This window comes from Micrasema longulum, unplaced genomic scaffold (assembly GCF_059751315.1).
Source record: "Micrasema longulum isolate JH-2025_06_02 unplaced genomic scaffold, ASM5975131v1 h1tg000622l, whole genome shotgun sequence".
Classification (NCBI taxonomy): Eukaryota; Metazoa; Arthropoda; class Insecta; order Trichoptera; family Brachycentridae; genus Micrasema; species Micrasema longulum.
The window spans coordinates 65144-137232 of NW_028277818.1; the positions used below are offsets into that span (position 1 = coordinate 65144).

General features: G+C 30.9%; 1 long non-coding RNA gene across 1 annotated transcript; it reads right to left on the reverse strand.

Annotated features, from left to right (window-relative positions):
- Positions 1 to 10068: 10068 nt before the first annotated feature.
- Positions 10069 to 12711, reverse strand: LOC148280060 (uncharacterized). Its single transcript, XR_015822712.1, has 3 exons — positions 12639 to 12711; positions 10734 to 10925; positions 10069 to 10303 (listed from the first exon to the last, which is right to left on the reverse strand). It is a non-coding gene; the product is annotated as an uncharacterized LOC148280060 (long non-coding RNA).
- Positions 12712 to 72089: the final 59378 nt, after the last annotated feature.

A 72089-nucleotide genomic window follows, 5' to 3' on the forward strand; every position in this document is an offset into this window, starting at 1 on the left:
TATTTATTTATGCAAATACATATACTCAAATATTACTAAAAAAAAACGTATCCCTAAATCTATGAGGCCATGTGTCTTGTGTTGAGTTGAGATACAATATAATGGAAAGCGGCAGCATGTACTTTATTAAATAATAACAAAAATTAAAAATAAAAATTATTACATAAGCATACTCGTATATTTCAATAAAAAAATCTGGACAACACGCTTAATAGTATATAAATCTATGCAATATCTCGCATCAGTCTCTTGCAATAGTCTCTTCCCTTAGACAAAATCCGAACTTGTACACTTTTAAAAATGGCCTTCGTTTTAGAGAGCTTATATGTTCATGCAAGACATTTAACACTTCGGGTCGCATAAAAAAAATCTCTGAGCAACAGTTATACGTGTTTTTGGAATTAAATAATTCATTTTACAGGAGAATCTCGAAGGAGCATTCTGCTGGGATCTTCTCTTGTAACCGCATGACCAGAAATGTGTGTCTCATGTCCAGTACCTCCATAAATTGAAACAATGCCTTAGATGGGAAAGTGAGGGGACTTTGAAGCATCACTCTAAGTATTGTTTTTTGTACGTTTATTTTGAGGCTCATGGTAGACGCCGTGCAACCTCCCCAGCCCACTATACTACATGTTGCCGCTGACTGGAAAAGAGCAGAATACACAGTTCTGAGAGTTTCTGGAAACCAGCGGTGGGACCTAAACCTCCCATCGTAGATTTCTGTGAATTCCTAGATATTTAATGTAATCAACTAATTTTAAAATCTGGCACGAACAATCATATTTTATTTCCTTTATTTATATTTATGATTTTAGTTTTAATAATACACTATCTTTAAATTTATTTAACTGTATATAGGTGCAATTAATTTATACATTTAGTTTAAATTACGATCATTAACTAGAAATTAAAATAGACATAATTAGAGGCAACGCATTTAAAAGTATTACTCGGCACGGGAATTTTTAGTGCACTATATTTTTATAAATGAAGTACTTAATAAATAATTAATAAATACATTTCATAACGTAAATTATTTCATGGTTATTGAATGAGATACATGAAATTGGCTTACTATTGTTCGATAGTCAATTAATTTTTTTTTTTTTATAAAACTACTGAATTTCCTTATTTACATAAACGGCACGTATAAGACAAAAATATTATTTATTTTATTTAAACTTTCGTTAAATTATATGTACTTGCCTACCATTAAAGAAATGGACGGTGCAACTACGAAACCTGCATTGATTGAAACAAATTTAAGCAACAGTATTTTTTTTTTTTTTAAATCACGCAGTTACTTACACACAGATTTTTAAAATCATCCAAACAATTAAAAAAACAAACCATTACTCGATATCTCTGTGAGTGTAGGCATAAAAGACAAAACGCCACATCACTCTGTATTTGCAAAGCCAACTCACTTTCTCTACATTTATACATCTTCTCGTGCATGCACAGAAATTATTCCGACTTTTGACATATTCCTCTTCAAGTGTTAAATATTAACATTGCATTTTTTCAACAGTATGTTTAAACTCCATGCGACTTTTTAATGTATTCTATTTTATGAAGATTTTTCTGTTTTCATGGTACTTAATTCTTCTTAATAATTTGTATAGTATACTTAAAGATGATTGAGTACTTTCGTTATTTATAAGAACAATAAAATTACATCGTTAAGCTGATAAAATGCTTTTCCAGTAGACACAATTTTAAAGGAATTTTTAATGAATTTTTGTGAAGATTTTCTAAATAAATTATAGAATACTTGAGTGCGTTATGGGGGTTGTGTGCTCTGGGCTAAATTCTTAGTATTAAAAGGGCTGGATCATATTTATTTATTCCATCGATTCAATTATTAAACAAAATTTTGTTAACAAATATCTCAACAAAGACAAATGAATGATTTATGAAGGGAATAAGATAGTCCAGTTACATACGGTAGAATATTAACTTTTTTGCCAATGTATGAACATTTATACTAATTATATTAAACATTTAAGTTTGTAAGTGAAAATTCTTGATGGAAATTCATTGTAATTTACAATATAAATAAAAAATGAGTGATACTTTAATCCACAAATTTGGAAAATCCAGTGACCGGTTTCATCGCTTTCACGACATCTTCGAGACAGGTATCTTTATTAAGGAGTTCAATATTATTATACAAAACAGAAGTAATGATAGATAATTCAAAATTGTATGAAAGTAAATTAAATAATTTTATTTTTATCTTACGGATAATTATCAAAATATTTTCGGGTTAACTATAGTAGGGCCAATTTAATAGGTCACATTTGAGGCTAATATAAGGCATGTTTTACTTATTGCAAAATGTTTCCCTCGGCAAGGGACACCCCAGCGAGGAATATTATTCTGTATAAAATAAAGAATACAAACATTGGAAAAGTAAAAAAAAAAAAAAATAATAATAATGATAATTAAATGTGAAAAATGAATGTATCAATATAAAAACGCATTTTGTATAATCTACTTAAACCTAAATAATCCAGTATCAAAAATGTCAATCTCTACGTTTTCAAAAGTGTTGTATAATCTACATATTCTTGATATTGGATTAAAGAAGGACACATTATTCTTAAACGAATCTATGTATAATGTTTTTGGGTTCCTTGTTGCGAGAAAGAAAAAAAATGCGAAGGGAATATATAGGTCTAGGTATTTACAGGGCTTATGACATGTCATTCACCATTCTGTCTTTGTTTAAACATTCACATTTCTTAAACTCTTCCATCTGTTGACTTTTGACCTTGAGGGACAACTGGAGGCATTATGATGCTCCAGAAAGTAGATACTAACGTTTCCTATCACTGTCGAATTAAGGGGTTTGAATTGGGTGATGGATTTATTTATATATATTTTTTACACTCGCCCCTGCCTCTTCCATAAAGACGATGAAGGGGTTTAGAGCGACAGCAAAAGGTGCATTGAATGTTCTAAATGTAAATATTTGTTCGCATATTTTCTTACTGAATTTGGTTGGTAGAGGAAGAAATACATTCAATTCGTAATTAAAAAAAATTCTTGCTTGTATGAGAGTATTTGAAGAAAGACTATTAGTCTGTAAACGGATTCGGTTATGTTGTGGGTACTTTGAATGTTGACTTTTGTGAAGTAAAAGAGATGAAACCTTTAATGATGTGAAGTCTAACTAAATCATTCCCTAGGAAGGAAATCCAGCCTGTTTACAAACATTTGGACTCACTCAAAACATTGTTGATTAAACTAACTGGTTTAATTTAATTTACTAGATCAGGTAACACAGGAAACTGAGTCATTTTCGAAATTCAAATCTAGTTTGAGTAATTGGTTTGCTCGAACGGGAATGAATTTTTGCGATCAAATGTGGACTAACTGGTAAATGGTTAATATGTATTTATAAATGTAAAATGTAATAATGTATAAAGTATCAATGATGTGTATAAACTTAATATATATGTATATATGTGTGTGAATGTATGGTTATGAATGCATTACAAGTGCCCCGACTCAACACGGATTTTCTAGCGAGTCGGAGCAAGTTCACAGTCATGGGTCGTTCCTGATTGTGTCGCTATAAACTGTGTCTCTTTCCTTAAAAAATGTATGTATAATGTAATTAATAAATAAATAAAAAAATAAGTAGAAATATAAAAGTTAGAATTTTTTTAGGCGTTTTCGAAAAGGTGAATTGGTTCAGCTGGATGAATTTCATCCACATGATGAAGGTTACAGCTCTTTTACTTCACAAAAGTCAACAGATGGAAGAGTCGAGGAAATGTGAATATTTAAACATAAACCAGCTAATGACAGGTCATAAGCCCTGTAAATGGCTAGACTTTTATATTCCCTTCTCAAAAAAGTTTTTGCTCTAGGTGGCAATAAGTTTATATCTTAATATCTCCCTGGGAGTGAAATCCTGCCTTTTCTATAAACATTTGGACATGTTCAAAATATTGTAAAACAAATAATGTTCCAAGCCGGCTCTGTACCCAGGACAAAAAAGTTACAAGTATATTAAGCGTTTTATTCTGTGACATATTTCCCAAATATTTCAATTTACGAGCCAATCTTGCGCCGTAATCGGAGCCATCTGGCCTCGGGCGCCATCTATATTGCATATCATAATCTAATGGTACTTCGTCCCATACTCCGCCATCTTGGAACGGGATTTGCAAAATATATAACTGGAGAAAAATAAAGGAAAAAAATATCCCGGAAACATATTGCTGTTTTTATTTATTTGAAATTTCAATGCACTTTGGTGGGCTTATTGTAAAAGCGATATCTTTCAGCCAACCAAAAAAAAAACCGACTGATCAAACGAAATGGTCAAAATGGAATAATTATGTATTATTAAATTAAAGCTGTTTTTTAGCGGGCGGATAAAGCTGGCACACATATTCTTATTAACAAAAAATACTTATGTAATACACATTATCTACACGATAAGGAAAGTGGGATAAGGGTCCCGATTATAATGGAAGGTTAACATTTATCTTTAATTTCATCTACAAAGTAAAAATTAAGTTTTCTGCATGAAAAGCAGAATTCGCATTAGATTTTTTCTTCCATACATGTTCAATTATAGGTTACCGACGAAGATACTTTAAATGTGCATGCAAATATACTCATTTTCGTACACAAATATCGGTTTTTATTTATAGACAGTCGAAGATAACGTTAATTCCCCATTGTAATCGGGGCCCAGGTATTGAGTTTGGAAGGAGACAAGAAGAGAATCAGGAAAAAATCAATAGTAAAAAATTAACGAAGGGAGGTTAGGGTTCTAAGGATAAATAATATTTTTTCAGGCGTTTCTTAAATGTGGCCAAAGAGGGTGCATTTTTTAAATGAAGAGGTGGCTCATTCCAATGCCTGATTTAGAAAGGTATTATAGTTTTATAGGCATTGTAGAAAGTATGTAAAATGATTGTGACATATTTTACAAAAATTTAATGGCTATGTACCATACTAGAAAATAAGAAGATTAAAATATAAAAATGAACCGGAAAAAATACTTAAAATATATTAATTGATATCATCTCTATATTTACTGCCCTTTTCTTACTTACCATCAACTGTCTCCGGGTTCGTATCATAATAGTAAGATAATAGAGTTATCATCGATTTTTTATAAATTGTTATAGAATTTTCTGTATGAAAAATTGAATATTCATATAAATTGATTTTTAAAATATGTTTGATTACATATCACCGACGGATAAACTTTAAAATTTTCATGTAAATAAAAACATATTTAGACGAAAAGTTCGATTTTACTTTGTAGATAATTGAAGATAAGTCTCACAAATTCCCCTTGTAATCGAGGTCCTCGGTTTTTGTGACTTATCACACTTTCATTGAATTAACTCGAAAAACGATAAAATCCATTTTCTGCACATCGTGTATAGAGTTTCGCTTATCAAAAGTTCTTGGAGAATGGAGACGTTTGAGCGTCTTGCAGTCCACGGAATGTATGATACCCGTCTTAAATGACATTTTTTAAAATTATTGTATTGACTTAGTTTTTTGTAACCGTGAGCTTTCATGGCTCCCATCATATACAAGTGTTAAGTCTGTAATCTGTTATGTGTCTTTTAGGGCATACGGTTTGTCCAGAAGAATCCATTATGTGTCCAGCACCGACCATTATGTGTCCATCACACTTCCGTTTCGACAGCTCGGGTTTTCCATTTTCTACATTAAACTCGGCTTCCTGCCTGCCTGTCAAAATAACTTTTGCCAAAAGAAGATATCGTGTAAATAATATAGACGTGATATTATGCACCGCCAGGAATGAAACTCTTGGATAGTTGGAAGTTGGAATATAGGCTGGAACAAAGAGCGAGGTAAAAGAAGGGTTGATTTGGACGCTTTCGGAGTTTTACGTGTGTACGTATTTTTTTTTATTGATACATACAATTATAAGATACAAATTAAAAATACGTGGAACACTTCCAATTTGACTAATTAGTGCTTTTATCCTTTAATGAGCATCTTCAGACTGGTAAATATCATACAGTGTGTACATTAAAATAAAAAGTCGAAAGAGTTATAATAATATGTAAATGCAAAAAAGGAACAAAAAGGCATACGAAACATGTGTCGGCGGTGTACAGTAAGAGCGGATTTCATTTCAATTGATATCTATTAAAATTATGATGATATATATTTTTTATTCCATTTATTTCTAAAATTTCAAATCAATCCTATTTTGGACCTTTGTGTTCTATATGTAAAACTTTTATGTATAAATCGATTGATCAAAATTATGTTCTGATTAATTTATTGGGTGTTAACTTAAGTTGCTTCCGTTTTTTTCAAATGAGGTGAACAAGAGAACGCAACACAAAAATACATCAAATATGTCAATAATGTATTCTTTTCAACTATTTTACAACACACTAGTCAATAATTCATAGCATCTTCACAGTACACGGCGATTTTATTTTTTAAAACTCCCGATTTGAAAAAAAAAGTTTTTTTTTAATCACGAATTGTTTCTGTTTTACAATGAAGCATATTGTGATAGTTATTTTTAGTAAGTATACTTTTTTTAACGGTTTTTTTACAAGGTACTGTGTGGAACGTATCCCCCGAGGAAAAAGATGTTTCGGGTTTTAGTCCATATGTCGCCGCCAAATAGTTAAATCAGACACTCAATTGGGCAGCTAGGCAGTTCATTAACCGCCGACATTCAATTGAACGGCTTGCCCGTACGTTGAATGAATTCAGATATCTCAAGGTTAGACATGTTGGGTGGTTAAAAGCTAGTCCCTTGGAAACGGCCGAATCAAATGCCGCCGGGTGAGGTTAGGATAGGTTGAGTTTAATAACAAAATAAATACAAATAAAACAAAAAGTTAAATAACAAAATAAATTAAAACAGTACAACAATTATTATTTGTGTATTAAAATTAAAGAGGCTATGCGACGTTCAGCCCTTTCGTTAAACCCTACTTTCAACATTTTGGCTAGTGGTCCGTTAGTAATTCGATTTGATACCAGCATTTAATGAACAGCCTAGCCCAATCAAGTGGCTGATTTAACTAAATAGTTAGGCGGCGAAATATGTGCAAGTTTTTGTTCAAAACGTGAATACACATAAAGTTAAATTATATTAGTAAATAAATGTAGTTTTATAATTTGTCATTTCATTCATAGAGTCTTTATTCAATAAAATAAACACATTATTGCAATATTAATACATTATAAAGAAAACAAAGTATTGAAATATATTTTGTAACGTTAAAGTATTCAATAATAGCTTGTCATCGGGTGCTCAGACAAGTTTTAATTAATAATCAAATAAAAGAGTACAAACATAATACTGTATACATATAAAATAATGAACGTTTATTATTTAGTTTTTGATGCTTTGAAAAATATTATTAAGAAGAAAAAAAACTCAACAAAACCAGGTAAAAATGGTTTAAAGAAATATTTTTATGAAAAGTAATAAAATAGAGTAAAATAATACAATTCAAATTAAAAAATAGCCATTTACTTGGATATACTTTAATATTGGAAAAAAATATAAACACATATATAAATAGTGTGTGCTCATAAATGTAATCAAAACAACATAAAAAATAAAACGAAGTAAATCAGAAATTTCAATTCATATCTACGGAAAAAAAGTACTTATTAAAATTATAATCTAAAAATTGTAAATAAAATAATAAAGAAATAAATGAAAAGGTAAAAAAGAAAAAAAGAATAACAAAAATGTATTCGATGAGAGATAAAAATTATGTACATTGAATTTCTGCATATACATAAACAATAAGTATATTAAACTAAAAATTATGTTCAAAACTCGTTTATTTATCGTTGCTGCTCCAAATTTAATTTATTTTGTCCCCATTTAGATATTTTTAATACAACATTTTGTGACTTCAAAAAAAAACTTTTTGAAACACTGTAAAATAAAACATTTGTCAGTGTGTAATAAGTTTATGTTCCATTAATTATGTTTATTTTATTATAATTTCAAAATTTTGAATTGGCCAACTAAATTATGAAAATCCCTCTCCTCCACTCCTCTACTCTATTTCCTCATCACTTAACCTTCTCAAGAGCTCTTTTTTTTTCTTCTTATTTCCTATATAATATATTATTTTTCTCTTTACTGTGTAACATGTTGTCTCATTATATTTGTGAAAAACTTTAACTGGATGTAAGTACTATTTTTTATATTTTGTATTCTTATATAACAACTTTTGTTTTTCCTTAACCTTTAACATACTACGTGAAAAAACTTCTACAAGTTCCTGTGTGGTAACCTGAGGTTACCTATACTAAATTCGTTTTTTCTAGCCTTTAAAGTAAAATAATTGTGAAATAACCTGCACATACTCTTAGATTATAACCTTAATCATTATAATTATTCATTTTGTATTGGAAAACACCTAAAATAAAGCATTAAAATGCTAATTATAACGCAATCGTCATAAAACAATATTTCATGTGACAATTCGCACAGAGAGATATCTGCGAACTGCGTATCGTAATGACCATTTCTTATCTCTCGGACTCTCCGCGGAGTTGGGATAATAACAGCTTGAACACTATACAGCCGTTAAAAAATGAAGTTCAATTTATTATTTTACAAACGATCAAAAGTTTAATGACATCATCTTATTTAATAAATAAATATAAAAAATAAAAAAAACATGTACAATTTTGTAGATCCACATAACACTACACACTATTCACATACTACAAAGTATGTTTGAACACAAGTAGAAACTTTCTAGAAGCTGGCTACCTACATAACAGCGCATTCCTTTACTACGCATTCAAGTTCCCAAGTAATAAAAAACACACTTTTTCCATTTTATGGTGAATCCTCGTATGTTTATGAAGCTCTCCTGGGGAACCTTACCCAATACGGAAACATGTCACACCATACTTTGAGAACAATTTCTCAGTAACCATTGAGCCACCATGTTGGAATTGTGGAGGTAATTTCTTACTCAGAGACGCATCGGAACATAAATTTCATTAAATAATTGAATTATAATAATAAAAATACTTTATAGTTTTATTCCACTTTTATTTATTAATTTTTTTACTAGTGACCGGGTTTCGTCGTGACCGACATCGTCAGACTGGTTAAATAATTGAGATATTTCGTTTAATCAGTGGCTATTAAACACAATAATACGTCAATATTTTGAGTTTGTCCAAATTTTTGTAGACAAGGACTGTATTCAACTCCCTGGGGAGTTGTTTATATTAACACATTACAACACAGATGAAGAACATTTTAATTGGAAATAATTCAATTAGACGAATCTCACCGGCATAAATAAAGGTTTCAGCTATTTAACTTCACAAACATCAACAGATGAAAGAATTGAAGGAATATAGATGTTCAAGTATGGGCAGAATGGTGAATGTTTCACAGTATGTAAAGTGGCCACTTAAACCAGCCATTGACTGGTCATAAGCCCTGTAGATGTCTGGACTTCAATGTTACCTTCCCTCAAATGTTCTTCATCTCTGTTGTAATATGTTATTACAATAATATGTATTACATACACATATTTACGTTTTTTTTATTTTGATTTACTAACAGTTATTATTGTGAACACAGTGCTAAGTTGGTTTAAAATACAAAAAATGTTACAAAAATCAAAAACCTAACACACGATTTTTCGACAAAAATAGGGTATTTTTACAAGTCGTATATAACGTTTAAAATATAATATATATTTAGAGCAGATTTTTACGATTCTATTGACATAAATAATTATGTATTCGAAACCAGTCTTCTTTTATAATTTTCGGGTTTAAAAAAGAGCACATGCAAAACGGGTCGCAGTTGGCGTCACGTCATTTTGACGTCGCACGTCATGCTCGTCGACTGCGCTTCTAATAAACATAACGTACAAGTTAGGCGTGGAAACGTCATACGTGCTGTTTGTGCCATAGGCCGCAAAACGTCTCGTTTTCGGTAGATTAAAAAAATGCATATTTTAAATCTTCGTAGAAAATTTACCCGACGAAAATATAGCACAAAAAAAATATTACCGAAACCATCGTAATTTTTTGCAGAGAAAATAGCATAAAAACAAAATAAAACAAAAATTAAATTTTAGTTTATTACATAATTATTTCTTTAATTCTTATTTAGAAGCAATTTTAATATTTCTTTTAAGGATTCCATTTTAACTACGTTATATTCTCTGAGTTCAGGCGAATGAAGAAAAAGTTTCCGTGCGTGAAATAGAACCAGTACCCTGAACGAGTGCTTTCGACTCGACGGCTGCTCTCAGATGAAAATCTGGAATAAGGAAATCGAGCGAGTGAAGATAAGTCCACCTCGTTATGTAGTGGTTGGCGCGTTCGCCCATCATGTTTGCGGCACAATGTTCGATTCCTGGGAAGGTCGGCAAGAAATATTATTTGGAAAGGTGGTTTCTACACAGCAATATTTCAAGTTTCTGGACTGGAAACAGAAGCGTAAGGCTGATCACAATAACTTTAACGTAACATATCATCAAAATACGCTGCAGTGTCATGTGCACCATCAAGTTTACTAGGAGTATGATGAATTGGCAGAAGATACTTTATTATATATGTATTTTTTAAATTTAAATATTTCAATTGAATCAATATAAAATTTTCAGCAAATACGTTTTTTTTTTAAAGAATAGTGTTTATTCTCATACCAATAAAATATTTTACTTTTTAAAAATTGTTTTAATACCTACCCTTCTTATTTCGATTAATGATAGAGTAACTTCCTAACATCTAGAAAGGTTTCTATTGTGTCCAACGTTAACCCCAAATCAGGGGATAATAACTTTAATATCCCTCGAGTAATAAATTGGATACTCTATCGCCCAACAATCGATTAGCGCACTTTAAATGTGGAGCAAAAAATATGTCCCTTTACAGGTGATCTGTTATAAAAACAAACGACAGGGTGGTAAAAATTTCATTTAAAAAAAGATATTGGTTTGCTTAATTAGAGATTTAATGACAATTCCGAAATGAATATAGAATTATAAGATAATTTCAATAATCGTCTTTGTTATTTAAACTCACAATATTTTAAATTAAAGCATATAAAAAAATTGCATATTGACTTTTAAAATATTTTTACCGTTGTTGATTTCATTTTAAAAAAAATTTGGAATGTGTAGACAATATTTTAAATACGTCCAAATGTTTGTAGAATTCTATTTAAATTTAATCTTTTTAGGATTTTATCTTAAATGGAAAATGTTGTCAATAATACTTGGTTATAATTGAAAAAAAAATACTTACATTTTATTTTCAAGCGTTTATTAGTAGTAGTCGATGCGGAAAAGTCATTTGTTGGTTTCAAAGTCATGTTTTTTAAATGATTTTTTGTGTTTCTGATCCTATATTTGTGGTGATATACTCATGTGTTTGTGTCAACTAATTGCTTGTCCCATTTCAACACAGAACTTTTAGTCCCATGGAGTTGGGATTCGTATCTCAACAAATGTTAAAATGAATATATTGTAAATAAATTAAAAATTATTATTTTTTAAATATATACAATGAGAAAAAAAATTGTGCGTTCTTTTAGGGCGAATTTTAAAAAAAACATGTACCTTTTATGAAATTTATTAATGAAAAAATAAAAAATGTTTACAAACAACATTCACTTTTATGGATTTATTTCGCTTTTTATCAGATTCGTTTTTTTAAATTTTTTAAAAATTTGAATTTTGTCGTTTTTTTTACAATAAACATAATAATAAAACAGAATATTAAAAAAAAAGCACAATTACATATCAATGAAATACATTTGAAAATAACATGTACCTTTGTAAAAAAAAAAAAATATGTTTACAAACAACATTCGCTTTTATAGATCCTAATCAGATTCATTTTTTAAATTTTTTTATAATTTAAATTTTGTTGTTTTTTTTACAATAAACATAAAACAGAGTATTAAAGTAATTATTTACATATCAATGAAATACATATTAATAGAAAAATAGTAAACAAAAATCCCACAAAGGCATGGCCTGTTCGTGGGTATACAAGAAAATGTTAATGAATTTTTGCTCCTATAGTAAATAATGGACAGTTATAATATGTTTGTATAACATAAGAAAGAAAAAATAAAATATTCTGTAAAAGATAATATGGTATTTTTTTTATAGTATATAAAAAAGGAAAAAAAATATTTAAAAAAAACATAAAAATATTTCTTATTATTAAATGGCAACAAAATAAATCATAGAAAAAAAGAGTTCATATCTTGAGTTTAAATCCAGGATAGTGCATGTTTTTTAAAAGAAGGAACATTTTGAAAGATTGGAATCAATGAAATATTATCAGTAAAAAAAAATTTTTGGGCCTATAAAATATGCATGTCTCTGTGCGAGCCTCGTTTTACAATGTGGTATTTCTAACACACGATTCCTTCTTTGACTTGATTCTTTGACATAGAAATTGAAATTTTGGTTCTTTAATATATATATTTTAAACATTGAAAACAATATATTTGTCTTAGATCTAAAAGTTTAGCTTCTTGGAACAATTGGAAAGAGGGAAAAGTGCGATTTATGTGAAGCATTATTTTTAATATAAATTTTTGAACAGTTTCTAATGGTTTATATGATTTCTTTACTAACTTTCCTTCCCATTTATTTCTTTTTATTGGATTTTGGATATGCTAAAAAAATATTAACTGACATTTAACACATTTTTGAAAATCGCATTCATGAATTAAGTGCACCCGTGTTGGTGAGAAGAGCCGAGTTTGAAATTTGTAAAAAGAATTCGTTATTTGAAAATAAATTATTTTATGTTTTGGAATTCAACCATAAACAATTAATTAGATACCTACTTAACTTCAATATTTGATTATTAATAATTTTTAGTTTTGAAAAGTTTTTTTAAGCTAATAGCAGGCAAACCAACGTTCGGGCAGGACAACGCCCGTCCGTTAGCATTGTATAAAATGAGTAAGCCGTGATATGCATAGTTTATTAATAAACCAATGAATTAAAAACGCAGTAAACCCATACAGGTATATTTTATGCGATTTTTCGTTCATTTTAGCTCTAAATACATATTTTTTCATTCAAACAAATGTGTTTAAATTTCAGAAGAAATGTTTTTTTATCACGTTTTAATAAATACTTAAAAAGCAAAACGCTTTCTTTACACTAATAAAAACTCATATAGGTATTCCAAAGCAATATAAGTTTCGAGTTTGATTTAAAAATAAACCAAACTTTTACAATCTCCCTGTTTTTATTCTAACCGCAATCATTTTCCCGTGGATAAAAAAAATCGATCCCTTTCATTTTTTGCGCGTTTCAACGCCTATTCTCCTTACAAGGGCACTATTCAACTATTGGCTAGTCCTTGAGCCTGATGACCGGGTAGGCGAACAAAGGTGGCTTATGTCCTAAGCCGGCCCTTCACGCGGGGTATTAGGGCATAATCGATGAGTATTGATAGGGCTATTTCATTATTGAATCGTTTTTCAAGGGGCTTCGAACGATCAATCGCTTTGTAGCATGAATGTTCGAGTACTGAATTTTGCCAGATTATCCTCATGCAAAGAATTTGATTCTAGGATTTTAAGTGGTGCCCACTGAGGAGTATTAAAAGAACGAATCTCACTGTCCAGCTTTAAAGTCGACGTCGTATTTATCATTCTAGCAAAACAATTTACTATGGCGCATCTAGCGAGATGTTAGATGAATTGTCATCGACCACTCTCCGCAACTGTCAAATATGAGCCGACAAATGACAGCCAGACAACATCGCCCTGGAACATAAAACGTACCCTGTAGTTACGAGTACTAACAATATTTGAAGTTTGTCCAATTTGTTATAGAAAAAGACCGAAGTTCACTCTCTAGGGAGATATTGAGATTAACATAGTAATACAAAGGAGATAAAAAACATTTTAGAAAACCTAATACGGAAGACTAGTCTTTTAGAGATCTTATGATCTGTTTTTGTGATCTGTCTTTCCATACTTTTTCCATATCTAGTTCTGCCGTCCTTACGAAGAATGCAGCATGTAGCAATTTTGACATTTTGTTAAATACAGATTCGGAATCACGAATAAAGATTTTAGTATTAATCACGTATCAATATTCCTTCAAGAACCGTGAAATCTAGAAAGCAAAACTGCGGTAAATAGAATTTTAGTTTATAATGAGGAAGTTCAGTATCTTTTTTTAATTTCTTTATTTAATAATAGACTATTAAACTAAGCCAAAAAATATTATTTTTATATATCGTATTATCAGCGGTATGATTTTTTTAAGTTTTGTATTTCTGAAATAGCTCCGCGTGTGACGTCAGAGGTTGTTTTCTGTTAGTTCTTTCGATCGTTTTGTTTACGGTAAGCCAACCAGAAATCCTTTACAGCTCTCATATTATTGGTTGATTTATTTGAATCAGTGACGTTGATAAAAGTAGTGTGTTTTTAGAGAAATATTTATTATTATTTTTTTCGTACATTTCCAAGAAACTTTGCAGTACAATTTAATGCTTTGATTTTTACCGCGCGCAAGAAAACATTTTTGTATCCAATTTCCCGTAGGGCTGAAATTCCTCATTATCTTTAAGGTAGTTTTATTTATGTTTAATTTATCTTTAAAATTTAAATATTAATTTGAATCTGAAAAGTAAATTAATCCATCAGATTTTTCTTTTCTTTTGATTTATGACATATTATGATGATATGCATTTTATTGAAACTAAGACAAAAGCAACATTATTTTCTTTAAGCGTCAACTGAGATACTGCACTTTTCATACAAAGGCGGAGTTGTTTAGACAAATATTATTGATTAAACCAACTGCTCTAAGAAGTATAGAAATTAAAAAATAATTAGACGTCGACTAGTTGGTGAAATAATTCAATCAAATGAATCTCACTGGGAACAAAAAAGTTATTTTACTTCTCAAAAATCTACAGAAGTATTCGAAAAACATAGATAGAATGGTGTAAGTGTGTAAAGTGGCCACTTAAGCCAGGTGTAATATGTTATATATCAGGTATGTGCCTAGAATTCCGCATGCTTAAATGTTCTCCATCTCTGTTGTAATGTGTTACTTTTAATTTTGATTTTTAATTTTGTCTTTTAGTTTTACCTTTGAATTTGAACTTTGAATTTGAATTTGAACTTTTAAATTTAATTTGAACTTTTAATTTTAATTTTTTAATTTTAACTTTTAATTTCAACTCTTAATTTTTACTTATTCATATGCACATCTACTACCTGCATAAAATTCATTTTTGTTGGTTGTGAATTTTTATTAAGAAATATAAATGTTCATAGAAGCAGAGAGAGAGGGAAGGAAAGTATAGTTGGAGCTATGCAATGTCTTCTCCCTTTTATGTACCTTTTATTTAATATTTATATTTAAGTATATTTATAAATATTTAGAATTTAATTCCATTTTCCCTCTCCTTCTGCATTAGTAATAAAATCTGTAATTGGTCTTACTTTTTTTAATTGTTCTTTTGTACCTTATATTTATATAAATACTGTATGATTTCCTCAATAAATGAATTCTTTTTGATGAGAATACTAAATGTATTAATTATTTTATATGCAATTGGCTTTGAAATAAATTATTTCCATTAATTTCCATTATTCACGCTCGTTTAAATGTCGTTTCATTTAACAAAAGTGTTTTTTAATACGTAAAATGAAATGCAATTTATACATTGCTTCAGGCTTTCGTTGGGATAAATTGCAAAAAGCTCTCACCTAATGCACGTTTGATGCGCAAAATTTAATTATATATAATTAAATAAACGCTAGTAATTATAATTTATTCATATAGAGAGGTAGTATCCGCATTTTAGAAATAATTTCCTATGTAATAAACGTAAAGGAGTGCTGATGCTTATTTACTTTTGCAATAACGGTGTTGTATATTATGTATATTTTATAATATAACACTTTAACTGTAAATATTCAACTTTATTTTATTGTATTATTCAACTATAAGTCTGTCGGCCTCGTGGTTTAATGGTCAGAGCGTTTGCCTACCACGCAAGAGTTCTCGGGTTCGATGCTCGGCATAGTTGATATGAAATATTTATTAAAAAGGGTGTTTTCACACTAGAATATTTTATAGTCTCTGGACTGGTACCTGAAGCGTAAGACAGATCATCTTACCTTCATGTAATAAAAATGATCAAGGTAGTTTTCTATTGGTGTACCAATGCAGTGCCCTATGCATCATTAGGTGCGAAAAGGGAATGATGATATAAATATTTACGAATAAAACAATATACAAAAAAAAATTCCCACTTTATTTTATTTTGGTAAAAAAGAAATATTTGCGTTCTTTTGATTTACCAAAATTTTTTGATTTCAGGGCTTTTTAAAATAAGTTGTAAATATCTCAATTTGTTGCAACAGAGAAGGAAAACATTTTTGATTCGGGAATATGGATGTCTAGGCATTTACAGGTACACGAAGAAAAATAATCATATCACGTTATTTTCTTAACCAATCTGCCCCGTTTTTTGTATGCATCTAGCCAAATATATATTCTTTACAAAACAATATAAGTTTTATTTTTTTATTTACTATGACGTTTGTGTTTTAAAACGATTGTTTTCTCAATTGTTTGGTAATTTAAAAAAAACTAACAACTTTTATTTTTTATTTTGTATGTTTTGGCCATTTTTTTTGTAATATATGCCTTTTGAACTCGGTACCTTTATTTTAAACCCCCTAAGCTCCAATGTCATTTTTGAAGTACATGTTTTTTTGTAAACTATGAAAGCTTAAAAAAAAATTTGTGAAAACATTTGAAAAAATAATTGAATTTATAAATGCAAAAAAAAAAAAAAACAATTTTACTCTGGTACTGAGGGGTTAAGAATTCAAAAATCAAGTAGTAGTAACTATGCAAAAATCAAACGACACACATAACCGCAAGAGTAACAGTACAACACATATTATCAAAAATGTAATCACAAGATCGTCGACACAAAGACAAACTTACACCACTTTCTGTCAAAAGGATTTTGAATATTGTTCTTATTCTTCTATAGCCTTATTCTCTCCACTGCTGGATAAAGGCCTCTTCCAAACGTCTCCATTCCTTCCTATCACTCGCTTTCATCATCCACGTTTTACCGGCAATAGAAGCAATGTCATCGACCTATTTTTTCTGTGGCCTTCCAACACTTCTTTTGTTTGCCCATGGTCTCCACATTATTATTCTGGGTCGCCAAGTGTCCTGCCCACTGCTATTTCAATTTCGCTGCACGATCCATGATATCCATGACTCCGGTTCCGCGCCGTATTTCTTCATTTCTTACTCTGTCTCTTAGACATACACCGAGCATCTGTCTTTCCATGGATCGTTGTGTGCATTTTAATTTTTGGCTACTTTTTTGTGTTACAGACATGGTTTCTAGTCCGCATATCGTCACCGGCAATATGAACGATTCATATACTGGTATTTTTAAGCATAAAGGTACTACTTTATTTTCAAAAATATATTTCTGTTTGCCGAAAGTAGCTTAACATAGTAAACAAAAAATCCCACAAAGGCATGGCCTGATCGTGGGTATACAAGAAAATGTCAATGAATTTTTGCTCCTACAATAAATAATGGACAGTTATAATATTTTTGTGTAGCACAAGAAAGAAAATAGCCTTATTCTTCTTGGTAACTCCGCTATCTAGTTATCTTTACCAAGTTTGCCTTTGTGTCCTAGATATATGTATTCATCAACCACTTCGATTTTATTATTGTTTATGAAAATGTCTCGTCCTGTTGAATATTATGCAATTAAAATCTAGAATCTACTTCCACTGTCCATTTAAACAATAAGTAACGAGAAAATGTTTAAAAAGCCTTTAAAAAAATTAATAGTGGCGGTAGATACAAGTCAAATCGAATGTGTCATTCGGCCAAAGCAATTTTAGAAAATATCGTCCATACTACGAATACTTAAGTAAATGTACAATTCATTTTTGTTTAGTAAATTTAAATTAAAAAAATAAAGTAGAGTTAAATTTAATATGTGTATAAATAGTGTTACGGTTTTAATGTTAAAAGCACTAACTTTACGGAACATTATTAATCAGTTGATTAAAATAAAATTACTTTGTCTTGTATACACCACCAGTTTGCAATTAACCCTGAAGAAGGCAATGTCTTGCCGAAATAAATTAAAAAAATAAACTAGTGCATAAAAGATAGTAAAGTCATTTTATTTTCATCTATTGATATGCATAATATCTTTAACTGTTTTAATCAGAATTTGTGCGACTTTATCGACTTAATGTTGTGTCTTTGGAACGAGGTGCCCCAGAAAGAACAAATTAAAAAATGTATATTTGATAGTGTATCTAAGACTTAAAATTAATAAGAAATAAATAATTTGTAATCATAGTAACAAGCATAAAAGATCGCTTAAGAAACTAGTCCAAACAAGAATTAATACAAAAGATCATTGAATTCAGCACGTAGGGAATAAAAGCATTATGAATTCATCTTTTATAATCGTGACATAAATTATATACAAAATGCAATGAAGTGCAGTTTTTATTATTTGAATTGAGGCGTGATTAATGACAAGTAATTTCTCAGGTGTGCGATTTTTTTACACGTGGCTGTAAATCATGGGCAGGTCTACCCTTTTTATTCTTTTGTGTTTATTGACTAAGGATAAAAACGTTTTTAATGTTTTGTGTTGCTGTTGAATGGCATTTAAGTGTTTTTTGCTAATATATAATAGGTTGTCGGCCTCGAGGTGTAATGGTCAGCACGTTTGCCTACCAAGCAAGAGGTCTCGGGTTCGATTCTCGACATGGTTGATACGAAGTATTTATTTTTAGACACAATCTACATCCACCTCATACTTGTACTACAAAATTTGGCGTAAAGTCTATGCTGTACCTGGGCTTGAAGGGAATATAACAGGCTTCCTGAGAGTATTCGAGGTTCTAATAATGTGGCTAACAGCCTAAAGCTGTATTACCTTAGGCAGTATGTGAAAGGTGTAAATAATTAATATAAAGGAGTTTATTTTGATCTTTATTTTGCTTGTTATAATAATTTAATGTTTATAATAATTGTGAGTTCTGTCTTGAATGTATATTATAATAAATGTAATTATCTTAAGGCCCAAAATGAGTTATTGTAACTCACGGGAATGCATATAATATATTTTGCTTTAAATAAAAAAATATTTAAAAAAGGTGTTTTTACTCCAGAATATTTCAAAGTCCCTAGACCGGTGCCTGAAGTATAAGATTAATCATGTTACCTTTATGTAACATTTTTTAAATCAAGATACGCTGCGATTGGTGTATCAATGCAGTGCTTTATGTACTATTAGGTGCGGTAAGGGAATGATATGAGTCTTACAGATAAAGACAACATTTTTGAGATTGGAATATGGAAGTGTAAGAGCTTGTCCAGAAAGGGACCGCGAGAACACGCGAGCGTTGCGTCCAGAAGGAGCGTAGTAACGCCAACGCGCGAGCATTTGGGGACGGGGAGTTGAGCGAAGCGCACTGGATATGCGCACTCGCTCCGGAGTTCGCGCGTCAACTTGACGCAACAAGGCGTCTTTAGTATCTCGACACGCGCGCAATATGCGCGAATCGAGCGCGAGTCGAGTCTAGCGAAGTGCACTCAAATTACGCGCATATTTTGAATTCGCGCGATGTTTGTGGACGCGATGTATTGGCGCCTAGTATCTCGCTTACGCGCGAATGAATTTGCGCGAAACGTTTCGCGGCGGATTCGCCCCTTCCGGACAAGCTCTACGCCTTAACGGAACCTTTAACCTCTTATTGCTGGTTTATTGATAAACTGTTAAAATTATTGATAACCATTTGCCGTTTACACATTATGTTCGTTGAAACATCCATATTTCCTCAATTCTTAAATTTGATAGATAATTAAAAGAGCTAAAACCTTTATTGACGTGAATATTTTATTTCAATCGACAACGAAGAAATCATTTGAACTACGGAATTTCAAAATTGTATGTACAGAATGTAACATAATGTTAACACCTAATAATTGATAATAAAGGCATCTTAAAAACTGTTAAAGTATGAAACGTTGACAGTTATTTTATGACTAGAAAATTGTAGGCCCTTCCGCCAAGTGGTCAAAAAGTCGGCGCGTTTGGCACCATGCAAGTGGTCTTGTGTTCATCTCCCGAAAATATTTTTCTGTTTCTGGAATGGCACCGTCAACGTAAGACTAATCATCTTTCCTTCAATATCCACTGAGATAGATGGAACAGTGCCCTGTGCTCCAAAAAATAAATTGTTTTGTTTTATTTCAAAAACGGTTTATTGTGCATTTTATTTTTAAGGAGAAAAATGCATACTATCAAATATACGTACGAGTACCCAAAGAAAATTCAGGTATAAAAAAAATACATTTGAAAATAAATGAAAAAAAGTAGTTAACTAACCATTTATAAATACTCATTAAGTGTGAAAAGTATGAAATATATAGTTAAAAATTATTATCAAATAAACGAGAATATGTAAAATCCAAAGGAAAACGTATTTTTTTTTACATATTCGATGGTTAAAAAAGCTTCAGAATCCAAAACATTAAATAAAAAATTTGATCAAAGTTTATTATGAATCGTAAAAATGCAGATAAGAAAATATGGTAAAGGAATCTAAACTTAATACTATCTTATTCGTGATTTATTTAATGAGAAAAAATAAATCATTTGTATCCTATAGGATACATTACCAAGAAAAGAGTCAAATCAACGTTGAAATATGTTGAATGTTGAAATACTTAAAAGGTAAACATATATTTTTTTAAATAAACAAGAATTTAACGTGTTTGACAAATTACGGTGTAATAAAAAATCGAAACGAAATAAATATATCAATGACTCGGGTACAGAATTCTAATATGATTTTTTTGGTAATTTTTGTACATATTTTTTTTTATTTTTAATTTAACGAAATACGTAAGTCCACGAACATCATTTGTATTTTTATTTATACTGGAATTCATAGTCGTACTTTTTTGTCAAAATAAAAAAATAAATTCATTTTAAAAAACCTTTGTTTTTAAATGGTTGAGTCCTGCGCTCTCTTAGTATAAACTTATATTATACAGTTATCCCAAAAGGGAAAGCGCCGACCCAACACGTCGTAAATTAAATGATATTGATCTATGATTTATTTAAATACGGGGCGATTTATGCGCACATGCTTAATCATAAACAAAAGAGGGTAAGTATGAATATTTTTTGTTTTATTTGCAGATTTGATAGTGAATTATGGCAACCCTTTATCGCGGCGGCTTTCAAAAAGATAGAGGCATGATTATGTAATTATTTACTTTGACAGTAGTGTGTTAGTTTTTTAAAATATTGTATTGTTTGAAATCTGAATGGAGCTTATAATATCTGTTATGCGGTTAGCATTTATTACTTGGCGTTTTGATAAATAGTTTTTTTTTAATATTGTCAAAACATTTAATAAGCAATCGAAAAAGCTAATAAACAATTCAATGTAATACTTTTCATTCCTGATAATAATTGTACGTAGATACACGTACTTTTTTTACGCCTCCAGGCAAAAAAAATTACAGATCTGTGTGTGAAATAGAACTAAAATCTTGGCCGAGTGTTTCCGACTCGATAGTGCCAGTCTTGTTAAAACCTTTTGTAGTGTAGTGATTAACGCAATCGTCTACCATACGTCTTGAGGTTCCAGATTAAAACATTTGTAAGTTCGGCCTAAATAATTTATTTCAAAGGTGGTTTTCCACTGAAATATTTCACTGTCCCTGGACCACTACAAGCGTAAGACTGATTAATGATTAACATTTTAGTTGTTGTATCAATACTATGCCCTATGCACCATCTGATGTAGATAAACTAATTATGATAATTGTACTGTTATTTTTATGATAAATATTTCAAGCATTAGCTTGATCACATGATTCAATATTTTTTTGTAAATATTTTAATATTAAAACCATTTACCAAGTTTTCCATGTTTACCAGTTTCAAGACGTGGTGAAGGTGTATGGTAAGTTTTGCATGTTAGTGTAATTAGCATCCCGAGGAAGCGACGGGTACGTCTCGAAACCGGTAAACATAGAAAAGTCTGTAAGTGATTATATGCAAATATTAATGGAAAAATAATGGTTTCTTTTTTATATGAGTCTGAATTTCTACAAATGCTCGGTGCATGTCTAAGAGACAGAATAAGAAATGAAGAAATCAGGCGCCGAACCAGAGTTGTAGATATTGTGGATGGTACAGCTAAATTATTGTTTATATTGCTGTGTGAAGGACGCAACGCAGATAATCATATGAGTGGCCGAAAGCCGGTTGAGTCGATTTTATTCCAATACAAATGGCAACTTTACTTTATTTAAAAAAATATTAAAAATACCAATTTAGCTTTGCGATTGTTTTGTTCCGACATACCGATAATCTTAGAGACTTATTAAGGTTAAAGTCATTTCGTTAATAAATAAAAACATGTGTTTGGTGACATTATCTGACCTAATAAAAAGTATGTCATATATATCAAACTGAATTTGTTTGTTTGTTTTTTTCAATCTAATGACTCATTAAATAAATGTCTTGTGTAAACGTATAATAATTTATTTTTATTACGTTTTTTTTTTTCATAAATTCATAGCTGAATGCCTTCGGTATAATTTTTATTTCAAAATGTGGTGCTTACTTCGAAAAGCACAAAGAATCGACGAAATAATAAAACGGTGTTACAATTTATATTCTTCTTTAGCAGTTTCCCAAAAAGTAGATTTTTTGAGTTGCGTGGTTTTTGCCCTAAAGGTGCGATATGTGGACAGCCAGATTAATAAAGTGGACACCATGGGCAAACAAAAGAGATGTAGGAAGGCCAAGAAAAGATAGGCCGATGACATTGCCTCGATAGGTTAAAAGCAGTGGACAGAAACAAGTCGAAACGTTTGAAAGAGGCCTTTATCAAAGAAAACAAGGCTGAAAAAGAAGAAGAAGAAGAATTTCTACACAGTAGTGGTTTTATATTCATTTGCTTTTCAAATCCACAGTAATTATCACACTTTTATAAAACAAAATACGCTCTGCGCGTGCAGTGGATTGGATCTGATAAAATAATTTTAACAATAGTCGAACTGGCAGCTAAATATCCAACAATTGATTTATTCATGGGCAAACAATGCACGCTGTCATTATTCCGCACGGGTATTGTGAAGTTAGGCGGGAAATACAGAAAATTAGAAAATTATACTTTGATAAATACTTTACGGGCAATACGTATAATTAAACGACAATTCAACGCAGAGATAATTCTGCGCATTGCGACCTGTTCCTAATGATAAACAAAATTAAGCATTTATAATGGGAAACATACAGCAACAAAAAACATGCATGTTCCCCATTACATATTTTTTTTATATTGAAATAGTGTTAACATTCTTAAATATTAAAAATATAAATTGAAGTAGGGTTAAACCACCAATGATTGGCACTTTAAGCGTATTGATTGAGTCAATTTTTATTTATAAATTAAACAATCATCATTTGAATGTAAACATTTTTTTTGCATTAACAAATGTTAGTTGATTTTCACCTTTTAATTGATATTCGAGGATCTTTTAATTTTTTAAGAAAGTTGAAAGTATACTATTTCAACCATTTATTGGCACCTCTAGTTATTAATTGGCACAGCAATTTTGTCAGTTATTGACACCTTTAAAATTTCCGTGTATATTGAAAAAAAAAGAGGTGGTATTTTTTTTATTTTTTTATTAATAGCATAATTATACATTTTTACAATTTAAAAAAAATTTCACTTGTTATATTTTTACTAAAACTAAAATCCCACTAAGCCACTTTTTGTAGCTTGTTGGTGTATAATTATTGAATAGATTTAATATTATTAAGATAGCAACGCTATTTCTATTTAAAAATTCGTCTTGAATTTTTTTCTTCGGAGTATTTCTTTTTATATAAAAGCCAATCCTTTTTGTACTAAATGCTAAAATAATTTACTTTATTTGTCGCTAATAATAAATAAACATAATTTTAATAATGCATGTAAAATACTGATTGGCACGTGCCAATAATTTAAATATTAACGAATAACACATATCCTTCGGATCTCTGTGTTTCGTATTCTGTCACGCCAGCAATGTTTTTGAGTATGTTCATTTCACTGGTTTAAAGGAAGCTTTTGGTTCTGACAGTCGGCTCTGGATTATGTCTTGTACATTATATTATCTTCACCTTGCTTTGGGTACTAATCAGAGGCGGTTCCTTAGTATGTGCATAAGTGCAGTGCACTGTCAAGTAAAAATTTGTGTAAATAAATTAGTAATTAATTGATAGTATAAATATGTTATAAGTAAGTAGAAAGAAACAGGGATTCGTTACAATATTATACACGTAAACATCGTAATATTCAATACTAGCGCCAAAAGATCTAGCGAAATCGATTCTAGCGGACGATTTTCTCATCTTGTCTACGCATGCGCAATCGTCCCAGTGCATATTCTGTTTTGCACAATGTTTTACCCTGAATTTTGTAAGAAATATATCATATCTCCTAAAATCGTCAATTGAGCGAGACAGACAATGCTTCATACCGATGAATTGTGCGTTAGAGGGAGAAGATAATATACATATTCCGGGCATTGCCAACGCATGCGCAGATTTGAAGTTCGTTTGTAATGTCACTTTGAACATGCGTAATGACATGATATTAGTACGAATTTAGTTAACTGTAACGTGGGTATTATGTTGGGCGCATTTAGCGTTTCTGGTTCCGATGCGCGGGCTGTCATACTATTGCTCGTTTATCACGTCAGACCTATCATATTATAATGTCATTGAACTTAGTAATATACAAGTTGACAAAATGTGAAGAAATGCACTGCCAATGTTTTCGGTCAGGAGCCGCCAGTGGTACTAATTATTATTATTAGTATTATGGATAACTTATAAAGCGCCATTTTCGTAATAAAATACCTCAAGGGCGCTTTACATGGTGATTTTATTGTTAAGTTAATTTGATTGAAGCTTTTAAATTTGTAATTTAATTAAAATAATTAATTTTGTTGTCACGTGCTTCGGATTTATTCAAATGATTTAGAGAACAAGTGGGTTTTAAGTTTTTTCCGAGACATCACTTCACTTTCACAGCCTCGCACCTCTGCTGGGAGAGCATTCCATGCCATAGGGCCTGCGACCGCAAATGCGCGTTCACTAAATTTAGTGCGCTGTTTGCGTAGAGGTATAATAACTTTTCCTCTCGCCGTAGACGTAGCTGATCTAAGCGTGAGACGCCTGTCAGATAGTTCATCTGGAATGCATAGTTCCTTTAGATATTCCGGAGCCGAGGTGTGCAGTGATTTATACATAAGCCAACAGAGTTTGTATTCGACCCTCTGTGGAAAACGTAGCCCGTGTAGTTCCCGAAGTAGTGGAGTGATATGACTGAACTTAGAGATTCCGAAAATAAGTCTCGCTGCGGCATTCAATACAGATTGTAGGCGAGTCATTTTGTTCATTGGTAGACCTGCATAGATACCATTACAATAATCGACTCTAGACACTACAAACGCATTTATTAATTGACGGGCGGCATCAACCGGCAAATTTTTGCGTATGCATTTAATTTGTCTCAGCTAGTAGAAGCATGAACTTATCGTTCTACTAATTTGAGCGTCAAGAGATAGGTCAGAATTGAGTGAAACTCCCAGTAGTTTAATGGTGGGTAAAGCGGTACTCCCTACATTAGGTAGAGCCGTATCCTGGATCAAATTCTGTCGCCTGGCTGAAGCCACCCACTAATATTGCTCATATTCTTCCAGATAGTGTTCTTTAAACATCCGGATATACGGATTTTTGTGTCTGTTTCAAAACGTCATCGAAGATTACATTTTTGCTCCCTTTGCTAGCACCCAAACTTTGAAACTTGTTAAATGGAGAAATATCACATTTTTTTTAGCATTTTTAAAGAATAAAGGTTTTTGAAATACTGTTAGGAAAAAAAATATTTTTTTGCTCATTATATTATTAGTAGCAATTTAAAAAAATAAAATATTAATTAATTTCATAAAAGGTACATGTTTTTCAAAAATTCTATACATCTCTACTTTTACACATCTGGTAAATGTTATCACTGTAACTCGCCAAAAAAGAGACTTAACTCTTGTGCTTGGAGAGTGACTTACACTGTTGTAGTTGTTTATTGTTTATTATGAGAGTTTATGTAATTTTAAAAACGAGTACATAAGAAAAAAAAAACATAGGATATATAAATAAAAAACATAAAACAATAATACATTCATACTAATTAAAATTTAATGTAGTTTTTACACGTGTTCAAAAAATTATTAATTTATAATTTTAAATTCCCGCATAAACTGTTATTCCATTGTCACAATTCATTGGTTCCTGGTAATTGAATTTTGTTTAGAACACTATCACGAATCTTGACGTCACAACAACCAAGGCCAAACACGTCGCGTTTTTCTAGTGATATAATAACAAGTAAAAAAGCGTAAGACTGATCACCTTACCTTCATGTAACAAAAATGATCAAGATGCGCTGCGATTAGTGTACCAATACAGTGCCCTATGCACCATTATGTGCGGAAAGGGGATGATGATGATGATGACGACGATAAAAACATTTCTCGCCAATATTCATATTGATTTTAAAGTACAATTAATTTTTCTAAATTCATTTCATATATTTTTATCGGTATTCGTAGTATGTGATATTTCCCTATGGTGTGCCGATTAGCATGCGCGATAAACTAAGTATAAATACGTTTTTTTAATAACTACAGTGAGATCAATAAAATTAACCAGGTCGTGGTCCCGCGGTAGTTCTGTGGGCTCACGGATAAAAGATCCAAGGTTCAATCTGGCTCTATTATAATTCCCATTTTTCCTACACAAGTCATTTACGACCTTTAGAAAATTGAAATATTTAGGCAAATAATAAGAAATATTCCTTTAAAAATATAAACGTGAATAAATGGTGGCTGTGTAATAAAGTGGGCGAATCATAATACCAGATCTCACAGTTCTAGAGTTTTTGCGGTTGCATATCGTTTATAAATTAAAACATATTATCACCTTGAATCATGGTGAGAAAAGAAATATTAATCTTTGGCTGATGTTACTAAAATGTATTACTTTGTATAATCTTCTTGTGTATTATATTTAAAGCGTGATTTGAGATTTTGAAGGGCATTGGTATTAGGTTTCAAGCCAATTCTGTGTGGGTCATTCCCACAACGCTTCAGGGATAGATATAACAATTTCTGGAAGGATTTAGTTACAATATGTCGAAATATGGATAAAAATAAATGAATAACAAAAAAAAAATACCAAACAACGTTTTACATGCTGAATTATTTTATACTAAGAATACCCAAGTTTTAACTGATTTTTTTCTCAGGTAAAATAGAAGTAACAACAACAACAACAACAAACCATCACGCCGTTTCCCCGTAGGGGTAGGCAGAGAGAATAGAACGCCATAACACTCTATCTTGGCATACAGACCTCGCTTCCTCTACATTCATACATCTTCTTATGCACGCACGCCGATTATTCCTACTTTTGACATGTCCATCTTCAAGTATTTGATGGACTTGATCGTGCCATGTCTTTCTCGGTCTTCCTCGTTTTCTGCATCCATCAACATTTGCATCGTAGATCATTTTAGTCGTTCTTTCGCTGTCCATTCGCTCTACATGTCCAAACCAACGCAGCACCCCTTTCTTGATTCTGTCAATAATGCATGTCTCAGCCTTACACACTTCACGGATCTCGACATTTGTGCACCTATCATACATAATATTTCAATTTTATAAACACTAGATAGACTTTGTTTTTACAAAAATGAAAAAAAAAAAAAGAATTAAAGTTTAGGCATTTACAGAGCTGATGACCTGTCATTGTCTAGATTATTACAGTACACACTATGCAACATTCACCATTCCATTTAAATTGAAAAATACGCCATTTTAAGTTATTTAATATGTTACAAACATTTTCCTATAAAAAATGATTTTTATATTCCCAAACTAGTTTACGAATTCATGGTTTCGGAAATACATTAAAAAAAATTCACTGAAAGTACTTTAATAGGTGAGCAATCTTTGCTAGTTGCCTCTAAACTTTTTCATATAAAAGTGTTAATTTTTTTCGAAACCTTTTATTGAAATTATAAGACTTTGGTGGAATAGATGACTAAAAAAGTAATACACTTTTTCAGTTGGAATCCACTTAAAAACAGCCTATTTTTTATCCAGATGAAATTAGTAATTCTTATAATATTATTATTTAAGTTAAATTATTTTTTCTTGTTTTGTTAAAATAAATTTTTAAAACACACCTGAAATAGTCATTTCACTTCCCACTTTCTTGAGACGAGATTATTTACAGAAATGTTATTGGTTAAAAGTATTTTAAGATTTGACGTACATGAACTCCATATAAAGTTAAGAGATTAAGCTCGTAAATCATACGCGATATGTTTAATTCTGTAAGTAATTCCAATTCTAAATAAAATAACGATAAATATTGATAAACGTAACTCAAGAGTCGTGAACGACGATTTCCTGGCCATATCTCCGTTGTTCATCTAAAAACATGTCGATTTCCTATTTCGAATTCAAAGCTGTTCAAAGCTTTGTCCAAGTATGTTACGTTCAGAATTTTTAAACGTTAGCTCATTCCTAGAACTAGCTTAGCTAGGAGTCATGTTGCACGTATTCTAACGACGAAAAAGTCGTCAGTGAATTTTAAAATTACAGAAAAGAAAATCGTAATAGAGCCTAATTTTTACTAGTTTAATCTGCATTTTTATAATACGTAACCATAGAATTAAGAATAGTCCAGAAGGAGCGTAGTATCATATTTGAAAAAATCGGTCAGTGTTCAAAAATCCCATCACTTAGCCCCACTTTCGCCGCGCGCATTCACGAAGTCGCCGCGTAATGTTGCCAGATGAAAAAAAATATAATCATAACACAATTGAAAGGTAAAAAAAGGCAATTTATCAATTTCACTAAAATTTTGTTGTGGACGCGGAAACATTGATTGACACAACAGAGTAGATAAGTAGATGGTCATTTAATAAGATTAATTGAATTAATGAACTTTGAACTTAAAATATAAAACATTTTTTTTTTTACATAAAACTGATATTTTAAAATCAAGTTAAATAATATTCGTTGTTTTAAAGATGATGTCGGTCAAATGTCTACCACGGCGTTGTTAAATCCGAGGTCCAATTTTCATTAGTTCTCTCTTTAAATGAGCAAAGTAGGGTAAAAAAAATTACTACCCTGGCAACACTAACGAAATGTCTATTTTGTTTTCTTCGACAATCTGACAGATAGAAAAATAATTCAATTTTAAGTAATACATTTGCTACTTACACGTGTATTTGCTAATTACATATAAAATGTGATCGCATCCTGTTTCTTAAAGATCCCATCAGTATTTCTACACTTTAAAAGGAAATAACACGGCATAGTTGAATTCAAATCGGGAGTTGCGCACTGAGCGACGTCTACAAAGAAACTAATGGGCTAAAACGTAAAACTACTCTTTTAAGGGTAATTTAGTCGCCTTCTATTTGATATTCTTAATTCTATGTACGTAACGGTTCGTTTGATGACTGACTATTCTCCAACCATAACCTTTTAATTTTCTTTCACGTAAACTCGTAATAAACAATGAATTTCTGTTCCTCGGTCATCATAATACTACTCATGGTTTCCGGGCGGTTTACCCAGAATGATCAGACTGGTGAACGAAAATCAGGATCAGTATTATTTTGGGCACAAATTAAATTAATTTCAATAAATATCTTGCATCTGGATCCCAAAATGTCAGTCTTTTACATATATTTATTTGCTTTTTCTTTTATTTATTTTGTTATGTTATTGTTCATATTGGAGGTAAATTTTGTTATACCGTTAGATAGGCAACGTGTCGAAGTTAGTTAGATGGCTAGCTGTCAAATGAAATAAATATTTTTGTTTACTTGGTCCAAGTTTTGTATTGCATTTTTCATACCTTATTTTCGTATATTCTATTTTCCACTTGCTGACAAGCCTCGAAAATAGTAGCTTAGCCGGTTATTCCTTTTTGAAAAAAAGTTTTTAATGTACTTCGTCTGTAAACGTGTTGAAATAAAAATAGAGCTATCAAAATTTAATATAACCCAGACAACTTTTATGTTAAAAAAATCATACGTTGATTTTTTACGCTATTATTCTTTTTAAATATATAAAATTGGATATTTTATTTTAGATTATCTTTATTGAAAATAGGTTATATTCCAAATTCACAGGGCTTTTATCTCGTGTTAAGTTGAGAAAAAAAGTTTTTAGAGTTGCCTATTTTTTGCCTTGCTTATTATGTACAAAGATTATATTAAATGCAAAAGGTATGCTCCTTCTAATTACTCTAACTAGTGTGAGGATCTGGTGGTGAAAACTCATACAGGAGAAGCCGGACTATTGACAGGCATCAACAGGCCTTCCGTCCCACTTTAAGAGCGTTCGGCATTTTGTGTCCAATTTTTATTTATTTCAAAAATCACCTTTATTATGAATAAATGTTAAAAAATGCCCAAAAGTGATGATGTTGCCATTATGTTTTCTTTTTGTTTTTGATGAATTAAGAAAAATGACAAATTTAAAAGTAAAACATTTTTAACAAATTACAACAGGGATGGAGAATCAAATGGAAGAACTGAAGAAACATGGATGTTCAAACATAGGCAAAATGGTGAATGTTACACAGTGTGTAAAGTGGCCACTTAAATCAGCCAATGTTAGGTCATAAGCCCTGTAAATGCCTAGACGTCCATATTCCCTTATTTAAGGTATTCTCTATCACTGTTGAAATTTGTTCATCTTAATGACCCCCGAGGGGGTGAAATTCAGTCTTTTGTCTACGAACATTTGGACTAACTCAAATATTGTAATAAAACGTTTTTGATTAGCTAGAAAAATATTGTGTGTTGAAAACATTATACAATAATTTAAACTTGAAAACGTTTGCCTAGTACCTAATATCTGAAATGCCAGATATGATTTATATTTACTAAAATGTCTTAAGAAAACATACATAGGTTTGAGAAGACGCTAATTTTTGTAAAAACACATCAATCAGTAAAATAGTCGTACGACTGCAAATAGATCGTGCGCAAAAGCTCTCTTGCCTTTCCTTTCCTTTAGAACGGAAACCACCGCCACCGGTCGGCGGGTGATAATAAATATTCCTTAGCTGACTTGTTTTGGCATCGCGTTGTCCGATCGCATTAAAGTGAGTTTTGACAGAAGCAAGGTACAAGCTTGATTTTTATAGTTAATGGTTCATTTGCGTTATGCTCGGTTCACGAAACAATCCTTTGTTGAAAAGACTGATCGGGTTACTTTGAATGGACCATACCAAATTAATAATGGATCATTTTTCCCTCATTTCCGTCATATATGTGGGTTATTAAGTATGAAATGTCCAATTTCCTTAGGGAATAAATTTGACCATTAACTGTGACATTTGTTAAAAGTTCAATTTTTAACGTCATTAATCCAAACTAACATTATAAATGCAAAAGTCGATTTGTTTGTTTGTGTTTTCTTCACGTCTCAACGGAGCGTCCGATCAACATTTTTTTGCATATAAATAGCTGGAAAAATGAGAAGTAAAATAAAAATTAGTTTTTTTTATTTAAAAAAAAATCTATCAAAAAAATATGTAATATGTCAACCATAAGCAACATTATTTGAAAATGAGTAGACAGTAAGATAAGATGTTAAAAAGAATCAACTTGAAATTTTTTCAAATTTAAAAAATTGACTTAATTTATCTCTATGGTAAGGTTGGTTTGCTTTTTGTTTCAATTGATTTTGGATTTATGAACAGAATAACGATACTTTGTCACCATAGACTAACGGTGCATCATATTCCTTTAACAGCGATATATGGAAGACCAAGCTACTTTTAATCCCGATAAAATACATGATTTTATCCCGAAAATTGTTATTAATAATCAAAAAATATAATAAAAAAATAAAAATATTTGCGTTCCCATGATTTACCCAAGTATTTGATTTGGAGGACCATTTTCAACCAGTAAATAACTCACTATAATACAGTGGGATTCAAGTTGGGGTAGAGTGGGATTCGAACTACGAACCTTTGATCCGTGGGTCCGAGACACTAGTCACGGGACCACTACCCAATCCAATTGATCCCTAATGACACATTAGCAAAGCCACGGGTAAAAGCCAGTAATTTAAATATGAAAATAAACATGAATATTTAGAAATTTATTGGATCAATTGTTTATTTGGGTAAACTTGTACATTCATATAAGTCAAACAAATGTAAATACATATGTAATATCGTGGGTGTACAAATAAAATCTTCTAAATTTGATAAAACAAAGTTTAAAATGCAGTTTTATGCCATTTTTCAAGCTTTATTAACTGACGAAACCCTTGGAGGTTTAGTTTCAAATTAAGCATGTATAAAAACTCACGAAAAGGCATTTTTTAATGTTTTCTGGTAAAAACCATTGCTATGAACCAGGTGTTTTTTTTTTAAATATCATTAATTGAAACAATTCAAAGGATCTAAGATTGTTTCATGAGCATGTATCATTTCTAAAATATGAATGAGGAAGACCGGAAAAGACTTTTGTTGAGTCAAACGTTCAAATTGATTTTTCTGAGTACAGGCAAAAATGCATTTATTTATTAACGACCGTAGCCAATTTGTACATAGTTCAACAGCTTGTCTACATGCATTTGAGGACATAAGTCTCCTTGGCGGTGCTCACACACACGGAAAAGTTGCTCGTTGCCGAACGAGAAAAACTGCGCGAAAGAGCTCTCTGTACTTTGGTAGCTTTAGCATCTTTGTACTGAAAGAAGGTAATCCCGAAGTACGTGATATTTTTTTCATTGGATTGGCAAAAGAAGGAAGTGAATTTTTCGCTGACTGGGATTAAATTGATTGCATATAATCAATTCGTCGAAATGATTACGAAACGTATTAAAAGCTGTAACATTATTTTTGAAAGCTACTAGATCTTTTATCCGACAGGACCTATAACAGGGCCACAAATAATAGCAAGAAGCTCCATTCAGTAATCATAGAGTAGAAGAAAGGGACAGGACACCGCCAATAACGGAAGAACGCTTTCTTTTTAAGTGGAAATTAGCGGATCGTCGCTGGACTTCCAGATCCAAAAGGGACAAGTCCGTTAAAACCGGGAGTGGATCCATCTACTACTGTTCGTTGGCAGTTTATGTCAGAACTATGGGACGCGAACCTGACTAGGAAGGATGCGCAGGAGCTGGCAGCCGATAGAAATGCATCCAGGTTATTTGTGGACACCATATGCTCCAGGTAAGGAGCGGACATAAATTGATGATGATGTTTTTATAATTATGTCTCGACATGCTTAAAACGAAATCTGTGCTAAATTGGGACTTACAGATGAGTACAAAAATTAAATAATTGGACTGTAAAAGAGTTGACACGAAATCCGTGGTAAGTCGGGACTTACAGATGAGTTAAAAAATAAAATAATTGAACTGAAAAACAATTGACATGAATAAACAGATAAGATAAATTATTATTTATTACTTATTAGTAATGACAAGAGAAGGGAATGAAGAAATAATTATGGAAAATATTGAAACGTATGGGGTTTAACTTGGACGTATAATATATTTACCGAAACTTGTCAAGTGCGAGTGCAAAACATAAGCAGAATGGAGAGTATTACGAGATCTTTAAATAGCTAGACTTCTTAATAATTTAATCATTTCAGTTGAAATAACAGCCATTTTTATGTTAATAAATAAACATCACCAATAAAAGCACGAAATAAACTAAGAATAATAAGAAATATACGAGGAAAAATAAATGTTCAAACACAAATGCTGCACTTATTATTCACACGAAATTCACTCGAAGAAAAACAATAATTCATTTATAACGAGCTTTTCTGAAAGCTCTGTGCTGATCAAAATAAAATATTCAGAAATGCAAAACGGTTTCTTTATATTTGACACGTTGTTTACGCGAAAAATATATTTATGTGCTGTATACCCCAGCACCTTTCGAAATGAGTTACAGAAGCGTGGTTATTTTTCAAAATATAAACTTGCTTATCCAAATACTCGAATGTCGGTACCTTTTTATATAAGTTAAGAAAAATCATATAATTTTGAAACTAATTCAAACTAATTTTATTTATCAATCAAACTAATCTAGCGCTTCGGGGCCAGTCCAGGAACAGTTAAAAACTGGTGTGTAAAACCACGTTTACCAATATTTCACGTCTAATCTGTCCGAGATCGAACCTAGGTTTTCAAGCATGGTAGGCAAACACGCTAATCACTGCAATATGAGGCGGATTTATCTCGACTCTATTTCCTCATTCAGGATTTTTACCAGTAGTCTTCGAGTCAAAAGTACTCATCCAACATTCTGGTTCTATTTCGTACACAAAACTGTATTTTAATAACACTTGAACACAAATAAGTTTTATTAATTGAAAAACATAAAACCATAAATTAACATAAAATCAATTTAAAATCGGGTTGTGGTCCTGTGGCTAGTATCTCGGACTCACGGTTCGTTTGTGGTTCGAATCCCACTTTACCCCAACTTGATTACCTTTTTTTAATGGTGAGTTCTTTACAACTCGTTGAAAATGGTCCTCAAAATAAATTGTTTGGGTATATATTAAGAACGCAAATATTTCTTTTACAATTAAAAAAAATACAAAAACAAATACGAGCTGTGGTCCCGTGGTAGTGTCATAAACGAATCACTAGTTTAAAGTTAGATCCCTGTTCTAACGTAAAACGTTTACCTTTTTTTTACCTTTGTTTTTTACGGCTAATGAAGTCTTTTGACGGTAGATGATAAAAATACTGTTTTTCTCTAACTATTTGTAGGTTGATTTTTGTAAAGTAAACTAACAGGAACTGTTATTGGCGTAGGTACGACTTCTCAGAATTATTTGTTCTTGAAGGTTAAATCATTTTTCTGCTGAGGACTGCTGATGCTAGAGTGCAGTGAAGGACGAGATGTATGGCTTTGCTGCAAACCAATCCCCAGGATTACAACTGCGAAGAATACGATCTGTCCAATAAAACATGAATTAATTCATGATTGCTAAAACTTCGCGTTTATTTGCGGCAACTCCGTTCACGTGAAGGTGGCATCATTTTATCTGATTATTTTAAAAATACAGTTTATGGAATGCAAGCTTTCTATCTTAATTCGCGATCTGGTGATTTGTATGGAATGCAATATGAAGCAGGTAACATCGGTATTTAAAGTATCGCATACTTGCATCTGAGATAAACACAAAATCCCCCTCAACGTTGACAATCGCTTATCTGGGGTCCTGTCGCAGGTACGATCTTCGAAGCTAGGAGACAGAAGCATGTTTTGACTTAACAAATGAATTTCTAGGCAGGTATACGTTTTGCGTCATCGGCCCATTGTTTGCAATAGGTAAACTTTGGCTGGAATTACAAAATGAGAATGGAAATCGCATTGGAATTCTCTAAAAAAATGGCAAAAAATCTGCTGACCCTTCAAGTAAAAGAAATATAAATAGTAGACCATTTTTATTTTGTCACAAATATTGTTACAACTTTCAAAAACTATAAAAATATTATCAATTTATTTAATTTAAAACTTCTTAAGTATAAAAGTACATTCACTTTCGTGGACTTTTTGTTAAAAGCAATATCATCCTGCCAACCAAAATATGGTTCACACATTGTGTTGCGTGTTGTACAGATGGTGATACAAAATGTATATTTATGGAATATTTTTTTTTTTTGTACTTTTTAATAATGTACGTATGCTTCCACTTTCTATTATGTTACATACCAAATAAAATCAATGAATTTGTTTTCTCAGATAAATATTTTTATTATCATATAATTGTTTTTACTTTATGAGAGAACAATTATGTGGTCTCGTGGAAAAGGGGCACAATGGGGGTTTTTTGCATTTTTGTGTTTTTACCGCCATTTAAAACTTCATTCAATAACACACAGGAGAAACGGGTACAAGTTGATGTATTCCTCATTTTGACAATAAAAACACGATTTTACATTTGGATCTAAATCGATATTTGTATCCTCTTAGCCTACAGTAACAGCAAAAATGGGTAATGTTTTTTTGTTAATGATGTATTCCAAAAGTTGCTGCGTCCGTTATCTTGTTTTATTTTTCCCACAAAGTAAAACCACTGCACACCAGTAATATTGAGTTCTTAAAAAGTATTTTTCTATTTTAACCCTAGTGAGCCTTGTGAGAATCATTGTGGGCACCATATGCTCTAACTATAGAGCGGGCATAAAATGGTTACGATAAATATAGAAAAAGCACGGAAGGTTCCGGGTTCGATTCCCGGTGAGAACACAAAAATTTAAATGTGATTTTTCTCAAGCCTGGTTGTTCTGTAATGTAATTCACCAATTGTAATTGGGCCTCCTGGCCTGTTGTAGTGCAAAAAATATATAAAATGAAATGAAATAAAAATAAATATAAAGCTTAAATGTATCTTAGAATAGTGGCCTAAGTGCACTTAGTGCTAATACGATTGAAGTACAGGAAAATAATTACCAAGAAATAAGGGCACATGTCGTAAATATATATAAATATGTAATTTTTACAAGCAATGAATAATATGAAACTCATAAACAACCCTTGATTGAAGTATATTCCATAATTAAAAATAACAAATGTACCTAATTTATTTTGTAATAATCAAGTAACCAACTAGGCTCTAGGGGCATCAAAAAGCTTGTGCCACGACTTACAACCAGCATAGAACGGGAAGGCGACTACGTGAAAAAATAACTAACTTATATACACGCAACGTACTATATTTTTTTTCCAATATACATTTTTTTGAATACAAAAATTGAGTACTCTTACTTTCTGGATATGCCCCGTACATAAGTAAGTGTGGATAGAGAAATTATAATTAATGATTACCCTATAGATATGTGTAATCATGAATTATTATACTATCGCCATTTTGTTTTCGCCAGTGCCATGGTCTTGTCTTAAAATGCTGTTACTACCCAACTGTTTTATTTGTTAAATTTGCCTTCTTCACTGGGTACGCCTGCGTGGAGTTGATGTTTAAGACGGCTTTTGCAACTCACTCTCTTTGGCTTTGTCCTCGCTGATTGACATATGGAGGAAGTGGACAGATATCGCCACACGACTAGAGTCCGTTCATTATTCACTACTGATGTCCTTTGTGAGTGCATTTCCTGAATGGCTTATCTGCGCTGGACGAAGAATCGGACCTAATGGCTCGCACTTAGGCCCCCATTTAGATATATTATTATAATATACGTTTATTCATTCAAACGCCCATCTAGATTTTGGATTACATAAGAGTATTTCTTTATTTCCTAATGTATGGAAGCGAAGCATGGAGTTGGAAAAAAAGGGACGAAAGTAGACTGAATGCTGTTGAAATGCGATCCCTCAGGCGAATGTACGGAAAAACAATGTATGATAGGTGCTCTAATGTCGAAATTAGAGCAGAATGCAAGGCTGAGTTAAGCATTATCGACAAAATTAAGAAAGGTCTTTTGCGATGGTTCGGTCATGTGGAGCGAATGAATGATGAAAGAACGGCTAAAAAGATTTATGATGCGAATGTGTCTGGTTGTAGAAGTCGAGGAAGGCCGAGAAAGACATGGCATGATCAAGTACAACAAATTCTTGAAAGTGGTCATGTGAAAAGTCGGAATAATCGACGTGCGTGCATGAGAAGATGTATGAATGTGAAGGAAGCAAAGGAAGTGTGCCAGGACAGAGTGGTGTGGCGTTCTATCCTCTCTGCCTACCCCTCTGGGGAAATGGCGTGATGGTTAGTTAGTTAGTTAGTATTTCTTTATTTATTCTGGTTTTAGAATAATCAGTAGGCTCATAAAATCTGACTGGCGTTCACGTAATGAGGCAAAAATGTATTCATTAAACAAGAGGTAATTAGGTTTCAATTGATTGCAACAGAGAGGGAAAACATTTTTGAGCAGGGAATATAAGAAATTTTTATCAACAATGTTTTGAGTTTTCTAAATGCTTGTAAAAAGGCTGGAATTTCTCCCTAGGAAGTTATTTAGATCTTAATTGTTCCAACAAAGAGGAAAAATATTTCCGAGAAGGAAATATGGAAGCCTAGGCATTTACAGGTTATGACTTGTCATTGGGTGGTTTATGAGGGCACTTATACACTGTGTAACATACACCATTCTACCTTTATTTAAATATTTATTTTTCCTCAACTCTTCCATCTGTTGATTTTGTGAGGTGAAAGAGCTGAAACTTTATCATGTGGTGAGATTCATCCGGTTGAACCAATACATTTACTAGGAAACGCCTGAAAACAATTGTTTTTTTAATGTATATTTTTTATTTATATTAAAATACATTACATGTATTTACCATGAGCTACAAAAACTTATTTTGGACCTAAAGATAATTACATTTATTTTTATAATATACATTCACGACAGAACACAATGATTATTAACACAAATATATAACAAGCAAAATAAAGATCAAAATACAAATACTCTAATATATTAATTATGAACGCTTTCCACATACTGCTTGAGGTTATACAGCTTTAGGCTGTTAGCTACATTATTATAGCCTCAAATACTCTCAGGAAGCCTGTTATATTCCCTACAAGCCAGGCACAGTAGAGACTTTAGGCCAAATTTTTTCAATTTTTAACCTTCTTATACCAGTTTAGGGTTAATGGTTTAAGCCTTGTAAATGCCAAGACTTCTCATTTCCTTCTCAAAACGTTTTTCCTCTTTATTGCAATAAATTTTATGATTTTTTATTATTAGTAAATATATTTTATTTTAATAGAAAAACATATGCATTGTATAAATCTACTCATTTTGTTACACTATACCGTGCAAAATAACTACTGTAAAAAGTGAAATAACTAAATAAATAAATACCATTTAATTTGTAATAATTAATCAGTATAATTAACGAATTAATTGATGCAAGCTCTTTATACTCGTCTGTCATTGTTTGCGTTTTGCATTCCCGTATCGTTTTCAAGGCTCGAAGTTGTCGAAGATTTAATCAAATGCAATAATGTCGTTAGATGGGAGATTGTCGTGGCAAAGTAATTGGGACTACTTAATTAAAACAGTGCAATTTACCGCTTATAGTAATTATTACAATTGTAGGTTGTTAAATCGGATGCATATTTAAAATAAAGACATTACAATTACGTTTCTCGTTGACTTTGAAGTATATTAAATTAAATCGATTTATGTAAAACTTTAAGTACAATAATAAATACTTAGAAGGACTTATTGCTAACAGCAATATCTTCCAGCCAACTAAAAACCAGACTGGTCAAAAGAAGAGATTAGTCAAAATTTTGCACTAAAAAACCACAAATATAAGTATATCAGAAGATACATATATATGTATTTATATATACATTTATATTCTCCCATCAGAAATATTATTCATCTTTGCAGTCAAATCTATAATCTTAAACATTTTTCTATAAGGTAAAATCTAGTACTTGTCTTCAAATATTTCTCGAGACTATTTACTTACATATATTATTAATAAATTATTTATATTCAACTCATTATTTTTTCTGGCGTTGCCTAGTATGTAGGTGAAATAATTTACACAGATGATCTCACCCGCAACAATAAGGTTTTAGCTCTTTGACTTCACAAACATTAACAGATGGAAGTGTCGAAGGAATATAGATGTTCAAATATAGGCAGAATGCTGAATGTTACACAGTGTGTAAAGTGGCCACTTAAACCAGCTAATGGCAGGTCTTAAGTCCTGTAGATGCCTTGACTTCGATATTCCCTTCGGTAAAATGTTCTTCATGTCTGTTGTAAAATGTTAGTTTTTATAATTTGTGTAAGACAAAAAACTGACTAAAACCGAAACCGAGGAAGAAACTAGTTTTATTAGACGAAATTGGAAAAAAAACAAAACTTCTGGCGGTCACTAGAAGTAGGCACTACCATATATATATATTTATATCTCATTTCACTTAAACGAATTGCTTTTATCAGAACTTCGACCACCACGAACATTTAAAACCTTTACATCCGTTTAATAAATCAATCCTCCTACAATTAAACCAAATCACCTATACAAAAAAGCTCACAGAACTTTAAAAAGCATAATAAATTTTCAAAATCGTGATGTTTAGTGGGTGTATGGTTAAAATACACTATGGAATATAGACCCCTGTCTAAGCAGAGTACTGTAAGCATTCTTTAAATATATATAGAGTTTCTCAACTGTATTTTTGCTTGAACTGCATTTTAGTTGTAAAAGGTAAGTAAAACACGTTTATCAATTTTGTCTACTTTAAATTGAAATTTAATTATACAATTCTACATAACTTCAGTAGTCTGAGTTGACAGACGTAAATCCGTTTCCACATTAAAATTCATTGTACACATTAAAATTTTAAAACCTTTTTTTAAAACATAGATTAAAAATTAAAACATAATCATTCTCAAATCCTTATCCACTCGCGACGGTACATGGGAACTCCATAAAATGTAGTGCATCTCGATTATTTTTTAAGGGAAGGAAGGTAATGTGATGGCCTCGTGGTGTGGTTTTGGGTTCGATTCTTGACATGGTTGATATGAAATATTTATTAAAATGATGTTATACACTAAAATATTTCATAGTCCCTGAACTGGTGCCTGAAGCGAAAGACTGATCATCTTACCTTTAGGTAACAAAAACGATCAAGATACGCTGTGATTGGTGTACCAATGCAGTTCCCAGTGCACCGTTTAGGTGCAAAAGGAAATGATGATGATGAATGTGATCAGTCCTAATATTTAGGTGCGAATCTAAGGACAATGAAGTAATTCAGTTTACTCGTAAAATCATATTTGAAAACAAATATTTCATACCGATATTTTCCAGGAATCGAACCCGGGATTTCGAGCATGGTAAGAAAATGTGCTAACCACCACTATGTAGCGAAATTTTCTTTGGTAGATTTTTTTCCTGGATTTTTACCTGAGAGAAACTATGAAGTCATTGTTTTTAGATCTCCATTTCGGTAATAAAAAATATATTTTTTCAAATGAAATGTTATGTGCTTACGATCTTCTGCTAGAAGGGTCTTGAGTATATTTCTTAGCTATCCTTTTGTCGAATTTGAACCTTGATGACGTCAGATGGTAACAATCCACTCATTAATCTCGATCAAACGCCGAGGATTGACGGAACTGCCGAAGTTGTTGGAGCGTATTTTTTTAGGGTCTACCATCTGTTTATTGGTCAAAATGTGGTCGGGTTAAGTATGAATTATTTGTACTTTCTAATCTTATTTCAACAGAATGTAATATAAATATGAAATTAACTTTTTTTAATGGAATTAATTATTGTTTGTTTTTATTTATTTCATCAAAAATACAAAAGATACAATAAAGTATATAAAAGTAAAAGAGATAGGTTTGTCAGCAGGTTTTTATTTTTAACATAGGTAGATGTATTAAATGTACATTTAACAATCTAAAATTACATAAAAATAAATATCTTTTCATATCTACGTCATAACTGAGGTAAGAAGTTTATGTAATTATTTTTTTTATGTACTTCAAATGTTTTTTTAATTTGTTTCATTCCTTGTTTCTTTTCTTAGTGATGTTTTTTTGTTCTGTACAATATTGTTTGCTTAAGTGTCATACATATATTCGTCCCAATTCAACACAGGACTTTGGTTCCATGCAGTTGGGATTTGTAGCTCAATTACATGTAACGTCAATATATTGTAAATTAAAATAATAAATAAATAATTTTTACTTAAGAAAGTTGTACGCCATTAAAAAAAAACATTCAACACAAAAATCAACCGTAACAAATTATTGTTACGTAGCTCAAAAGTAATAACAGCTGTCGGAATAGGCGTTGATACTAGCATGAGTCATTAAAGGTAGTAAGTAAGTTATTGTTATCGTCTGGTGTATCGAGATTTGGTTTGTCGTGATGGCAAGTTAAGGTAGTGTTAATATCACCTCAGGGGTGCTTTACAAAGTGATTCTATAAATAATTATAAATGTACATGAATAAATTGAATTCTAACTTAAAATTTGTAATTTATGTAAAACAATTTACTTTGTATCACATGCCACTGATTTATTCAAATGATTTAGAGAACAGGTGGGTTTGAAGTTTTTTCTGAAACATCTCTTCACTTTTACAGTTTCGTACTTCTGCTGGGAGAGCATCCCATGCCATGGGGCCTGCGACCGCAAATGCGCGTTATTTTAATTTAGTGCGTTATAAAATTTAGTGCGCTGTTTGCGTAGAGGTATAAAAAGTTTTCCTTTCGCCATAGATGTAGCTAATCTAAGCGTAAGACGTCTGTCAGTTTATTTATCTGGAACGCATAGCTCCCTTAGATTTGTGTAGTAACTTATACATAAGCCAACAGAGTTTGTATTTCACTCTCTGTGGAAAATGTGGCCAGTGTAATTGCCGAAGTAAAAATATGAACAAAGTTAGAGATTCCAAAAATAAATCTCGCTGCTGCATTTAACATAAACTATCGGCAAGTCATTTTATTCATTGGTAGACCCTGTGACGTCGTTAAAAGTAGTTCATTTTTTTTTTCATACATTTTCGAGAAACATTGCAGTACAATTAAATGCTTTAATTTTTACCGCGTTTAAGAAAACATTTTTATGCCTAATTTTCCGTAGTACAAAACTTCTTCTTTATTAATCAATGCGTATTTCCAGAAAAATAAATTATAGTTCTTAGGCTGGGGTGTAAAGAATGATCATCTTAACTTCATGAAACAAATAAAGATTAATCAACATAGTACAACAGAGATGAAGAATATTTTAGAGAAAGTAATATAGAAGTTCTTTAAAAATCGTAAAAATCTTTAACTTCACAAACATCAACCGATGGAAGAATTGAAGACATATAGATATTCAAATATGGGCAGAATGGTGAATGTTACACAGTGTGTAAAGTGGTCACTTAAATCAGCCAATGACAGGTCATAAGCACTGTAGATGTCTAGACTTCTATAATACCTTCTCTAAAATATTCTTCATCTCTGTTGTACTATGTTCATATTTACAGCTTCCCAGAGCGTTGAATCTAGTCCTAGTCTACAAAAATTTGGATAAACTCAAAATATTGTTAGTAAAGATTAAGTTTAGCTGCGGTTGCTGTACGCATGCAGTGCTAGTCGGGAATGATAATAATGTAGAAATATGTATGCAAAAGTTAAGTATAGATTACGCGCCCCAACTTTTTATCATCTTCCCGTCTCTCCCGTTCGGTAAGAGCTAAGGGCTAAGGACCGGTCCATATCGAATTACCAGCGATGCGTTCTGGATGCCCTTAAACAATGACGGATTTTGGGCTGGAAAGGGTTTATAATATGTTAGTCCTCAAACACAGCCAAGTATAATAAAGTATATTTGTAATATGATTTATAAAGTTTCAAGAGAAAAAAAATATTATTAAGCACTGTCAAAAGTATTCGAAGTGCCAGTGCTGCCAGTAAACATAAAATACAAAACAAGCCATCCATTATTTACTTAAAATTACATTTGTGTACATACTATTCGCCAACATATTATGGCTGTTTAGGCTGTGCCACAAAAATTTATTTACAAGTACCACTCCACCAACCCAAAATTTAAAATGTAGGAAAAACATTAGTTTATTCCAACGGTAAAAACAAAATTTTTTTTTTCCTTTATTAGGGCCTTCTATCAAAACTTGATAACATCGGCCATGAACAAAATACATTAATAAACATAAAAACAACATAAAGAGCAAGGAATAACAATATAGATACAAACAATAGACAACAAAAATATAAGTACAAGAATAACATCAAAATATTAATTGTAATAATAAACACATAACCAAACCAACAAAAATTTCAACATAAATTGAAATAGGCGCTAACAGAAAAACCCACCAAAACTTGATAGTGCCTAGAAATATTAGGTATTATTGTCATTGACAACTCAAAAATCTGTTATTTTTTTTAAACGTATATTTACAAATACACCAAGTTTTCTATGAACAGTCTGTATGTTTTCATGTATCATATTCCAACGTTTGTGTACTAAAATAAAATAATGCCATTAATTTTAATACCGTTTTTAAGCTGTTTCTTCATCTTCATACCCCTATTCGCACCAGATGGTGCATAGTGCACTGAAATTATACATTTTATTCAGAGTTCATCGATCATTTGTTACATAAAAGTAAGATCAGCCTTACGCTTCAGGTGTCAGTTCATGAACATGAAATATTGCGTATAACCTCCTATTTAATCAACATTTCATGTCGATCTTTCGAGGAATCGAACGCAGGACCTAATGTGTATGGTAGGGAAACGTGCGAAACATTACACTACTTGGCGGACTTATTTTCACTCGATTTTATTATTTAGGATTTTAACCTGCTGTGCAACTATAGAGTCAAAAACACTCGTCCAGGATCCTGGACGAGTGTTTTTGACTCTTTTATGTTTCACACATTTTTGCTATTTATCAAATCTTCTACGAGCATCTTTGGTTCTTATGCCCCAATGTCCAGAATATGTAGATCAGTCAATTCGTCAAATTCAACTTGGAATTCTTTGGATAATATATCCTGCCTTTTCGTAGATCTCTTTATCATTAACGCATTGTGGGATAAATATGGATTACCATGGGTTATATTGAAGTCTAATATGTTGGTCGTTTTTTGAATATATTGTATACCTTTATTTCTTGCACTTGTTTGTCTTTGCTTCAAAGTTTTATATTATTTTTGTTCAGTTTCTTGTACATACGCTTCTTAATATAACTGTTATAATTGGCTTAGGCTAATATATAATAAATAAATAAATAACTTTATTTTTAATTTTCCCGTGGACAAAATAGATTACTGTTTTATATTTTTACTAAAGTTGTAAAAAAAAACTTATTTAGGACGGTTTATAAAAAGAAAAAAAAAATGTGACAATACATAATATCAGTTAATACAATCTACAATATTAACATATTACAACAGAGATGAAGAACATTTTAAAGAAGGCAATATAGAAGTCTAGGCATTGGCTGGTTTAAGTGGCCACTTTACACACTGTGTAACATTCACCATTATGCCCATATTTAAACATCTATATTAGTCCAATTCTTTCATTTGTTGATGTTTGTGAAGTTAAAAAGCTGATACCTTTATTTATGCGAGTGAGATTCATCTTATTGAATTATTTCACCAACATACAAGGCAACGCCTGAAATTTTTGTTTTTTCAATTTCTATACTTCTTCATAGACCAGGTGGATTTATCAACAATATTTTGAGTTTGTCCAAATTTTTGAAGACAAGGACTGGATTCAACTCCCTGGGGAGCTGTTAACATTAACATATTACAACAGAGATGAATAACATTTAAAGAAGGCAATATAGAAGTCTAGGCATCTACAAGGCTTATGACCTGTCATTGGCTGGTTTAAGTGGCCACTTTACACACTGTGTAACATTCACCATTCCGCCCATATTTGAACATCTATATTACTTCAATTCTTTCATCTGTTGATGTTTGTGGAGTTAAAGAGCTGAAACCTTTATTTATGCGAGTAAGATTCATCGAATTGAATTATTTCACCTACATACTGGAAACACACCAGTTTGACATAAACTACTTGACTAAAATTGAGACTTTAAAAATTGTGCACAAAATAACACTGGGAAACATACAAGACGACGACATAATATTAGTCAATAACGCTGACATACACAAATATAATACCAGACAACAACAACACTATCATATTGAAAAAGCAAAGACAAACACAGGACAGTCAAAAATACTACATAATGGACCTTAAAACTACAACGACTTACCTTACTACTTGAAAACTTTTACTGGAGACAAATTTAAAATCAATCTGAAAAAGCACATGATGACTGAACTAACTAGACAAGACAAGACATAAAATGACTAGACAATATTCAATTTCTAATGTAACCCTAACGGGTTTTTTAAAATTGTAAATAAATAAATAAAAAAACGCCTGAAATTTTTATTTTTTCAATTTCTATACCCCTTCTTTAAAATGTTCTTCATCTCTGTTGTAATATGTTAATGTCAACAGCTCCCCGGGAGTTGAATCCAGTCCTTGTCTACAAAAATTTGGACAAACTCAAAATATTGTTGACAATCTATAGTAGTAAGGAAACATTATATTTAAAACATAAAACACAGTATGATACACTATTAGTGTAAGTTATATCAATAACTATCACTATTAAAAAGATTTAGGTGATATTTTTTTATTGCAACACTTTTAGATACGCTATTTGACTTATCGTTTTTTAGTCCATCCAGCCGTTTGTCAAATCAGGAAAGGCCGATATTTTCCAGAGGCTTTTTGCCGAACTTTTGACAAACTTTGAGCGAAATTTAGATACGTGAAGGTTTTTTTAATTTCGTGTATAGTGGTTGTAAATATCATGATTAAATATGAGACATGATCGTACTGGAGAACCTTGGTACCCGTCCAAAGTAATTTGAATGCCCCTATGATAAAATGCATTCATTAATTTGATGAGCAATTGCGTTATCGGCTGATGGGGAAGTCGCCATGGAAGACTAATAGCTAGAAGTCGGATGATAATAATGATGTTGATTGATATTGTTGATGCGTGGATGATAATACACATACTTGTAATAGAAAACTGGGTTTGTATTTATGGATTTGGAAAAATATTTGTTTTTCGTAGTAATAAAAATAAATAAATAATTAATATAACTCAGTTATATGGTCACCGTATTACAGGTTTCAAAGTACATCGAAAGAGTTCAGCATAAGTTTCTACGTTTTATCAATTTAAAAACTAAATATTCCGATTGAGTTTATTAATTGCACATACTTAAATGATAATTTGAATATACAAATAATATAAAAAAGACGAAAATTAAATAACTATCCTTTTTCATTAAAAATATTAACATCAATGCTCGATTGTTGTCAACTCATAAATTTTATTGAAGTGCGAGTGCCTGGTCGAGTTACCTGATGCGGTTCATCATCGACCAATTTAAAATTTAAGCCATTTAAAAACTTAATATGAATATAATTTGTTATTTTGTATTTTTTGTATTTTTTTTTGCACCACAACAGGCCAGGAGGCCCAATTACAGTGGTGAATTACATCACAGAACACCCAGGCTTGAGAAAAATCACATTTAATTTTTGTGTTCTCACCGGGAATCGAACCCGGAACTATCCGTGTGTGAGTCAAGCGTCTTGACCACTGCACCACGGAGGCCGTTATGTAAAAAAAATAATGTTTTCATTGTTTATCATTTGTCAAAGTCGAAAACATTCCAACTGTTGTATAGATTTGATTATTCACTCGTTACATAAAGGTACTATTATCCCAGTTTCATTTTTCTATGGCTGGCTGTTTTCTGCATAACTACGTTCAATTGAGGTTCAATGTCGTTAATGTGCCGAATTATCTCACCCTTTAGCCCTTGATCTCACCCATATCTCACCCATTTTTCTTGGCTGGATGACGTACATAAAAAATGATTAAAACAAAAAAGTGGTTAAAAACAAAATATTTAATTATTTAAATAGGGTTTTTACTAGAAAAATAAAATTAACAAGATAATGTAAAAGAGATTTCTTGGAATCAGTCTTAAAAGTAATTAGTATTTTCCATTAAACGAACACAAAGTTAAGATTCTTAACCTTATTAGGTACTCGCTGTTTTATTCTATTTTCGCTTTCAAGACAAGTATTCATTTTCCTAAGATTACTCATACAAATTAATTAAACTGTTTTATGTTTTTCCTTCATTCATATGCCTTCTACAGAAGAAGTCTGAGCCATAAATCAATTCAATGAATTCTTACTGTTCCGAGAAGTATAATACAATATTGCTTTATTTACCCCAAGGAAAGTACGGGATATTTAGAATTTAACAAATATTCAAGCTTTACTTTAAACAGTATCCGAATAAGCTAAAATAATTGTTTGATTGTAATAAAAAAAATACATTTAAAAAATCATATAAAATCAATGGAATCTGTTAAAAAAAAGTTCCTAAAGTACCTTTTGGATAAGTTCCGAATTTCTAACCCACGTTCAAATTAAAATTACGAGCAACTTCTAACTCCTTTTCATTTTGATTATCTGATAAAACGCCGCGTTGTTTTAGATATAAAATTTCTGTATTAAATATTTAAATATAAAGTAGACACTGACCTCCTAAATAAAATACAAAAAAATGCGGGATTGAGATCACTCAGACATCGGGTAATATTTTAACTGCCTTTGTTTCCAAGTAATGCTACATACCACACACCTATGGCCCGCATGTGCCGGGAATATAATATATACTGCTGAAACAATAATTGACATTTTTCATGATTCTCTCTCAGCTTTTGCAAATAATCTCTTAGGAATAAATCTTATTTAGTAAGTACACACGTACAATTTACTTTTTATTGCATTGTTTCCTGTATAGATAAAAAAAAAAATTAAAAAATTTGTATTACATCTTTGAATATAAATCTATTTTGTGTAATTCCGTAATTGAAGATATATGCATGTAAAATTGTATCGACGAATGCTATCGAATTGTATGTTTTCTAGTATGTATCTTTGTTGAATAAAATAAAATGTCTTGTATACATTTATACAATACTATTTAAAATATGGTGTTTTTGAAAAGTAAAAGGCTATTTTACAATAAAATATATAGGAAAATAAGGTTATTTATGATTGTTTGATTTCGCTTGAAAAATAAGAAAAAAAAACTCACGAAGGGTAAAACAACATTAATGAGCGTATAAGTTAAATCCTATAATTTCTGTCAACCATGGCGGTATTTATTTATAAAAATTAAAATAGTTATCGACATTTATAAAAGATGTCGAAGGGTTATTTAAAAAATATGATAGTTATATTTTTATTCAAAAAGAAACAGCGCGGAGTATCACTTTTGTTTTTTCAATCTCTTGTTTTTGATTGTTTGATATTACATACGAATATAGGATATTTCAAGAAATTCATAATTAAATAGCTTGAAATTGAAAAATTTTACTGAATTTAGTAAGATTTGCATGTTTTTAGGGACGGGTAAGTTTTTAGGTACAAAAATTCGAAAACGTATGATAAATAATAAAAGAAAAGAAAAAAAAATACCCGAACAAGAAAACAGAAAAAGATGGATAAAAAAAACCCGACACAACCATTAAAAGACTTTAAACCGAGATACCAAACATAAGAGATCGCGTTAAAACAAGGGTAAATAATTTTATATCATACCAACATGTTTCTGTAAGGATGATTGATTGCTTCGAGTTTTCAGTCCGAGCAGGCGTAATGAAATTATTGAAGTGCTTCACGTAGTTATAACTTATAACTCCCTTGTTCGTCTCCACTCTTCTTCCGGGAACTTCTATCTCGGCATCAGGACTTAGACTTCTTCTCGGAAAACAATTAAGTAAGGAGAAAAGCAGCCCAAGAAGTCGCTGGTAATTTTACGCGGCTTTCGTGCAAGTCGGCTCAATGCATCGAGGTAATCACTAATTTATGTAGAACGAGAGGATATTTTTAAAAGGAGTTTTTCGTCCTGACACCCAAACTTTTTTTTCCGAATTTTTTTATATTTATTATATAACTTCTTATTTTGTTTTTTTGAGTAGTTTTATAATTATCACTACGGTCTCAGCGCGGGCTACTAGTTTTGTAGCTTTTATATGATATTATAAAAGAAAAACTTCTCTCAAAAGAAGCTTCAACTAGAGTTTTCTCGAAAGAAATAGGTATAAAACAAAAAACTTATACCTTTAAAAAATTTCCTCTCGTTCGTAAATTGGTGCAATTACCCTCGATGCATTGAGCCAATCTTCTTTAAAAAATATTTTTTATTCATTTAATTATAGGTAGCTTTGTAGGTTCCATTTAGAATCACCAACTTAATAAAAAAAAACGATATTTATATTTAACTAATCAAATATGTAATATTTTTTATTGTTTAACTCTAAGAGTCAGTAGCACCAAAAAGAGTTAAAGTTGATTAATTAAAATATTTTTACCTTTTCATGCAATTTTTATGTGTGTACGTGCACAGACGCGCATATGAAGGTGTAAAGGTATGTGTGCCATTATATTAATTAGTTTTTACTTGCATCTCTGATAAAATACGAAATTCACTACCTTCTCAACAAAAATATTTTCGCAAGAGTTTAAAACGTTTTCAAAGTCAGTTTTCCTTCGAACCATGCTTACGTTTTATACTATCCATTTAATAAATAATAAATGTATTTAGATATGTTGTAATTCGATACCTTCATTTAAAATTAAACATTAATTTTCTAGCCAGTCATACTAAATTATAGTAATGAAAGAAAGCGTATTGTTTGCGTATGATACAAATGGTAATTGCATAACGGAATTGCTGTCTATTAGGAATAATCATATAATTATTATTGATGCCAACTTGTCACGAATGTATCAGATAATTAGGCAAAAAGTTCTCTCCGCACTATTCCGAGAATCATGAACCAGCAGCAAAAATGATAGTAAAAAAGTAGAAGTATAATGCATAGGATGTTTCATTTCGAAATTAATTGTCTATTATATATTAATTGTCTCTGTTCTTGAAGTTTCGGGGACGAAGTATTATTTATAAAGTTTATATTTGAAGCACGAACTTTGTGGTTATTCATTATAATAAAATAAATAAAACAACTTTGTTTTTAACCGCTAATTTTTGTTTTTCACCGACCGGTTTCAAAGCAAACAAGCTTCTTTGTCAAGGTTTACGTAACTAATGAATTGATTCATTTTTATTTTATTTCTATCATGTTCACTAAATACTACACGTGGACCCAATAAATCAAGAGGTTTTTTCTTACACGGGTGGAATCTGATATCATTATTTTCGAAGTAAGACAGGAGAGGACTAAAAGAAATATTGTTTATTTGGTTATTAATTATTGTTTTCTTATTATGAATCGCTTTTTTAATTTCTAAGATTTCTAAGTTGTCTAATTTTAATATGTTATTTTCAACATGGAGTACTTTTAACCCAGTGTCTTTATTGAAGTTATGATTATTTTCTATCAGATGATTTGCGAATTCAGAAACATTATTATTATTTAAGCATCTTAAGTGTTCTTTTACTCTAATATTAAAGTTTCTTTTAGTTTTTTCAATGTAGATTGAATCGCAATCATTACAATTTAATTGGTATATTCCAGATTTATTATATTTATGAACTTTGTCTTTGTGATTTTTTAACAATGTTCCTATATTATTAGTTGTGTTCAACAATGTTCCTATATTATTTGATAATTGTTTTGAAAAAATGTCATTTATAAAAAGAATCCGCCTCCATTGTTTACGTGGGTTTGCTTTATTTACTGTGGGAGTCGAATATGAATATTTGTTTATAAGTTTAGGTTTTTGTTTTTGATTAAGTATTATTTTTTTGAAGTATTATTTGTTTATTTAGGTTGCCATGCTTGAATCCCAGATTTGATTTCCGGTCAAGGTCGACGTATAACATTAATTAAAAAGGTGGACCTACACTACAATATTTCATGTTCCTAGTCTGGCACCGGCAAGCTGATCACCTATCTTCATCTCACATATGATCGATGTACGATGCATTAAGTGTATCAGTGCAGTGTGTGAACAGATTATGATGATGCAATAAGTAACAAGTTATAAAAAATACAAAAAATAAAGTCAAGACACATCTACACATAGTATATATGAGTTAAAAATATAAATTTTTGCATGAGTGATAAACAAAGAAAAAAGTATATACAGTTAAAAATAAATATTACAACTGTCATACTAATAAATTTTTAACATATTACAACAGAGATGAAGAACATTTAAGAGAAGGTAATATAGAAGTCACCCGCATAAAAAAAGGTTTCAGCTCTTTAACTTCACAAACATCAACAGATGAAAGAATTGAAGGAATATAGATGTTCAAATATGGGCAGAATAGTGAATGTTACACAGTAAGTAAAGTGGCCACTTAAACCAGCCAATGACAGGTCATAAGCCCTGTAGATGCCTAGACTTATTTATTACTTTATCGAAACTGTTATTCAGCTCTATTGTAATATGTTAATATTAACAGTTCCCCAGGGAGTTGAATCTAGTCCTTGTCTACAAAAATTTGGACAAACTCAAAATATTGTCAATATTTTTTTCTTATGGAGATGTCAAATAATGGCATGATTCGTAGTTAACCTTAAAAGATCAGACGTTCTTTTGAGATTGTGTTCGTATGCTACAAGAAAAATGGGATAAATTAATCGTAAGCAATAGGCAATAATTAATAACACGTACTTTACTAATTTTTTAAATTAAAGCATTAATTTTTACAAAAAAACGGCGAAAACTTCTTCAAGTCCCCAATATATTTATATTTTAATATGTCGAATTGAATAAATAATTACTTAAAACGTAACACACTGTATGCTAAGTTGTTAATTTAGTAATATGATATGTTTTTAATTGGATTTGTAAAAAAACTGAGAGTCGGGTCTCATTTTCTAAAGTAATATTTTCTTAACAAAACACACACGATGAATCGTGAGTGTTTTGTCTAAAACTGATTATGATTAATTTGATTTAATAGATGCACTTAGCCTAAATTACTTCAATAGAATGCCTTCAGGTTACGGGATTACGGGACGCATTGATCGTTTAATATTATTATAATTACCAAATTAAATGTATAATTTGAAAATGAAGTACTGTCAGGAGACATTTGTGCCTATAGAAACGACCGTGTACACAATGTAAAAGCCCGAAAATACTTTCATGTTTATATTTTGAATTTGGTGTTTTACGCCATCTCTATATATATATATAATTCTTCTGTACGTGTGATATCGTTAAACTCCTCCTAAACGGCTTTACCGATTTACATGCGGTTTTTTGCATAAATATGAACATTGTGCTGCACATGTTTGCTAATCTTAAAATCTTTAATATAATCCGTGGAAAAAAGTTGGGAGCGTAAATGTTTTATTCGTGGATCTACCAGGATTGCATTTGACTAGAATTGAGAGGATGTTAATTTTGTATGTAAAAAAAGTTCGTATTTTAATGTTTGCAAACAGCATTCGTTTTTCATAATCTTAATCAGATTCTTTCTGTAAATTCCTCATGATTTCTACCGATTTAATCATTACTGGACTCTTAGCCAATCACATGAGGAGATAAAACGAAAAACTAACCCTTATTACGAATATAATATAATAGCTCAAAAAAAAGCTAAAATAAATAACGTGTGTACTTATTTTTTTATTGATCTGCTTTTTTATTTATTCTTCTGTACGTGTGTATATCATTGAACTCTTCAACGGCTTTACCGATTTCGATGAAATTTGTGTGTGCGTTTGAGTGGGTTTCTGGATGGCTTAGGTTGGACCCAGTAAATAAAATGAAAATATTGAAATGTTGAACTCAGTGTCAAAAGTCACTTAGTATATAGTTTATCAAAAATTCGTATATCGAAAAAACGTTTTCGAAACCAGCTAATAATAGTAGACAAGCCAACGTTCGGGCAGAACAGCGTCGCTGGGTCCACTAGTATAACATAAAATTAAAAAGAAATTTATTTTATTTTATTAACATAATCGGCAAATCTGCCTTTTACAAAATTTTATAATACTAACATATTTGGTTAATTTTTTTTTTTTTAAATATAAATTTATCTTTACCCATGATTTATAAAAAAAATAAACCTTAAAATTATACAAGATTTATAAAAAAAAAGAAGAACGAATAAAGAATAAAGTTTTGATCATAGAACAACGATGGATGTGCGAAAAATGCTAAATTGCCATTATATTATATTTGATGTTGAAAAGGTTTTATACAGGCTTTATATTCCAGGTTTAAAAAAAATATATGTTTACTAACACAAGTATTAAAGTATAAGCTTTTGTACTTATTGAATTATGAAATAAAGCGTCAAACATTTTTTTAACCGCTTTTATGTAAAGATGAAGTAAATCAAACGCGTCGTTGTTCTACGCTCATGATGAATTGTGATGCGTAGCTCTACCTCATTCACCGTGGTAAAGACACTTAAAAGCATCTACTGTATATTTGTGTGAAGTAACTTAAAATTTCAGTTCCAATCCCAAAGCCAGCCCACAATTTTGAAAAAATGAGATATTGATGTTATCAGGTGCAGTAAGGTCAATTAAATGTCCGGCCAAAAACTACCAGACCGCTTTCATACAAAAAAATGTTTTAATCACCTTCTGAAAATGGTGTCCATCACAAAAATGGTAATTCTCAATTTGCAGAAAACACACACAGTACTGGGAAATCTAAACGAATTTAAAAATCATTAAAACTGGTCAAACACATAATTAAGTTCTTGTTTGTAATTTAAAAAAAAAACAAATATATTCCTTGTTTATCATTTGTAAAAGTCAAAAACATTCCAACTGTTGTTGAGATTTGTTTATTCACTCTTTTCACAAAGGTACTATTATCACAGTTTCACTATTCTATGGCTGCTTTCTGCATAACTACGTTCAATTGTAAAGTGATCAATTGAACCAGCCAATCAATCATATTGGTCTCAAATAAAAGTGCCACGCTTGAATCGAAGTTCGTTTGTCAGATCCCACCCCAGAAGTTCACTGTCGTATGTCTAAATCGGTCGTTTTGCAGGAGAGGGAAAAAAACGTTATTAATGCTTGTAAATTTACTATTATGTGCTAAAACAAATCGTATCCGTTAAGAATAAGAGAAATCTACAAAAAAAAAAATACAAAAAATTAGTCAATAATGTATTCTCCTTCATTATTTTACAGCAAATTAGTAAATAATGTTTTTTTTTCATATTTGGTTTCTCTTTTATGATTGAAGACGAACAAAAAAAATTCTCGAAAATTCTGACTTTCGTCTACTTGACATTCCATTTTATAAAATAATACGTTAGCGTAAATCATACAAAATATCGTGTAGAACCGTAAATTTTCTTTTGAATGACGCAAACCTTTACCATTTTGTTTATCTTTTGGTGCTCATTTTTAATTTTGGAAAAAAACGGACACAACTTAACATAAAATTATGTTAACACCTAGTATATTGACATTATAATGCAAGTAGTTTATGCGGTATTTGCTCATTTGACTTTTAAACTATGAGAAGAATACTGTAGCATCATAATTTATTAAAAATAATACTGAAAATGTTTGGTTGTACAGATAAGTGAGTGTTCTCTTAAAAAAATAAACAAATGAAAAAAGTGTTGAATTCGTAGCTCAAAACAGTAAAGTTACACTTTCGACAGTATACATCTGGAGTGAAAAATATTGGATGCACGTACAATACGGAAGTATAGTAGAATATCAGGAGGAAACTAATTTAATATCAAGATTGAACGCTCATGCAAATACAGTCTGTCGTGGTGAAATCGTTTAGGTTTATCATATTATTTGAATTTTCAAGAGCTAATACAATGGCGAAACGCCCACATTCGTGACGAAAAACATTAATCACTCCACTCACCAATAATAATTACCTTCGTTGGTACAATAATCCTGGAGACCAGCACCTACTTAATGTAATGAAGTTTGTTTTATTAATACCTTTGGAAACTCGCGCAACACCGCGGATTGAACGGGGAATAAGTTAGCATGGCAATTTCAATGCAGTATCGCATGTGGCGGCCATTACATACCATTAATATTTAGGGATACAAAAATGAAGCATATTTGCCAACTGTTTTTATTTATCAACAAGATTTTGAGTTTGTCCAAATATCTATTAGACGATTCTGGTTCTCCCGATCGCACTTGTTTCTCCCAGTTTACAAACAAGCTAATAAACACAATGATCTACCGTTAATTAATTTTTATGTTCATATAATACCGACTTTTTTATATTTTTTGTATGCTGACATGCATATAAATTATTCATAAAACTTTTTTTTTTTTTTTTAAATATCCATGTTTTATTGTTGTATAACTGGACTAATTAAATGTTTTTTTTTAAAAAGAAATATTGTCGTTTTTAAGATTTACCCAAATATTTAATTTTGAGGGCCATTTTCAACGAGTTGTAAATAACTCACTATTAGAAAATGGAATCAGGTTGGGGTAAAGTGGGATTTGAACCACGGAACTTTGGTCCGTGAGTCCGAGACACTAGCCACAGGACCACAACCCGATCAAATAATTATAATGTTATATTTTATATTGTATTTTATATTGTGTATAATAAATAAATAAATACCCCATCGCCATCATAATAGGGAAATATCACATTTTTTTAACATTTTTAAAGTAAATAGGGTCTTTAAAATACTGTCCGGTGAAAAAAATTTTTTTGCTGCTTATTGGTAGCATAAAAATATATTTAAATTTGTAATTCTGAATTCCCGCAAAAACGGTCAATGCATTGGCCACGCCCCTAATACGTCACGATTCATGTTAATTTTTAGCTTTGTTCCAAACCACTCAAATTTTTTTAGAACATCGTCACGAATCTTGACGTCACAACAAACATGTCGCGTTTTTCTAGTGAAATATTTTTTTTTATTTTCATTTTTAAAGTAATATATGAAAACATTTCTCCACAATGTCCACATTGATTTAAAAAAAAAACATAAATTATTTCAAATCTGTTTCATATATTTTTATTGGTATTCGTAGTACGTGATATTTCCCTATAGGGAAAATTAGATTGAGCGTGACAGATAAATTATTATAGGTTGCTCTGACGGTGATAGACATTGAAGGCAGTAAATAGAAATTAAAAATAACTTGAATCATTTGTAAACAAAAAAAATTCGAAAAAAAATAAAAAATTACCGTTCATTAAAGCAATTTTTTTTAAAAATTTTTTTTAAACGACATTTAAAAGGGATCCGGGTAAGTGGTTGGGGCATTCAATGTCCAAATATCTGTAGACAAGGACTGGATTGAACCATTCAGGGAGCTACATATTATGATCAGTATATTACAACGGAGATGGAGAACATTATAGAGAAGTGAATATGGAAGTCTAGGCACTTACAAAACTTTTGACCTGTTATTGGCTGGTTTAAGTGGCCACATTTTTTTGCACCACAACAAGCCAGAGGACTCAATTACATTGGTGATTTACAGTACAGAATACCCAGGCTTGAGAAAAATCACATTTAGAGTTCTCACTGGGAATTGAACTCGGAATCCCCGTGTGTGAGTCAAGTCTCTTAACCACTACACAACCGAGGCCGCCAACTTTGAACACTGAGAATTTCACCCGCATCAATAAAGATTTCAGGTCTATAACTACTCCCAAATTCCTAATATATTGATGTTCTTGTTAAATTAATTTTATTTATTACGGACTCATTAAGTTCACTTAGTAGGTACGATTTGAATAATAAACAAATAAAAAAATTAATGGTGGGGCACAATAAAAAAAAAGACATCGAGAGAAGATCTGGTCTATTTTACTGATTGATCAAATCTAAAAAGACTTACGCTAAAAAAGGTCAGATCCTGTCTCCAGTTTACAATATGACACAATCAGGACATCGGTGCATGCAAGCCATAGTTTAGGATTTGTTGATCGAGGAACAGCACATCATGAATTTTGCAACCGGCGAATCTGAACATTTAATTTAATTAATAGGTACTGGAAAAATGAGCGTGAATTGAACGTAGTTATGCAGTATGCAGCCAGTCTACAATAAAAAAAAAAAGAGATATTGATGTTATCGGGTGCAGTAAGGTCAATTCTATGTTCTGCTAAAAACAGCCAGACCGCTTTCATACAAAACGTTGTTTTAATCACCTTCTGAAAATGGTATCAATCACAAAAACGGTATTTCTCAATTTGCAGAAAACATCCACAGTACTAGAAAATCTTAACGAATTTAAAAATCATCAAAACTGGTCAAATACATAATTAAAATCTTGTTTGAAACGTAAAAAAAAACTAATATATTCCTTGTTTAGCATTTGTTAAAATCAAAAACATTCCAAATGTTGTGGAGATTTGTTTATTCACTCATTTCTCATTCATCTCAGTTTCACTTTCTATGGCTGGCTGCTTTCTGCATGACTACGTTCAATTATGACTGTAACTATATCTTCTGTTGATGTACAGGCTAAATGTTAAGTGCGTTTGCACACCATGCTAGCGGTTTCGGGTTTGATTCTTGACATGGTTGTCTTGAAATCTTTTTTTTTTTAAATTTACACTAGGATATTTCGTAGTCCCTGAACTGGTACCTGAATCATTAGACTGACCAGATGGCCAGTCTTATGAATCAAGGGAAAATAAATGTAGGAGAAAATCTACTCTTAGGTCAGCATTCCATTCAGGAAGAGGAAAACTTGTCGAAATCCGGCGCTCCCCAAACACTAGATTTGGAGATCGTGCTTTTGCCGTTGTCAGCACATCTGCGTGGAACCAATTGCTTTCAAACTTACGAATCATTGACAGTCCCAGTCAGTTCAGATCCCAACTAAAATCCCACTTCTTTAGATTATCATACCCTCAATTTTATATAAGTAAATATATGTCACTTTAGTACTTAGAAGGTAAGTTTAAGTATATAATTGAACAGCGCCCTTGAAATGATTTCTTACAAAAATGTCGCTACATAAATCAGCCAAATATTATTTTTATTATATAATCTTAGATCTTACGTAATGTAGCCAGATTTAATAACTACTGCAACACAAGGCATACATCTCAAATTATTGTATTCTCTCGCAAATGTTTGATGTACCTAAAGTTTACGAGTTGAATTTTTGGTGTCTTTAAGATGATTGTTTGTTCAACTTCTAAAAATATTAGTCAACATTTGTTGGTCGGCCTCAGACTTTTCATCTTTGAGTCGGGGCACTCAAACAAAAAAGGTCAGAGTTTAAAAGCTCTCCTGTTTCAATATAACGTCTCTAAAAATCAGTTTGTGTACCGCGTGCAGTAGACGAGAAAAGAGCTTAATCTCCTACCCAGACTGGCCGACTTAACCTTTTGAGTGCGGGTGGAAATAACACAAGATTATTTGTTTTTTGTAAATCAGATTTTAAATTGTATAAAAAAAAGTTAAGAGTATCAAAATGATTTTCACCACAAGATTACCAAATGTGCATCGATACTATCAACTCAACATTTCTATTGAACTTTTTTTAAACATTTACAATTAATTTTAATTTACTAACGTCGTGTTGTATATTGATTACATAGTATAAATCATGTTTAAGATGAAATAACAAATTAATGTAAAAAATTGACCGACCAAAATCGATAATCTTTTTTACTCTAGCTTTTATTCGATTTCTAAAGACAGTTTAGGATTTTTTATATTTCTAGTTCAAATACACAAATAAAGTTTGATTTGTAATTTTATTTGAAAATACTATACCGTGTTGGTTGCGGGTTTGATTCTTAAAACGGTCGATATTTCAAATGTATTTATTTACTTACATATTCATCATATTTAGATCCTTATTCGCACCTGATAGTGCTAAAAGCAGTGAATTGGAAAAGTAAATGCACTGAATCTTGATAATATGTTACAAGAAAGTAAGGTGATCAGTCTCCGGTGCCAATCCAGGCACGGTGAAAAACAGTAGTGTAATCTTTTAAACAAATATTTTAGGTTGATTTTATCATTAATTGAAGCCTTGACGTTAAGCATGATAAATAAACATCCGAAACACTGCACTACGAGGGAGACTATTTTCCATTTGATTTATTTTTTCTCAATTTACCTGAAAATACTCATCGAGTGGAAAACACTCGTACAGAATTATGTTTTTTTCTCCATAAACAGAACTGTATTTTTTATCCGCTTGTACACAGACAAACTTATATAATACGTACACAAATGTAAAGAATATGAGGTAATAACATTTGTTGATTGGATGTTTTTTTGGTAAGGGAATGTTAATGTTTAAGCATTTACAGCGAGTATGAAGACCTAAAAAAATATCGTAGGCGTATTGAGGACTTATGACGAGAGATAATATCAAATGTGGTTAAAATAGTAATGGCAATTGTTGAACAAACAAAAGGACAAAAAACTACTAATACTATCGAAGTCTGTCAATAGTTCGGCTTCTCCTAGATGAGTTTTCTGAGGAAAATTTTGGTGCTGCAGGGATTTACAAATGGGGCCCTCTTAACCGAATTATTAATTTCTGGAGCTAGGCAAGCAAGCATCAATATTAAAAAGCAAGCATCAATGTTAAATTCCCCATTATGTACATAAGAATTGTTTATTTGGTTTACGTAATGGGAAACGTTAATGTAAATAAATGTATTTAATTATTTAAAAAAATGTATTAAAAAGTAACATTGTATACTAATATTTGTTATCTGAATAAAAAAAAATATTAACAATTCTTTTTCACTGTCTGGTTTGTGTCATCAACAAATTGAATCTCTATATTTTTTTAAAAATTGTTAAAAACTGTTAAAACTATACACCTTGGTCGTCACGGAAAGTTTTGAATGTTGTTTGTCCATTTATTATAAAGATTTTGATAAACTTTGATTTCTTGAGCAATAAGTAACTTTATTTTTATCAGTTTAAAGACAAAGTCCGTTTTGAACATACAGTAGAGCTAAAAAGACATTTACTTTCGTTAACATAAAATAAACAAATAAAATAACTTTGAACAAACATTCAAACAATTAGATTCAATTCAAATAATTAATTTAAAGCAATATGTTTTATTGTGGTTCTCAACTTTGGCACAACAAAGGTTAACGTCTGCTTTTGTCGGCTCTGTTTAAGCTTTCTTCATATACATTTTTACGATATGTTTATAAGCGTACAGTATATCACTTGCTAAGTATGAATACTCTTAGCGGATAACAGAAGCTGCTTTGATGCCACGAACTTTAAAAATAAATTGTTATTGCCGCTGAATGAGCACATATCTTATTTTCAAATTCTTTGGCGTCTTTTGAAACAAAATAAGCAATAAATTGTAACACTGAAACAATGTTGTATTCCTAAGTTTTGCAAAAAAAAAAAAAAAACAAAACTTTTTCCGATTAAACAAATCGAGTTTGTTTCTATGTGTTGACCGCATTTTTAACCAACGTATCGGATTGCATTTTTGCATACATCATTAGGGATAATGCGAGGTGCTGAGTGCAAATGACACACGGCTCAATAACTCAGAAAAACTGCATTAGCATCATTTTCTAATAATGTTTTTAAGTAGTGAAATAAACATAAATTATTATTTTTTAAAAAAGTATTTGTTAAAAATTTTAAGAACCATTTATTCTTAGCATTTTTATATAATAGTTGAGTACCTTGTTTATTTATTTGGTTTAAAAAAAATACATATTTGTAAATTGTTTATAACTTATGCATATGTATATATATGTATAGCTAGTTTCGTGGTTGATAATCATGTAATGGTTTTTGTCCGAATGGGCTCAATTAGCCAGTGACATGTTTTAACTTAAAGAAAATGACAATATTTAAATTTATTTCAACAGAGAGGGAAAATTTTTCTGAGAAGGGAATATGGAAGTCTAGGCATTTACAGGGCATATGACCTGTCATTGGCTGGTTTAAGTGGCCACTTTACACATTGTGTAACATTCACCATTCTGCCCATGTTTGAACATCCACATTTCCTAAACTCTTCCATCTGTTGACTTTTGTGAAGTAAAAAAGCTGAAACCTTTATCACGTGGGTGAGATTCATCCGGCTGAACCAAATCACCTACTAAGCAACGCCTAACAATGTTTGATTATGTCCAAATAAGCATTTGGACATAATCAAACATTGTTAAAATGACAATAGTTTTAAAATAATTGCAGAGCTTCAACTTAAGCCAAGTTTAAGAAATATAATATTGCAGTACGCTAAAGGGAACCATTTATCAACAAAAAATACCTTTTTACTTAAATAAATAAGGAAACAAGTATAAAAAAAAACTATGTACTAACTAGACTACAACAGACGTATTGTAAAAATGATAATTGTATTAAATATTATTTATTTATTTATTTTGTTCATTAACGCCCAAAAGGCATTTACAAAAAATAAAAATTAAATACATGCTAAATAATAAACACAGAATATACAGAAAAATATGTGAAATTAGTTAAAAAGGATAAGCAAGCATACTATCACGAAAAAATTAGAAGTAAAAATATATATCTATGAAATGCGTATTTGCCAATACTACAATGCTATTTGATATAATAGTAAAAAATAAAAAAACAAGTATATGGTAATAAAAATAAACAAGTAAGTATTTTTTAAATTTATGGAATTGAATTGTCAAAAATAGTTTGACGAGCAGCTACAAATAAACTTGATATTGTGGACTTATAAGATAGTAAAGAATTGGACAGAATGTTTGCAGCCGTTCCATAAGCGTTACCTAACCTATGCAGTCTCGGTATCAATGAATTGTTTTGTTGGTTGGAAGAAGTACTGGAGCAATGAAACAATAAAGTACTCCTAGTGTTGACTCTAAAATTTATCAATTCAAGTATTTTTGGTGCGTCAAAAAGAGAGTTTACAATTTTATACAGTACAGTGAGATCATTAATAGTTCTTCTTTCAGAAAGTGTTGTTAGGTTAAGCAGTGTTAATAAATAGTCACAATGTATTAGTTAAGAAATTAATACCTATTAAAATGAATATTTTGTAGAACTCGCTGAATAAACACATGACAACGCTTATGCGTTGGGTTTAAAAAATAACTATGTACTACACAACAGACGAGTTGTTACGATTATTGTATATAATATGTATTAGTGAAGAAATGAATAACTGTTAAAATGAATATTTTGTGCAACTCTCTGAATAAACACATTACGACGCGTATGGGTTGGGTTTAAAAAATAACTATGTACTCCACAACAAACGAGGTGTTACGATTATTTTATATAATATGTATTGGTGAAGAAAGGAATACATGTTTAAATTAATATTTGTACAACTCTCTGAATAAACCAAATTACAAAGCTAACGGGTTGTATTAAAAAGAAAAAAATTAGAACGACGAAAATATAATAATTAAATGGGTCGGTTTACAATATACGCAATAGATGGCTAAAGGTTACTTATTAAATATGCAAATATGTGATTGATCAATTCAACAACCTTGTAGATATTGTAATTGAATTATTAGTTTATTCAATAATGATTTAAATGATTTAATTGTTAATTTAAAATGTATGTATGTATGGTGATAAATACCTTCTATAATCCAAGTCACCGCACAAATGACGCCATTCTTATCTGGAAAATATAAAATATAAATTATTGTAAAGTGTGAAAAAAAAAACAGTAGAACCTCGTTTTATACAGTTTTAAAATAACACTGTCCGAAAATTAAATAAAAAAAACCATTTACCTCGAAATGCGGAGTATGTAATATAATTAATATATAATTCGGTGATTTTATTCTGAATTATTTGATTGATTTAAGAAAAAAAGGAATAATAAATAGCAATATTTTTTTTTTAGGCAGAGTGCACATGTGCTCAGCTTATGTTGTAAATAAACTAGAATTACGCATTTTACCCAGTTGTAGTGGATTTTTTTTTTACTAATAAAATAAAACTTGATAATAAGTTTATGCGTATATATCACAAACAAATTAATGTAATAAATACAGGTAAGCACGTGCAAAATAAGAGTAAACATCGATATTTTATATAATATACACATCAAGTCCGCGATTGCAAACGCCATTTTCCTTGGTACATATCAAGACGATATAAACCACAATTTATGTACTAACATGTGTATATTTGTATATATTTGTATGAAAACTAAATTTTATTTTGTAGATAAAATTGAAGACAGGTGTTAACTTGTAATACGGGCCTAGGTGTTTTTAAAAAATATTTTCAATAATGAATTTTGCATAAACTGTTAGTAATAGTTATATTAATTTACATTAAATGTTAAGTCCGCCTCGTGGTAAAGTGGTTCAAACTTTTACCTACCACGCACGGGTTTGATTCTCAACATTGTTGACATAAAATGTTTATTTGTCAAAGTGTTTTTACACTAAAATATTATGTGTTCTATACACCATTTAGTGCGGTAAGCACCAAAATAAGACATTAAAAAAATGGTTCCAATTATTACTGTTTTTCATTTATACAGGACTAGATTCATGTTTATGTACATTTTAAATTTGTTAGTTTAAAATAATAGTAACTGGATACTTAATCAAAGTATCATGTAATTCCATTAAATATACACGGTTTTTCAGGGCCAGACCGCGAAACTTCAGAGGAACATTCCTCATGGTAAGCTTTAAAAAAAATCTTAATAGATTTTTTGCAAAAAGTAATTTAAAAAAAATGTAATAAATCCTTAATTTCTCGGACAAGCAGTCCCTCCACAAACCCTTACCCCTCTCCTATTCAGCCGTTTCCCTTGTCCGCGCCTGGTGCTAATCGCTTCGTTGGTGAAATACGTTTTAATCGAAAAAAAAAATTGTCGGGGAGGTGTTGAGGTTGGCGGAAGATATGCTCGTCCGAGAAATGAAAGATTATGAGATCACATTTAAAAAAAATAAGATTTTTTTAAAGCTTACTATGAGCCCTTAAAAACCGATAATAAATGGTATATTTTTACGTATTATGAAACTGAAACAATAATTTTAAATTATTAGACATTTTCAATAAAAAAATATTATGGTAATGCGTTATAATCTCAGTTCTGTTGTAAAAAATCTTTTTTTTTCCTGTAATAAATCTATAAGCTTTCAAACCGTAACTTCCCATGTTTTTTTAAAAATTATCATTTTAAATGTAAACTCCGTCTATACCAAATAATTGTTATGTGTCGAAAAAATATTAGATAAAAATATACTTGGAAGTATTAAAAAGACTAGTAAAAACTATGAGCAATCTACATCAGATAATATCAATTAGTCAATAAGTTTTTTTTGTCCCCTTCAAATAACCGGGGACTGGCAACCTCATACTTTGCCTTTTATTTATAAGTTCTTAATTGGTTTAAGTGGGAGTCCAGTATGGTAACGTGATTATTATCGTTTGGTTTTATTTCTATTAAATCCTACTCTTATGGGCAAAACTGCCTCAGGGCTAATCGTAATGACGGAATGTCTGTTGTTCGCTCTTAATTGGTCAATAATTTGAAATAGTGGATTACTCATTTCAACAATAGTTTCATTACAAGATAATTTTTAAGCACTTTTTTTTTTTTTATTGATATTTTTTTCACATAAGCATTCTTTTGAACAAATTTTCAATTCCCGCCAAACTGCAACACCAGTTTTTTGCAGGGATTTCTCTCTTTAAACATTTTGGTAACACAATATAATAATGTTTACATTAAATATTTAAAAAATCTTAAATATATCAATAAAATAAAAGTTTAAACACATTAAATACAAGTAAATCAAGTCTTTTTTGATAACGACATATATAAAAAATAGTAAAACAAACACTTTTTTTGACAGTGTTTTTAATTGTTTGGTTTCGCCATTTAAACAAAAAAAATTTTTACACACTAAACTTAGAATTTAAGAAAAAGATTTTTAAAACCAATTTTACTTTGTTTTTATTTATATCACTATTCTTTATTTCGTCCCGGAGTCTCTTTACTATGCGAGGGAGTATATACGCCCTGGTCCTCTCTCCATACGCATTTATAGCTCTTCTTTCTATGAAATTTCCTCTCACTTTTTGGCGCGTTTCATGCTTATGTGATATTGGCGTTTTGTAAAAATCCATGAAGTCCTTTGTTACCAGGCAATAATATATCATATTCTGTACCGTCAAAACTTTAACCTTGCTTAACTTAACTTACTTAAAACTTTAATTTACTTAAACCTTGCTTTACACGGTCTAAAAATTTAAACGCGTCGTAATTTTATTAATTTTCTTTTATTCAGGAAACAAACAGTACAATTACATAGTTTTATAGTTTACACAGTTAGACTTAATTCTAATGGGCCAGTGAAGTTTCCATATTATATTATAATTATATCTAAGGTTATCAATTAACTATTTTTTTCTTTTTCTTTTTAAGTATAAAAAAAAGAAGGAAAAAAAACATAAATGTAAGTAGTTTAAAAATTAAAATCAAAGTAAAAAAGTTATTTAAAAGTTGTAGTTAGTATTTACAAGTGGAAATAATATTAAAAATGAAAAAAATATATAGTAAACGTCATTAAAAGTTAAGAATTAAAATACATAATGTAAAACATGCTTAGATGCAAAAAAAAAAACATTTTCAAAAAGGAAAAACATATATATATACATACATATTTTAAGGGATTCAAAGAAACGATGAAAAGAATCTTTAAATGAAATATAAGATAATAAATTTAAGTTAATTTAAAATATATAATTTTAAAATAATGACAGATTTTAGTAAGAAAAGCTACATATTATTTTTAAAAGCAATTCTAATAGTATTTAAAAGTAGTTTAAAAGTATAAAAACATGTCAAGGGCAGCAGGGAAAAAAGAAAGAATAACAGGTATATCTAGTAATCTTTAAAATTAAAAAAAAAAATATATAAGGCGAGGATTTTAAACCAAAGGTAGTTGATAAAATTTCATAAAAGCGATATTAGCAGTAATATAATACTATTCGCTATCGGAATGCTCTACATCACTCTTTTACTTATTTAGGCTATAACGTGTTTATAATAGCGACAGTGAATAATCTTCATTATGATTTGTAAAAGTACTTATTCAACCTCTGTTGTATTTAAGAAAAAAATTGGGTACATAAATAATAAACAATTTTTACCTATTCAGTATTGTTCTTTTTTAGTACACTTTTTTTACAAGGAACTGTGTAGAACACATCCCTTCTGTAAAAAGAGGTTCCCGTATAATGTAATAGTGAGTTAGATTTTCCCTTATTTTATTGGCAGCTTCGAGAAGATTTTTTTACTACCCCTCTTCTGACTAATGAGAGAGCTCATCAATTTTTATTGAAATAATATCTGTATCTTAGAGGGTAAAACACGGGAGTCCACTTTTTGCCGTTTTGAAGTTAAAATCGCAGAAATTATCGCAATAAGCTATTTTATACGTGAAAAAAACCGAAGTCCACTTTCGTTGTAAAAAATGCTTTTTTTAGTTGAAATAAAAATATGAAGTCCACTTTGTTTTAATGCAAAAAATATCAGAGGTCCCAGATACGCTATTTTTATATGCACAATTATTACAAAAAAAAAATGTTATTTTTAATTGAAAGTTTTTTATAGGCTGAAATTAATTCATTTGGTTCAAAAGTTATGATGTTTTGAAAATCGCACAACCACAGAATCTTGACAAATAAACATTTCGTTCAATATGACTCCCGTGATTAATCTTTGAAGGTACAGAATATTATATCAATACAATAGCGGCTTCCGTGGCATAGTGGTCAAGACGTTTGACTCACACACGGAAGGTTCCGGGTTCAATTCCCGGTAAGACACAAAAAAAAAAGTGATTTCTTTCAAGCCTAGGTGTTCTGTTATGTTTCACCACTGTAATTAGGCCTCCTGGCATGTTGTGGTGCAAACAAAAAATAAACAAACACTAATTTATATTTTTTTAAATGAATTTAAAAAAAAACTCATTTTTCAAAACAAATACAAATTTTAGTAAAGTAGAGAAAGAAAAAAAAACCGTAGTAAAATACATACGCAACCTCTTTCGGTAAAAATAAATATATGTGATGTAATATTGTTTTGTAGATGTCAATTTTGTGACTTTTAGATGTGGTTTTTGGCAGTTTGTGGTTAGTTCTACCTAGGGTTACAATTTTAAAATGAAGTGGTGTCTGTAGAGAGTGCCTTAAATCTTTGTATGTAAAATAAATCGGTAAATTCATTATCTCACTTCCACCCGAATGCCGAATGAGCAAAAGGGTAGCTGCTATTATACGAAAAACTTACTTTACTTGAAAAATCTTACATCACCCAATTAAAAATGTCTGTCTCAGAACAATGCCGCCCGCACGCCTGTCCTGAACTTAAAGTGCCTGTCAAATGCGGAAACACCCGTCATATGCTAACCCTAGTTAAATCTTAAATGGCAAAGTTATTTTTTTTTAAAGTTATACAGTTATTTTTGTCAAAATAGGCAGAATATTATGAATCCGCTTGCGGTCTTGTGGCTAGTATCGTGGACTCACGGATCTAAGGTCCGAAGTTCGACCCCGCTCTACCATACCTTAATGCTCATTTTAGTAAAGTGAGTTATATAATAAAATTAAAATTTTAGGGTAAATCGTAAGGACCCAGATATTTATTTTTTAATTTAAAATAAATAAATATGGTATTTGCTATTATGATGGTAGTTAGTTGGTTCTAACTCAAAAAATATTTCAATTTAAACTTTTTTTTTGGTGTGACTTTGTTGTAATTATGTTAATAAAATTAAACAAATAACTTTGTTTTTGAGTATTTGTGAATTCTTTCATCTGTTGATGTTGAATTGAAGGAATATAGATGTTCAAATATAGGCAGAATGGTGAATGTTACACAGTGTGTAAAGTGGCCACTTAAACCAGCCATTGACAGGTCATAAGCCCTGTAGATGCCTAGACTTCTATATTACCTTTTTTTAAATGTTCTTCATCTCTGTTGTAATATGTTAATTTATTGTTTTATTACAATGTGCAGGGTCTAACTAAGGGGGCTAATAAGGGTAAGTTTTTTAATTTTATCTGCTGATTTATAAAAATTCTATCGCTATTATTTTTTATCCTATTTATTTCTAAAATTTCCAATCTATCTAATTTTTGACCTTTATGTCCTACATGTAAAATTTTTATGTTTTTTTCTTTATCGTTTTTAGTTTGTTGGGGAGATTATTGTATATTTTGACACCTTTGAAGACACAACTATTTTGACCATGACTTGTGTGGAATTTCGGGATTATAATGTTATTTTGGTATTTGAGTGACCTATTTATCTCAAATTCTTTTATTCAATTACATTTTTTTTTGTGACTCGAGAATCTAAACATTGATCAAAAATCCAATTTTCTGCGTAGAGTTTTGGCAATGAGGTTTTAGGAATATAACATGTTACTATATTTTCGAATAATTGTACTTCTCAATAATCGTTTATAATAACTCAAATATGGCTAATCGTCCTCGGGCACTTTAAGTTTATTTGAGACTTTAGTGGTAGCGAGAAACATTTGATTTATGAGTCTTTTGACACGTGACTGTCAGTTTTTTGACCATTTATATTAGTACCGACAACTCAATCATAATTTTGATGTGGAAACAAGCGTTGGTAAACTTTTACACTTAGTGTTATGAACCGTTTTTTGTGGAAATATATTTTTTAATTGAGAGCCTGAACTAGCGTTGGCAGAAAGCTATTTTCACAGCACAATTGTTGATATTACCTATTTTTATTTCTAAAACGTATGAACTATCAGAACAACGTAATTTTTATTCAAGATGATGGATATATAGAAAATCGAGAAAGAAGATAATTCATTGTATATTGTGCATGAAAGAAAAAATGCAACAAATAGACATAAAATAACAACCTTTCTTCTTCCTAGTCGAAACCTGACTGAGGATCGTCACCACCAGGTCGTATCCTGGGAAGTGCAGTCCTTCACTTCTCACGCACTGCATTGAGAGATGCCACAAACAAAGCGCATGTTCAGTTTTTATCTGGCGCAACCAGCACACGGGAGAGCTGCGTCGCCATTTTTTTTCATCGACCACAACAATCGTCTCCAGGCAATCTCTCTCTCTTTTCTTGGGAAGGTGACCTATTGAAGACCTCGTCAGAGACAAAAGGTTAACAATGACAACTTTAAAACACAAAAAATACTGCATAAATATGTTATTGCTTAGTAATTAAAAAATGAATATAAATGTGTATTTTGTCTATAAAGTTTGCTTTACACTTTCGTTTATAGATTAAAATCAAAATTCCTCAAATACAGAAGATTTCACTTGGCATCTATTACAATATAATGATAAATAGTACAATAAATTAATCATGATGAAAGTAGGTTGAATGCTGCCGAAATGCAATCCCTCAGGCGAATGTGTGGTAAATCGATGTATGATAGGTGCACAAATGTCGAGATCCGTGAAGTGTGTAAGGCATTATCGACATAATCAAGAAAGGGGTGCTGTGTTGGTTTGGGCATGTAGAGCGAATGGACATCGAAAGAACGGCTAAAAGGATCTACGATGCGAATGCTGATGGATGCGGGAAACGAGGAAGACCGAGAAAGACATCGCACGATCAAGTCCATCAAATACATGAAGATAGACATGTCAAAAGTAGGAATAATCGGCGTGTGTGCACGAGAAGATGTATAAATGTAGAGGAGGCGAGGTCTGTATGCCAAGATAGAGTGATATTGCGTTCTATTTTCTCTGTCTACCCCTACGAGGAAACGGCGTGATGGTTTGTTCGTTGTGTTGTGATAAATTAATCAACTTAAACAGTGGGTTAAACCAATCATTTCTCCTTACTAGTTTGTCATATAATATTGAATTTTATTAAAACACGAGAGAAAACACGTTGGAAAATGGAATATCGAAGTTTATGCATTTACAGAGCGTATGATCTTATGTCATGTGTACGAAGGTAAGCTAAAAAATAATGCACCCATGTGTATAGAACGCACCAGGTCTAGAAGTAACATTCCATTTCTATACGCATGCGCAGGTTTGAAGGCCTGGCGTTCATCCAGTGTATTTTGAGAAGCAGATGTATGAAGACGTGTCCTGGCGCTATGTCGACGCGAGTTAAAAAACGTGAAAAAGAAAAGTGACCCCTATTGAGATTCATCATTCTTTAAAGGCTGTTAATAGTGACGATACTGTTGATAGGTCTATTGCAAATCCATGGGTATTAAAATTTAAGGGTTGCGAGACTAAAAAATGGTACTTATGGATGAAACACGCAGCGGACGTCCGATCACTGCCACAGACGATAAACATCGAAAGTTCGCCGAAAATTTGATTCAAAATGACCGGCGAATCACTCAAAAGCGTATCACAAATCATATTGAAAAATCCAAGGAACGTGTCGGCTGCATTATTGAATAATTTTGAAATTGAATGTGAACGTGTTTTTTCAGAGTTTCGAAAAAATCCAACCATACCAATCGAATTGAACTATAAGAATAGACACAAACAAATAATTTCTAAGTATCGACCATGAGGTAAAGGCATCTATTAAGTCCTGGATTCGAGAAAAGTCAAAAGAATTTTTCAGTGATAGAATGAAAAAACTTGTTGCACGTTGTAAAAAATGTATTTGGCTTAAATGTGACCATGTTGCAAAATTAATACATGATTAAGAAGCTTAAAAATTGTACATTAATGTACAATGTACATGTTATCCAATCCTGCTGTTTTTGTTCGTGTTCTATAAGCATGTGTGCATTACTTTTCAGCGCAGCCTGGTATTAAGAATTCTATGACATTTGAGAAAGAACTCTTTTGCAAGCTTTTAAACCATTTAACGACCAAGTATCAAATTAGTTCATGTAGGCAAAATATGTATTAATATCTACTGTATCGAAGATTTGTTGTAAAAATAATGATTGTCTTTTGACCATCTCCTAGAGTCATACGCACTGATAGGTTTTTTCAAGCGCGTTTTTTTAAGTATTGAAAATAGAACAAAAAGCGAATTTCCTAGAAATATGTATAGTTTTTACAATTGTTTCTTTTACTTTCCGATTAATCCACCATTCATTTTACTAAACGTATTGCCTAAATGCTAATAATAGTAGCCTGTAAAATTGTGCGTCAAAATGAATAATAGCTTCACATTACTAGTTTCTTTTATTTAATTGTCGAAATGTTTTAATACACTTCCACATATCAATGAGGCGTGATTTCACTATGATAAATGGTAAACTGATAGAGCATTTGGCCATTAGTTCCTTGCTCGAACAATTTAGCTCCAACAACTTAATTAATGTTCCCAAACAGAGATTTATAATGTAATGTGACAGGCATTGATTGAGGATGTTCGGG